This window comes from Acipenser ruthenus, chromosome 1 (genome assembly GCF_902713425.1).
Source record: "Acipenser ruthenus chromosome 1, fAciRut3.2 maternal haplotype, whole genome shotgun sequence".
Classification (NCBI taxonomy): Eukaryota; Metazoa; Chordata; class Actinopteri; order Acipenseriformes; family Acipenseridae; genus Acipenser; species Acipenser ruthenus.
The window spans coordinates 85,543,623-85,615,711 of NC_081189.1; the positions used below are offsets into that span (position 1 = coordinate 85,543,623).

The 72,089-nt window shown below is 37.0% G+C and overlaps 2 protein-coding genes and 1 long non-coding RNA gene across 4 annotated transcripts in view; 1 reads left to right on the forward strand and 2 right to left on the reverse strand.

Moving 5' to 3' along the window:
• Nucleotides 1–814: 814 nt before the first annotated feature.
• On the reverse strand, nucleotides 815–14,873 carry etfdh (electron transfer flavoprotein dehydrogenase). The gene is made up of 13 exons (XM_034035297.3): nucleotides 14,587–14,873; nucleotides 11,286–11,438; nucleotides 10,643–10,872; nucleotides 7,556–7,637; nucleotides 7,043–7,161; nucleotides 6,720–6,797; nucleotides 6,211–6,357; nucleotides 5,828–5,968; nucleotides 4,778–4,921; nucleotides 3,689–3,857; nucleotides 2,894–3,076; nucleotides 1,776–1,997; nucleotides 815–1,480 (listed from the first exon to the last, which is right to left on the reverse strand). Exons 1-13 carry the CDS (start codon nucleotides 14,615–14,617, stop codon nucleotides 1,317–1,319), a joined length of 1,863 nt encoding a protein of 620 aa, XP_033891188.3. The 5' UTR covers nucleotides 14,618–14,873; the 3' UTR covers nucleotides 815–1,316.
• Nucleotides 14,874–17,317: 2,444 nt separating this feature from the next.
• rxfp1 (relaxin family peptide receptor 1) lies at nucleotides 17,318–44,260 on the reverse strand. Of its 2 annotated transcripts, XM_034035295.3 has the most exons (18): nucleotides 43,894–44,260; nucleotides 40,122–40,271; nucleotides 36,142–36,225; nucleotides 31,740–31,845; nucleotides 31,041–31,112; nucleotides 29,362–29,433; nucleotides 27,490–27,561; nucleotides 26,905–26,976; nucleotides 26,253–26,327; nucleotides 25,896–25,967; nucleotides 22,985–23,056; nucleotides 21,732–21,803; nucleotides 21,124–21,195; nucleotides 20,789–20,860; nucleotides 20,006–20,235; nucleotides 19,168–19,578; nucleotides 18,642–18,860; nucleotides 17,318–17,833 (listed from the first exon to the last, which is right to left on the reverse strand). In XM_034035295.3, the coding sequence occupies exons 1-18, from the start codon at nucleotides 43,940–43,942 to the stop codon at nucleotides 17,520–17,522; spliced, it is 2,286 nt and encodes a 761-aa protein (XP_033891186.2). In that variant the 5' UTR covers nucleotides 43,943–44,260; the 3' UTR covers nucleotides 17,318–17,519. The 2 variants fall into 2 exon arrangements, with proteins under 2 accessions (XP_033891186.2, XP_058887436.1); XM_059031453.1 differs by lacking the exon at nucleotides 21,732–21,803.
• Nucleotides 44,261–68,925: 24,665 nt separating this feature from the next.
• Nucleotides 68,926–72,089, forward strand: part of LOC131739346 (uncharacterized) — a 3,545-nt gene continuing 381 nt past the window's right edge. The window contains exons 1-2 of the long non-coding RNA XR_009330500.1: nucleotides 68,926–68,974; nucleotides 69,141–69,267. This is a non-coding gene — a long non-coding RNA (uncharacterized LOC131739346). The remainder of the gene's footprint in view (nucleotides 68,975–69,140; nucleotides 69,268–72,089) is intronic.

Here is a 72,089-nt window from a genome sequence, read left to right on the forward strand (position 1 = left end):
TACCTGACTGAAGTAAATGACAACACTTAAGAGTAAGTATATTCTATAGTCTGGGTCCTATGTTCAGACATTGATCAACAGGTCTGATTATTGTCGATGGCTTGTTTTAATAAAAATTAAATGTGAAATTTTGTTTTCGAGCCATTAGTAATTAGATACTCAAGAGTGAAACAAAAAGGTAAAAGGAGGAAAAAGAGAAAGAAAACATGCAAATGTTTGCTTGAACAAACCTTTCCATTGAAGAATTCATTTGTTTCATGAAGCCTTTTTTCTTTTGGTTGTAAGTAGTAACAAAAGCAGTACTGTACATCTACTTCCAGATCAGGGTCTGGAACCAACTCCCCAACTTCAATGTTTTTGAAGCTGACACCCTGGGATCCTTCTAGAAGCTACGGTTTGTTGAATGAAGTGAATACTCCTATAGATACTAGGAAGATCTTGTTTTCAGTTGGAGTCTTTGTTAGTGTAATCAGAACTAAAAACATGTTCATTGTACAGCATACTGAAATTATTGATACATTTGAATAGCTTATCATCCTAATGCATCTAGATGAAACTACTATGTAAATTCAGAACAAAAAAAATGGAAACAATTTTTATCCAATAAACATGCTTTTCTAATTGATTTCTTTTGGGATCTAGTATTTATTTGAACAATTCTTTGAGATGTATTCAGTTATAATTAATATATGCAACTATATTACACACACTGCACTGTATATTCACTAATTAAAAACAGCATTTATTATTGTGTGTACTGATCACTTAGGCATAATTATGTTTAACATTATACACTATACATTTCAGTCTTAAATAATGAAAGTGTATTTATTGAAACAAAAACAAATAACACTGCAATACAAACAAACCATTAGTAGGGCTGATGAGCAGATTGTGATTCCTGCATATACTGAATTCGACTTTTATCTGTAAATTATACAGGATTTAAAAGAGGCTTGCCTACTTTTTTTAAAACCACAATTTAAGATTATAAGCAGCCTGGGTCATGCCTGTTACCACTTTACAATGCCCGGTCCTATAATGCATATTCCAATATATCATTAAAAAAAAAAAACACAATAGATCTGTTTCAAATTATTAAAGCTCTTATCGGATAGAGTCTTTAAATAAAGACATTTGTATAAATCTAGTTACAGTTATATCATAAATGTACATGGTAACCGCCATGAAGGCAAAATTGGCAAATTTAAAGTCTGTAACCAAGCACGTACTGAAGTTAAGTGTAAGTTTTACAATCCTGCGTTTGACGACATACAGCGTAATATTTCAGAAGTGGAACATCCTCCCTGTAAAGCTTACAACCCATTGTAAGCAGGGCCTCCACCTCCTTCAGGCACCACCCAGTTGATGTTCTGACTCGGGTCCTTAATGTCGCAGGTCTTGCAGTGAACACAATTCTGTGCATTGATCTGTAGCCTCATTCCATCTCCTGTTTCTTTAGGAACATATTCATACACACCTTAAAAAAAAAAAAAAGTTGTGTCAAAATAGAGCCAAAGAGCTTAACACTAGGTACTGTATTATACAGAAAAGACCACATTCAGACCATATACCCATCTCTGTAGAAAAGGCACCAACCCCCCTACCCATCATAAAATTACAAATTCACTTCCACATAACAAGCTTACAGCCCACTTACAATGTGTGCCTAATGGCACTCAAATAGCGAATTGTTTTTTACCGATTCAACACTTATCATTGTTTATTAAACAACTTTTTAATGCAGGTATACAGTTTCATTTGGTTTTACTCACCAGCTGGACAAAACCGTTGCTCTGGGCCATCATATATAGCAAGGTTATTGTTCACAGGAATATTGTCGTTCTTCAAAGTAAGGTGTGGGGGCTGGTCGTGTTCATGGTTAGTTCCACTCAGAGCCACAGAGGAAAGGAGGTCAAAGCTGATCTTCCCATCTGGTTTTGGGTACTCGATTGGCATGCAATCTTTGGCAGGTTTCAGTTGAGCAGAATCTAATCCTGAAAAATTGTTAAAGGAAAAACAATAACGTCCAGTCTGGATTGGAAATGAAATACTATTTAGTTTATTTTCCCCCCAGTTTGGAACGTCCAATTATGTTTTTTCTCCTCACCACAGTGAGTCCCCACACAGCACAGACATTCTGAGGGCGTGTGAGCGTCCTCCGATCTCACAAGCCTAAATCCAGAATCGCTTTTATCCCGGAGAACACGAGATCAGCCCTGCTTTTTATCCTCTGAATGTGCTCGGTGTCTGGCCAGTAGGGTTCTTTGTTGCAAAGCCCCAGCAAAGTTTGGCCTCTTTGCACAGCCCAGACGTGAACCGGCGCCGTCCAAGCTGTGTGACTCATCCTGCACACCCAGCGGCAGCTCTTTAACTGGATGATACATTCTGGGACCCCCTCAGGAAATACTAATAATTCTAATGAAAATAAAGCATTTACATATTTGAATTTTTTTTTTTTTTTTTTTTTTTTTTTAAGAGGTTCTTATTTTGTAGATGCAGGATCCCCTTTCATGTATTACAAGTATTGTTAGTAAATGAAAGCATATAAAGGCAATAAAGATATAATACTTAAATTGTTTCTGACCAAAATAAATATATTCATGTCTTTCATGGATATTATTTATCTAATTATGGCCTGATCAATAAAACAATTGATTTCAGTGTCAGACTGTAGCATGGGAAAGGAAAAGGAGGAGAAACCCTGTCTGCTTGTATTACACTCACAGCCCATCAGAAACTTCAAACATACTTCCTTGGTTTCAGTAGTTACTCTGCAGTTGAAATTATATTTGACATCTATTAGGTAAGTGTTCCATGAGAACTATATGGAGTATCAAATTAGAGGTGGAAAACGGGTGAAAGACATTAAGATTGTAAAAATAGATGTTACCTTTGTGTTTCAATGTCCATGGCTCTTTTCCTCTGAGTATCCAATAAAATATACCAGTGTAAACCATTCCACCGTATACTCCAAATAACCCATGACAGGAAGGTCTGATATTCCTCACAGAGTACAGCTCCTTCCAAACCCAGGAGTTTTTCAGATTTTCTTCATATTCAGGGATGCAGAGTCCTGATAAAAAAAGGAGATTATCAGGAACATATTTGGTGTACCAAATGAAGCAATGTTGTATCAACCTTCTTAAAAGCACAGCAAAAAAAAAAAGACACGCAATCTAAGTTCGCTTGTTATTGATACAACTCCCTCAGTGGTATCAATAACAAGCTATGTAATGCTATGTAAATCAGAAAAGCCCAATTATTTAATTACATCCCACAAATGTGAAGTTTAAGTCTTGTTTTTGCAATGATTACAAGTTACAAGTCATGTTTTTTTCTGTTGAACCACTTTAGCAAATGCAAATCTGTCCATAAATATTTGAATGTTTGTATTTCTTTTAGGCAAATAGAAAAACAAAATAGTAGCAATATTTATATACACCTTGCTTAATATAACCTGGGTTATTCATCAATTCATCGTTTTGTTTGCATATTGCACAATTTATGTTGTCTATTATGGACAGTTCTTGCTGGTATATGCTTGTTACTGTATAAATGATAGAGGTTTCCAAAAAAGGTGCCAAGCTTGGTTCTCCCAACAGAGCTTTCAAATCCAAGACTGGCCTCTCGTGATTTCTAATATGTGAAGTCATGTCAGAGAGGGATGAACATCTTTGTTTCTTGCCTTTTGTTTCAGACTGGAGATTCTCATTGGTAAGCTTTGAGAAGACAGTCTCTGCTGCCATCATCCCGCTCTTCATAGCACTGTGAGTGCCTTTAATTTTTGGAACGTTCATGAAACCAGGACTGCAACCAACCAGCAAGCCACCAGGGAAAGTCAGTTTGGGCAAGGACTGAAAAGGACATTCACTTTCATTAGTTTCTATAATACACAATTTTGAGGGATACCTCAGCAGCTAGGGGTGAATTAACTTTGTTTTTTTTTGTTTTTTTATATACACAGTAGATGCCGGTTATTGGCAACACTGATAAAGACAACTTTCGGTTATTAACAACATTTTCCCAGGAACCAATCCCGTCCCATAGACTTTAATGTTAATGGAATTCTGATATTAGCAACTGCACGCCGCTTACTGACAACTTTATTACTAGTATCCAGGGCTACAGAGCGCACTTGCATGATTTAAGCACATACTTCATGCAGCTTTTATAACACACTGACTTCGCAACTGCGTATTTCTGACAGACAGGCAGAATCGTGGCTTTGAAACTGGCTACGAAGCTGCATGCAAAATTGAGATGGATTTATAGTGGGAGGTACATTGTAAAAAGCAGACAAAGTTGGACAATTTCTGATTTTAAAATTGTGTTCTTTAGAATTGATTGCAAGTACAACACATTTTTGGTTTGCTTTACTCATTGTAAGGACTATTGCAGTACATTGTTGTGTAGTACTATTTAAGCCTACTCCCTTTTTATTTGTTTTACACACTTGTGAAGCAAACGGTTCTATGTTTGGGTATTTCGTGTTTCTCATGTTAATTTTTTAACACTAACATTTAAAACACATGGATTTCAGTGCCATATTTGTACAACTACAGTATATATCGTTCTTCCATATAAACAAACTTGAAAACGGGGGCTTTGCTTATTGGCAACTTTTGGTTAATGACAACTTTTTTGCTGGTAGCCGAGAGATTGTTAATAAGCGGCATCTACTGTATTTGTAACAGAAAGGCAAGGTTCTTCAAATAACATTAGATGTGAGGTAAAAACTGTATTGATTAAAGAAAGAAACCCTACAGTACTGTACCTGGAAGCCACCTTCATTTAGTGCTCTAGCTCCGTATGCAATTCTTTTTCCTCCTTCTAGTGTTGGCAACACAGTTGGATGGTGTTTCCACCTTTGAAATTCTCTGAATGGGTTCATATATGGGTTTTGGTAATCCAAGCCAACCTGCAATATGAATTTACATTTCATGTAAGAAAAAAATCTTCAGGTCTGTTGATGATGCAATCAAACAGCACTGGTTAAATGCAAGGCTGAAAGATGAAGATTGTTCTTGAGGGATACATGAAGACAAATGAAAACGTGAAAAAGATCTGAATCGCTGATCGGTTAAAAGCATGACCCGAATATGGTGGCCAATTTACGTCACCCGACAGCGTGAAAGGAACCATAACGTTTTGCTGATGGAGTTTCCATAACACTGAAAAATTAAAAGTTGCTATCTTAAATTGTCTTAAATATTAGCAGTAGAAGATGCAGTGCTGCAAACTCATACAAGCTCTTTTCACAGGTTTGTTTAATGAACTGCAACTATGTCCGCTCTCCATAATGGTTGTGAAACACCAGTAAGTTGCGCAGTCTTGGAAACTTGAAAATCAGCTTTCATTGTGACTGGTAGGATCGGCTGTATTTTCCATTGGGATTGAAACAAACTTGTAACAGGGAGTTGCATCTTTGTTGAACAGTAGCCTTTCACAAAGGGATGTGATAAGAGTGTGATTAAGACAGAAAATGACAATAAAAGCATGTATGTCAAGTTACAAAAACTCTGCTCTATCTTCCACAGCTCTGTAAACTCTGTCCCCCTTGTCCATATGTGATAGGCATTCGCTGTTTCGTGGTTGCTAGGTGATCACGGAATGTATATCGATAATGACTTGGTTATTATGTGACAACCATTCAAATATAAAATTGTAATTAAAATACTGGTACAGTATTCTCTTATTTTGTACCCCCCCCGCCAAAAAAAATGTGGTCTGCATTTGCATTCATGATATATATACTAAATCTTTCAATTCACCAAGCAATTTCGCAGCTGTACAAAACCTGTGTGAGATTTTGAGGAGTACTCACCACAAAACCAAGAGCCACCAATGGTTCTCCCTCGTTTAAATGATACAAGAAAGATCCTCCATACGAGTGTCTGTCAAGAGGCCAACCCACTGTGTGTTCAACTCTGCCAGGCTTCCACTTCTTCTCATCAATAACCCATACCTGTAAGAAAACTAGATGTTACAATCGGCTACAGCAATTATATTATCATCACAATTAAAAACAGGTTGCAGTGCAGCTAAATCTAAACCATGGGATTTATACCAGTCCCAGCAATAACAGCGCAATATAGTTATATCTGTTAGAAATGCAATGATATTCCTCAATGATGCAATAGAAGTTACAAAAGGAATTATACAAGGCCAGTCACTTTACTTGACGCTCGTTGCATTGACATTTGGTACCTCTTTCAGTCCAATAGCATACGTCTGGGGTTCACAGTGCTGCCTCAGGTTGAAATGTTTATATAACTGCTTTGCCAGATGTCCATGGCAACCCTCACCAAATATTGTTACTTTGGCATGGAGCTCCATCCCTCTTTCAAATGTGTCCTATGGATGAGTCAAAAATATTTATTTTCCAATAGCGGCAAATTACATTTTAAAAAGATATCAAAACATCAGATTTACATCACTGGAGGCTGTCATCATCTTTTTACCTGGTCAGTGAGAACAATACATTTCATTACCAATGGAGTTCTTCAACATTCTATGCTTTGGCCACATGAAAGAATGTGACGGCTCAATTGGGGTAGGTATCTACATATACACACATTATGATAGATAGATAGATAGATAGATAGATAGATAGATAGAGACAGACAGACAGACAGACAGACAGACAGATAGGAGAAAGATACAGAGCGCGCATGTTAATATATGCGCACAAATAGGATACTTTATGTTATCCTTACCTTTGGTGACCCATCTTTACTAATGCCAACATCGTTTGTAGCAATCCCTTTTACACTGCCATCTTCATGGAATAAGACCTGAAGAAAAAGGCCCGTCATAGACCTCGTTAGTGAACTGGGCATACAAATAACACTTGAAGTTACCAACACGTACTGTGCACATAACTGGAAAATATCAAACAAATATTAACTCCATTTTGTTTTACTCATTTAACACTTTTGAATGCTACACTGTAAACTGTAAATAAATGTCACACGAGTTAACAGTATTTCCAAGGCTATTCATAAAGACATGATTAGTTATCTCTCTAAATGAATCCTACCTCAGCAGCAGCATACCCTGGATAGAGCTCCACCCCAAGTTCTTCTGCTTGTTCTCCTAACCAACTGACCAAATGGCCTAGACGCACTATATAGTTCCCGTGATTGTTCATTGGGAGGCCTAAAAAAGATTTAGTTAAGATTTATATGAAGCTCCAATATTTTTGTACCAGAGTTCAAAGAATATAGAGGTGAATATGCAGCCACAATAATGTTTGTACTACTGTTAGAATTTAGCTAAACATTATTACTCATTAATTGCATTGCCAAGTTCAGAAATAATATGAGTATGCATCTTAATATATAGTGGATAATACCACTGTGAAGTTACTTTAAATGGCTCAAATGTCTCCTTCAAACCCGTATTGAGATGCATTGCTATTGGGGTAGCTGGCATAGTGCTTGTTCACACTATGTCTTGCATTTTGTCTAGTACCCAGTGCAATGTAATTCACCAATATACTGGTCTATTCATATATATGAATCTTGTCTTAAGATCACTGGATAGGACATACCTGGTAATATTGGCACAGGGATTCTGTACTTTTCTGTTAAAATGCCAAACTTATCTTCTGTCACAGGAGTATGAAGGGGAGCCTGAAGGTCAAAGATTTAATCAATAACACTCAGTAGACACAAAGGGCCAAGGCTCATCCAATAAAGGTACTACTACATGGAAGCACAAAGTGAGTAATACAATCAGCAGTGCGCTGGTCCAAGTCCCGGGGGCCTATTGCACAAAAGCGGTTTAAAGAGTTATCCTGATAACTTCCAGATTTAATTGTGAAAGTCAGGCTTAGTTTATTACCACAAAACAAGATAATAACTCAGGCTTAAATCCATTTTAATTTATCGCGATTAAACTAACCTGCTTCAGAGCAGGTTAACAAAGATTAATCCTGACTTCTAAAACTGAAAATAAATAAATATGGCGTCACCTTTTATACCGAGAGTGGTCGCTGACCTGGGAATCTCTGGCACTGCTCTGGGCTGGTTCTCCTCCTACCTTTCCAACCGCACTTACCAGGTAACCTGGCGTGGAGAAACCTCCACACCCCGCCCTCTCTCAACAAGAGTTCCCCAAGGGTCAGTCTTGGGTCCTCTCCTGTTCTCTCTCTACACCCGCTCCCTGGGCCCCCTCATCGCATCCTATGGTTTCTCATACCATTTCTATGCTGATGATGCTCAGATTTTCCTCTCCTTCCCCACCTCTGACTCCACCATCTCCTCCCTTATCTCTACCTGTCTGTCTGCTATTTCCACCTGGATGCACTCGCATCACCTCAAACTCAACCTCTCTAAATCTGACCTCCTTTTCTTTCCCTCCTCCTCCTCTGATCTCTCTATCTCCATTCCTCTGGAATCTACCACACTCTCTCCCTCCTCCTCAGCTAAGATCCTCAGAGTCACCCTGGACCCCTCCCTCTTATTCCCAGCACATCTCCACTCTGGCATGCACTTGCCGATTCTTCCTAAGCAACATACAAAGAATCCGACCCTTCCTCACCATCTACGCCACCCAGCTCCTGGTCCAGGCCCTGGTACTCCCGCCTAGACTACTGCAACTCACTCCTGGCTGGCCTCCCTGCGTCCGCCACCCGTCCGCTCCAGCTCAACCAGAACTCTGCTGCTCGCCTGGTGTTCTCTCTGCCTCACTTCTCCCACACAATTCCACTGCTCCACTGGCTCCCGATCACCGCTCGCATCCAGTTCAAGACTCTTGTACTCGCCTACAGATGCCTTGACCAGACTGCACCCAGCTACCACCAGACCCTCATCTCTCCCTACACCCCCACTCAACCTCTCCGCTCCTCCTGCACTAGAAGACTGGCTGTACCTCCTCTACGCTCCCCTGCCTCCAGAGCCCACTCCTTCTCCACCCTTGCCCCGCAGTGGTGGAATGACCTTCCTACAGATGTCAGGACTATCCACTCCCTGACCACCTTCCGACGCCTCCTCAAGACTAACCTCTTCAGACAGCACCTGTAGAACTCCTCTTCCCTCTGGACACTATCACTCTTCCTTAATGCGCTTTACTTGCTCTTATCTGCTCCTGATTTTATCGCATTTAATCCTGTATTTTAGAGTACTGTAATCTGTCACAAGTGTTATTTAATCTGTAGTATTTTGTATTTAATTATATCCTGATGTAACTATCACTGACACTTATCTGCTCCGTTACTGAATCGTATTTAGTCATATACATGTACTTGCTAGAACCGAAGTCATTGTATTTTATCTTGCTCTTAATTGTATTAATACTTGTACTGTGATTCTTGAAATGTATTTTTCTTTACGACTGTAATTAATCCTGGACAAGGGTGTCTGCTAAGAAATAAATAATAATAATAATAGATGTTGGTGCTAGAATTATAAAAAGGGCTTTTTGTGGGGAGAGGGTGTTCAGTGATTGCCAGGATCCGATTAATAATCCAGATTCCACCCTGTACGAGCGATACCGCTTCTCTAAGGATGGTATCCTGTATCTGGTGGATCTCCTAAGACCCTCCCTTGAACAACCAACCCGACGGAGCAGAGCCCTTACTCATATACAGGTACTCTGCATAGGTCTAAGATTATGGCCTGTGGAACATTTTTGTATACAGTCGGTGATGCCAAAAATCTTAATAAGGCAAGGATACGCAGAGCTATAAGGAAAGTGTACCTGGCACTGAAGAAGTTGCTGCCAGTCTGCGTGAAATTTCCCGGACGTGCTCCAGTGAAGTGGAACAAGAAGGCATTCTATGCTATTGCAGGTCATTATTTTATATATATATATATATATATATATATATATATATATATATATATACACACACATACACACACTTTAAATTTTTCATTATTATTATTTTTTCATTATCATCATTTTTCATGTTTCATTATTAATATATTTTTGATTTATAGGGTTTCCCAACATGATTGGTATGGTGGATTGAAATAAAAATAGTACTGTCTATATATTCTTTAGGATATTATGTCTAGAAATTATGACCATACCTAGTTTTCTATTACTCAAAATACAGAGGGATATATAATATAAATAATAAAGTCAGGATTTGTGCTTGTGTATTCGGGATGCGACTGTATACTTACGCGTTAACAGCGTCCGCTACAGTTTGTCAGGCTGCCACCCTGGCTTTATTGGCAGTAGCGGTGTTTTTTTTTGTTTTTTTTTGGTTAAAAATTCTTCAACATTATCATTATACGTTGAAACTAAAATTTGTTGTTCGGAAGCAGTAAAAAAAAAAAAAAAAGAAATTGCCCTTTCCTTCTCCATTTTTTCGATGACCGTTAATAAAGATTACCATGGCAACACACTCAAACAGTTGGTTCCACGCGCACAGATAGAAACATTAACCCGGCTTGAGTTATCTAGATTAATTTAAACTCAGTCCACATTCTTGCAACAGAGTTATCCTGCTAAGTTATATCCTGTTAACTCAAACCAGATAACTTCAACTAAACCTGGCTTTTTTAAAACCACTTTTGTGCAATAGGCCCCTGGTTGTGTTGAATTTCCTTCTCAGGCACCAGTATTCTAGCTTAATTATATTCTTTATATTGAATAAAAGAAAATCTAAGCCACTGTTAGAACTCACTCCTCTTTCCTTCCAGTCTGGGAAGAGCTCCTGCAGTGTACTAGGCTCAATACAGGCTCCTGATAGAGTGTGGGCTCCAATCTGAGAGGCCTTCTCCACCACACACACACGCAGCTCTTTACCCTGCTCACCGGCCAGCTGTTTGAGACGGATAGCAGCCGACAGGCCAGCTGGACCTGCTCCCACTATAACTACATCAGCTTCATCTGCAAATCTCTCCATGTTCACCCCTTCAAAAGAACATAAACCCACGTAATCAGGTTAGGTTAACCACGCCTCTGTAACTATGTTGGTTTCCACAGAAAGTGACTTACCCCTTAAAATAAATGCATCAGTTCACAATTCTTAAACAAATACAGCACACAAGAAACACATCATGCTATATTTGTTATAAACAGCCTACCAAATTGTTATAATAATTTTACTAAATACCTCCCCCTCACCCCCATTTAAACAGTTACAATTGTACCATTGCATCTCTAAAAGTCCCTTTTAAATTTGAACATATATACCCTCTAAATTTGCAAAATACTGAAATGACCTCTATTATTAAGAACAAATATCATGGGATAATAAACAGATCAATTAAATATTATGTAAATTCAAAGGGTGCTTTCCTATAAGACTACTTATACCCCCCCACCTTCCCATCGTGGGTCCTTGTCCCGTGGATAGACGGTGTAGTGTGAAGTGATGCGAGGTGTTGTGGAGGAGGATGAGGACCATCTTGTAGCACAAAACAGGGATGGAAGGTGTTCCCTCTGTAGTACCTTCAGAGAACACAGACACTGACGTGCTAAAAAACAATCCGAGAGGTTTAATAAAACTTGGCATGACTGCCTTTGGTCAACCTTATAGCTAAAACCTTAACAGGGTTGTAAATAATTTGTTAATATCGAAACCAGATTTAGCTGTTGTCCTTGACTACATTATGCTTTGTTAGCATCAATATTTTTAGTTACTGGTAATATTTTCGTGTAAACCTTACCCCAATTTGCAAACAGAAAATAAAAAATAAAAAAAACATTGTAGAGTACACTGATGCAATGAAACTGAATATCATTGCTCCTTCAAAACCTAAAATGTTTGTAAGAATTGTTTTGCGCACTTCCAGATTCTACTACCCACAGTTAACAACAGAGAGGGCATATTTCAGTTGGTTCCATTTCAGGTGTTACTGTGAGCTTCACCAGAGGTAAATTAACTAAAGCTCATACCACAACCTGTAATATCACAGATCTGAAATAAACAGCATTGTGTAACTAGTAAAAAACAGAATAGCTCAAAAATGTAACATAAACTCTCTTATGTGTACAAATATTGCACCATATTTCATAATTTTTCTATTCCGGTAAGTTTTGTTCACCGTGTAACATTAATAAATCAGAAGTTTGTAGTCATGTAGTATTTATAAGTAGATCAGGTGTCGACTACAGCACAGTCCTGCTTCATTATGGATGACCTTCTTCAGACTGATCATAGTTTCCATGAATAACCTACAATGACTGTCATAACATCTAGAACAGGCGTGCTCAATTCCAGTCCTCAAGGTCTGAAGCCTTCCTGGTCTTTGCTCCACCTGTACTCTAAATTGAACCATCGAGGTCTTTATGACCTAATTACTGTATTAAATTATAAGTATTAAACAAAGAGGACTAGATGTGTGCATCCCTGCTCTACAATAAATCACTGCCATGTTTTTGGGGGGTAAAACGAACCCTACATGGAACAATCTACAGTTCATGTTCAATCTACCATGTTTTCATAACATACAGGTGAAAAAGTGTTACAAAATTACCTAGTATACAGATCCTACATTATTGCCTGGACTGTCACGTTGTTACTTCTGTAACATTAGTTTCTCATTTTACATAAAAAATGGCACACGTGGATAAAATGCTTCCTTAACCCATGGTGTCATACATTTACTCTAATGATAAGAAAGGCTCTATTTTTGTATTACTTGTAAGATGCATATCTTATTGGGATTCGTGAGAAACAATTAAAAATTCTGACTGTCCAATTGATGTTGTTTTTATGGGGGAATAGGAGACATATGGTTTGTAGCAATGCTTGTACATGTATGGTATTGTTTGTTACAACAGCATGGCATCTGTAGCTTTAAGATCTTCGATACACAGTTGCCTGCTACATACATGTATACTGTGGTAATTAACTCTATGCCAGGATTTGTTGAATTCAGATCATTCTGAGATGAACACATAACAAACATCGTAAGCATATTTACAGTACCATTTTTGGCACTTGCATAAGAGGCCGGCATCAGCACCCGGGCCCACACACATACAGCAATAAAATTGCAAATATGAGTACATGTACTATTTCTGTGCCATCTATTCTACTCAAACAGCCTTTAGGGCTAGAAACATTTAGTTTTCACTAAATTAAACTAAAATGTATGCGTGCAGTAAAGTAAAACTTTTCAGATCTCTTTTTTCTTGCTTGCATCCTGTTCCCGTAGTCCCGTGTCTTCTCACTCTCTACTGGCTTTCGTCCTCCCCAGGTCTTCGTAAAGCCAAAAGCTATTGGCTGATCTCGACATACAATTATCCAAATTCAAAAGGTATAATTGGCACATTTCATCATGCTTTCTAACAATCAAGACTTTCATTTGACAAGCGTTTTGTCTCGCCTCATTATCATAACGTCTATTATCATAACACCTAAATGCCTATTATAATGATACGATTTTAAACCATTACAAACGAAACCTGACCAACCTCTGGGACCTCCAAATAAAAAGAAACACAAATCTGCTTTAAAATTACTCAATCTTAAATGAATACATAAATAAAGCAAATTGTTTATCATTGTGGCATTCTCTAAATGTGAACTAAACTATGTGAACTACAAGAAATTTGGCGATGGAGTACACCAGAGAAAAATACCCCTCACTCATCCGTCGTACTTTTATTTCTTTGATTTCCTCTTTCTGTGTCAGTCCAAACACACACACACAGTTGTTACTTAGGACCACTTTGCTTTTTATAGTCTGTTCAATTGTTAAAGTTCCTGATTGCACCACTAAATAAACCTCGTTTCAGCGGGTCTTAACACAGTGCTCAGTTGTCTATTTGGGACCCCACTGCACCAGAATCGCTTCGGCAAATATGTTAATGATGGGGCAGGCGCTCTATAACGGGGCAAGACATGTCTTCAGAATACCATTTCAGTGCAGTACTGCTCCATTTATGCTTCACAGAATCGGGGGCATGCGCCGTTCGCGCTTGCACTCGCATTTGTGCTGTGATCAGAATACAGCCTTAAGAGTTTTAGTTTTTAAAACATACTTTTCAAGTATTTTCCTTCAGAAACTACATCAAATTGGTAGTAAATTAAAACGAAATTAGTAAATTAAATATTGACTTAAATAACTGATTTAAAATTGACCTGATTTAAATCAGCTAACCCTGCTAAAGGCAAGTATGTCACAAAAACAAAATAAATCAAGCATGCGTAGTTTGTGCAAGTAACCCACCGGTTTGCGCAGCCAGAGGTATTTTTCAATCGCAGGTTAGTCAGTATTTTATGGCTCAATAACTTCTAAAAGAGCTATTTAAAACATACAGACCAGGAGGTTATGCAAAATGTATGCCCTAAACATTGTTAGAAAACTTGTTACCTTTGACCTATATTTACAAACCACCAGTAGGCGACGCTTTCTCGAGTCGAAAATAGGACTGTGCACTAGTGTGACTATCCACATTTGCTTTAGTTTAGGATACAATAACACAGCAGACATTATATATATATATATATATATATATATATATATATATATATCTTCAGGTGTACATTACATTAGTTTTATTATTCCAACATAAAACAAACTACATTTACCGTACTAAAGTCCCATGAAGTCCGATGGATATTTTCGAGACATTCTATTGACAGCGACACTTTTAAGAAATAATAGTACATACCTTGTAGTGTATATTTGCAAGCTGGAAACATGTTGGTCTCTTTTCGTGCCTTAAGGCTTAATTTATCTGTAGCTACTACTACTGAGTTGATCAGATTAAATTTGCCAGTGCAGATATATCAATTCCTTGATTTATGTCGTAAGCATTTACAACTAATTAGATCAGGATTCAGACACCCTCTGATCTCCCAGTAACTTCATAAAATGAGTTTTTCTCTACGTTGTATCGTGCAGCAGAAGCGACTAACCTTGACTTAACAATACTGGTGCAAGCCCTGAACTGTGGGAAATTGAGTTTTTTAACTCCCGCCCCCTCATGCTTGTGATCCTATTACATGAGATAAGACTACAATTTCCATGATGCATCATCAAAAATACTTCCTTTGACGTTAACCTGTGGGTGCGTTCGCGACGCGCAGACTTTTGAGAGTCTGCGTAGACTTTGCGTCAAATTACGTGAGTCTGCGCGAATACCCTGTCCGAGTAAGGCAAACTGCTTGACGGCAGCCGGAACTGACAACAGAGGTCACGCATCCTCTGGGCCCAGAGTCTGCGCATCCACTGCAAATTCTAAAATGTGCTGCGCTGGAGCAGACCTGTCTTCAAAACAATGGAAGAGCGCCACCAGTTCTAATGTTCATTGAGGTTATATTACCTTTTTTCTTTTCTTAAGAAAAAACTAAACTCATTTCACCTCTTTGACAACTATATGCCAAAGCGTGTAAGGCATTTTGCTTTCATGGGGGGTATAATTGAGTAAGTAACTGATGTATTCTGTCTTGGTTGCATTAAGGGTAACAAAGAAACATATATTTAAAAATGTTATTCAGTGGAATCCTTCTATTCAGACCACCAAAGGAAGTGAGTAAAATGGTCATTATAGTGAGCTGGTCTTTATACCAAGCTGAGCAGGAGGGAGTTTACAATATTTAATAGGCTGTGTATTGTGCAGTTCACAAAAGGCAATACATTTTTCAAATACAGTATATGCTAATTGTCAATTCCAAAAAAAAAAATGCACACACAATTTACAAATGTGATTTATTTTAAATAAAATAAAGTATTTCTAAACATTTGAGGTATTCTAATACTTTACTATAGACATGCAGTTTCGGCACAGCTAAAAAAAAAAAAAGAAAAAGGAAAACTCTGAACAAATACTTTTCAGCTGCAGTCAATTCTTTGTTATGTTTTCTTTTGTAGAAGAGTACAGAATAACTAATAGCTAAAGCCTTTATGTATAACTCTGTGCCCTCTTGTTCTACTCTTTATGCAAAGTTTGAAGTAGTGTCTTGCTGTAACTTTATCTGTACCATTTATGATTCTATAAACGTGTATAAATAAATTAAAGTCCCCTCTCTTTTTTTCTAGTTTGAAGAGATTTAACCCTTTTAACCTTTCCCTATAGCTCATGTCAGTCCTGGGATCAGATTACTGTAGTTGCTCTTCTTTGTACCTTCTCAAATGCAATGATGTATTTTTTGTATTTACGTGACCAAAACTGCACGGTATTCTAGGTGGGGTCTAACTAGGGCATTGTACAGCTATGGGCAAAAGTTTTGCATCACCTAGAATTTTAAGATTGACAGAATGTAAAAAAAAAAAAAAAAAAAAAAAGAACAGAATTTAGATCTTTTGTTTAACATCAGGTAATCAAAGAAACTACAAAATGATGCTGCAAAAGTCTACTGGAAACCATATTTTTAGTACAGTATTTCATGTTAGATTTCTGTCAGATTTTTGTTAAGTATATGGAAAACTACAAAGCGGCATGTATGTAATTCAATATGTTAATGTAACATTATTCAGCAGGTTTCATTTGACATTATAAAGAAAAATGAGTTAATTCTATTGGGTGATGCAAAAGTTTTGTCCACAGCTGTATAATCTTAGCATAATCTCCCTAGACATGTATTCCACAGTTTTCACAATATAACCTAACGTTCTGTTTGCTTTAATTGCCTCACCACATTGGCGAGATACATTGTAAGCGAGACCACTATAAGCTGGAGATCCTTTTTAAAGTCTTTGTTCCCTATGTCAATCCTGTTCTTTTTTTACTTATAACCTATATGTGTATGCCCAATATGCAGTACTTTATGTTTCTTAACATTAAAATTAATTTACCACAAGTTTGCCCAGTTACAGAGAAGGTCCAAAACCATTTGAATGAACTGATCTGCATATTCAGAGTCCATTACTCCCCCAAGTTTTGCATTATATGCAGATTTAACAATCTTGTGTATGTTGGTCCAAGTCATGTATACAATGTAAGGGTCAAAGTACATACCCTTGTGGTACTCCACTAAGTACGTTATTTAAGCTCAGTATCAAAATGGGAGTCTTTTTGCTTGAACACCAACTGCTGTATTTTCCAATAGAACCTACAAACTAGTTTCTAATGGTCTCAAGTGACAAAAGTAAAAATACTGTTGAAAATGATGGAATTCTACACATTACACCTGACATTGCAGAAGACGGTTTTTATTAATTAAGTAAATACTTCCTGAAAAGGTAAAAATACTGTTGAAAATGATGGAATTCTACACATTACACCTGACATTGCAGAAGACGATTTTTATTAATGAAGTAAATACTTCCTGGAAAGGTAAAAATACTGTTGAAAATGATGGAATTTTACACATTACACCTGACATTGCAGAAGACGATTTTTATTAGTGAAGTAAATACTTCCTGGAAAGTTTTTGGGTCATATTTATGTAAGTTGACTGAATCTTTTTTTTTTTTTTTTTTAAGATTTTCTATTTTTGTCTGCACTGAAAACAAAATAATCATTGCATTTTATTCAACAGAAGATTATTTTCAGATACACCTGAGATCAGCTTTTAAGTGAAAGCTTCAGTTCACTTAACAATATACAATAATATGTAATAATTTACCAAAAAAAAAAAAAAAAAAAAAATCGATATCAAATCAAGTCCCATTACTGCTTTTTATAGGCAACAATTCAACCTTCCCAGAATTATTATATAACATTTCAGAGGGGTCTGTCGTGAATTTAGGTGTAGATAGTGCAGGAGTTGTCTCCTGTACTGGCCACATTTCCAACCACATGAAGGAGGGAGTGTATGTGGGCTGGCTGTTAGTAAATGATCTTCGTTGCCTGTAGTTGTACCAAACTTGATGTATTTTTTCCTTGAATGGACGGGTTGTTAATGTGTAGAGTATTGGGTTAAGGGCACTGTTGATTGGCAAAATGAAAATAACCACCCAGGAACTTATTGAACCTGCAAATAAATACAGAAGAAGGGGTACTTTATACAGTCATTTGTAGCTTTATTTATAGAACTGTGTATGGTTCAATAGATTCTTAAAGCTGTTCATTTCAAATTTTTCAATTACTTGGGGGGGGGGGGGGGGGGGGGGCGGGGAAGCTCCCAATAAGGTAGTTAAACCACCTATGAGCTTGAAATAATCCAGATGTTTCTTATTTGCTTAGGAGTGGTATTCCAGATTTTTTTTGTTTGTTGCTAATTATGGTTTTGAAGTGAATAGCTTTGAGGATCGGGCCCAGTGTTTAAGATAATCATGTCTGAGACTAAACTACACTTTGTGTCTTATAATTTTACAACAAATATACCTACAGTGAGATAATTCTACTTTGGTATAGGCTGAATACAGAACTGTGAATTAACACTAGCATCCTTAGCTGCTTCAAAATAGTAATTGCACACTATTTCTAGAACCAAAATGTTAACAGGCTGAATAACCTGTTCACCTCCAATACCCTGGTTTAGTGGTTGACACACAGCTGCTGTTTGTAATGTATTGTCAAATGGTTAGCATTAAACTATTGACTAAGTATGTAGATATGTTCATATCAATCACTGCCAATTATAAGGGTAAATATGGTAGTATTCCATGGTAAATTGTACAATTAGTTCTTATGCAGCAAAAGCAGTAAAATAAAATTTTACCGTTGGTCCCTATTTTCATTTATTTTAAAGTAGGACTTATTGACTATAGCACAAGGTATAGAATGGTATTAAATAAGGTCTTTTTTTTACCTACCCTGTACATTCAAAAGAGACTTACCTGGTATTTCTACATGCAGCAATGATAAAACCTTGAGGATAAAAATAGGTATCCAACAAAGTGAATCTGTTAATACGATGAAAAAGAAGCGCTTGGCGATGGTCACTTCTTTTTTAATGTGATTACTGTATTCTGTTGCTTTTGTGCCTGTTCGTTGAATGTTGTAAAACATGCTTCCATAAGAAAATACTATTATTAAAAAAGCCACCAAGTTCAGACCTGTGGAAAAGAAAATAAGAGGATGTTTCAGGTTTAAAATGTAATGTCCTGATTTATATTTAAAAAAAAAAAAAAAAAAAAAAGCAAAGGATTTTGTGTGACCAGATATTGCTAGCACCCAATACTAGGTTTTTAAAATATAATTTTGTATAGGACCTTAATGGAACAACATTAGTATAGTTTTCTATAAATGTTTCATATGGTTTCTGTGGTATTATTCTATTGTGTACATTGTCAACACTGCATGCATTTACATTACACCACATCCCACTGTTTGGCTTCAGCAGGTCTTACATGACGCACTCACCTAGGAAGATAACCACAGAGTACACCTGAGCCCCAGCTGTCTCTGTCTGCTCTGCGTGCAGTGGGAAACAAACCCCGTTGGTGCCATAGAAATTCCTGAAAAAGTCTTTGTTGATCAGCGGGACAAAAGCAATCCCAAAACCCAGGATCCAAATGACTGTCAGGGTAGTAACTGTTTGACATTTCCTGGGTGTAAGATATCGAAATGGGTAAACAATGCAGATGTATTTCTCCAAAGTCAGATAAGTCAGAAGCAGCACAGAGACTTCTGTGGACAGCATGGCCAAGGACCCCACAATTTGGCACTGTGTACTGTCCATCCATGACTGAGCATGTCTGTTGTACTCCCCCCGATACATGACGTCAAAGGCGCCTATGACAAAGAGATATACCCCCATCAAGCAGTCAGCACCTTCAGGGGAAAAAGGACAACAATACAAGTTGTCAGTGAAACTATTTGAAACTGTCAACCGCTCTCAGTGTTTATTTCAGGAACATTGCCTCCTCATAGTCTAATAAAGTGACCACACCCAATAAGTTTACCAAAAAAATAAACATTGCCAGAATACTTTGTAATAGAATTGAAACTCATCTTTCATTCTGCCACAATAGTTATGAGAAGAGGACTTTGACAAAACTAACATCTCCAAGAAATCTCTTTTTTTTTTTTTTTTTTTAAGTACAATCCCAGGCTTGATCCTTATTTAATATTTAAATTGTGGTTGTACCTTTCATAAAAAATGTTTCATACATCATAGTAAAATTATTTCTTCTTAGGCTGGCATAACAGTGCTGCCCCTGCATGCAACCCTGCAGGATTCTTTAGAGAGGTCACTTACAACAGAGAGACATTATGGACATGGCATGTAACTTGTTCTCAGATCTGATGTAAGACCTCATGCAGATAACAAAGATGTTTCCGAAGCAGGTAATGGCCGAGACCACCCAGACGAAGACTCGCAGCACAATGTTAGCCAGCAGGTCCTCGAAGGATGAAATGCCGTCAGTGTTGGGCTTACAGCTTCGCACATGAGGGGCGTAGCCACAGTACTGAAACTTCTTGAAGTATCTGAAAGATACAGCATCAGCTTTATTCTCCTTTAGGGTAAGGCAACATAACAATCTTTTTTAATGTGCGTTTTCTAAATTATTAAAAGCAATCTGCACAACTTACAAAAACGCATTTATAAATATTAAACATGCCTTAAACGGAAAGCATTCTTATTTTCCATTGAGAAACAACACTTATTTTTTCATATGGAAGTGATTTTCTACAATACTAAAAAGGCTATGTATAATTATTGACACACAATACAGTTATTATTACCTAATTTAGATATGGTCTACAAAAAGTAAATACCTGGTTAATAACACAACTACATCACAATAATAGATTTTTTGCATTCACAAAATAAATGTTTAGATTCTAAATGTGGTCCATAACTATTAAACACTCAATAATGGTGAATTTACCTAATAAGAAGAAACCTAATAAATTCAATGACAATGGTTTTGACGAGAAGTATTTTTCAATGTCTTGAAACATTTCTTTTAATATCTTTAGATTCTAAATGTGCACCAATTACTGGTATATAAATAAAATAGGAAATTGGAATACGTACATGTGAGTTAAGTTTTTCAAAGGCTCAAACATTCTTCTCTGTATGTTTCCAATCTCAATGCCCTCTATACTGCTGTAAAGTATACATCACAACAAGTTTAATTTAGAGGTTGCACGTCGAGACAGACGATTGGTTTGCTGCAATAGATTTCAAATGATAAAGAGGCAGCATGGCCTGCATTTATAGGTAATAGAAGTTAGCTTGTTACAGCCTATTTGATTTACTTTCTGGACACACTATTCCATTTTGAATGTACAATGATAGTACTGAAAATAAATTTCCCATTATAAAAATAAGGAAATAAAGACAAGAAACATAACCACAATTGAACTTACAGTGATTTTAATTTACTCAGGTAATCAAAGTGGTCCACTTGTAACTCCACAATTGGGTTGTATGAAATGTTCCTGTAAAGAAAAACAGAAACAAGCATAAACGGCTACATATAAAAGTTAGTGAAATCCTTTACCATTAAAGTCAACTACAGTTGCTCTGACAATTTTGGCACCAATTATCAATCATTACATATACCTGCTAAAGTTCAGACATCACCTCCCCCCTTCAATAATTGAAAATGATTATTAATATACAGTTCTTATTTTGGGATTATGTTGTAACTTCAATTTTTACTTTGTATTACATTCTTTGTGACTTTCATAATATGAGGCCATAATATTATCAATACAAATTCAAAATATTATTTTCTGGTTGAAATCAGCTTCAATTTATTGTATGAATAAACATAACATCAAGCAAGGCCCTACAATAAAGACCCTTACGTTATGGCCCGAAAGGTTTTCAGGAAAGGTTTTATTGTTATCAAATAACTATGATTTCTGTTCCGAAAACTCAAACTTTAAAAAAAACTCTCAAAATGATTAAACATGTAAATATTCTGCTTAGAGGTTTTCTGAAAAATGAGATACTTTGTTGCCTAACTTACAGCTGTAACAGCTCACCAAGTTCAACAAATAGGTTTGGAGGTATGGTTTGAATCCTGTTGTTTGACAAATCTCTGGAGAAACACAAATACATCAAACACATATATATATATATATATATATATATATATATATATATATATATATATATATATATATATATATATACACTGCTGTGCAAAAGTATTAGACATGTTGCATCTTTCTACTCTGATGTATTACGAGCATCAACAATTTACTCAAAGCCTCCACTAGTGTTTTCTACTATTGTAACAACCCTGACTTGCATAAAGAACAAAAAAAATTGTGTGAAATAGCTTGCATCACTCGATTTTCAAGGTGTGGTATCCAAAGCATAATCAACAAGTACAGAGAAACATTATCTGTAATTGACAAACCCAGGACTGGAAGACCCAAAAAGCTGTCTAACAAGGATGAACAATACTTGAAGATAATATCCTTAAGGAATAGAAAGAAGACAAGCCTTGAATTGACAGCAGAACTGGCAGAAGGCACAGGTGTTGTTGTCCATCAAATCAACAGTACGAAGGTCACTCAGGACTTAAAGGATGTGTTGCAGTAAGAATACCTCTGTTAAGAAAGGGGAACAAGACTAAAAGGCTAAAATAGGCACAAGAACACAGAAATTGGACTATGGAACAATGGTCAAATGTGCTTTGGGCAGTTGATGGATGGACAATGACACCTGTGCCTTCTGCCAGTTCTGTTGTCAATTCAAGGCTTGTCTTCTTTCTATTCCTCTAAGAACACAATCTAATATAAAAACAAAATATTTTAGATATATTTTTTAAAACACTGCTTGGTTTGTATAACGCCTCACTGTTCTCTGTGGTAAAACATAGTGAAAGCCTGGTAAATCAGATAAGTATGATCAAGCTTGCAACCCATAGTTAGCATTTAGCAGTATAGAAATGTACCATGGTAAACTTTGAACATGGTTATTTTTTTTATAATTTTCTACCTGAGCAAGCCATATTGGACTGGAATTGAATTTCCCCTCCAGTTCTCTTTGGTTTGTACTTGTGATGGGTGGGCTGAGTTGAACAATGTTTTCAGCACAAACACAAAACCACTTCAGTACAGAACCTGTCCAGAACCACTAATAGCCTCAACTAAGACTTCATTCATTAAGAGAATAGGCGAGCATTCCTTAAGCCAGTGGTTATGATGAGTATGATGGCTCAGGTCTCCGGATCCCATCAGACATTTAAAAAAAAAAAAATTATAAACTTACAGTTCCCCCAGTTTGTGTAGAGGTGAGAATGCATTCTCATGCAAATGAATGATTCTGTTCCTTTGCAGCACCCTTTGAAAAAAACAAAACAAAAAAAAACACAAAAAAGCATCACTTTAGAACATGTTCCAATTGATCAAAAATATGGCAGACCTAAATACAGCTTCTGTTTAAATCTATGTGTGTCTTTTCATTTTTTGTCATTAAAACTAAGTACAATGCCCGGAATGCTCATTTTATTTTAGATTTATACTGTACCAGTATTAAGATCTGCCACTGTTTAGATCAGTTTTAGAGACTGTCGATGTCCAAAGTTTGAGTTGAGTGTACATTTCTACATACATGTACGTACTCAGTGTATCTGCCAAGTACTGAGGCATCCTGTCCTTGACTCCAGTCCTTGAGGGCCACAGGGTCTACTAATTTTCATTCCAACTTAAGCTCTTGATTAACTTAGTTGATCTAATTATTTGTACCAATTGGACATATTTAAAGTTTTACAGTCTTTTACAGTTGATGATTCCAAAAATGCACTTGATTCAAGGCACATGACCTATGAAACATTTTGAGGCCTGAAAAGAAGTCTTAAATTTGTCTAATTAATCAAATAATTAGACCAAATAAGTAACTGAGAACACGTGTGGAGCGAAAAACAGAAAACACTGCAGTCCCCCAGGAACTGAGTTTGACACCCCTGCCCTAAGCGTAGATAGTGTTGGGTTTGTACAAATAGTGGTAGTTGTGAATGCAATGTAGCAGGACAGCGTCAGGAAGGAGGTTCAGTTTCAGGAAAGCTGCAGTTACTACAGCACACATGTATTACTCCCAACGGGACAAAAAACAAACAAACAGGGAATAGGGCCACAATAAAGCGTTAAACAAAACAAAACAACTGCACACGCACGCACGCACGCACGCACGCACGCACGCACGCACGCACGCACGCCTAAGCAAAGCTTTCAATGGCTTCTCCCCTCCAAAAACCACCAAACAAAGGGTTTTTATATACATGTGGCCATTCCCCAGTTAGCACTCAATTACCTAATTAGGAAATGGCCACATACCCAACCGTTATTGTTGGCAGGGATGGATATAACCCCATCTCTTCCAAACTTGCATTTACAAATATTCTATTTACACAAACCCCACACTATTTACTCTTAGGGCTTTTGCCCCGCCACAGACCCTTTCCTGTTGATTACTACCAATAATGCCTTCAAGGAACATGAGAGCAGAAATAAGCAGTAATTAGAACATAAGAACATAAGAAAGTTTACAAACGAGAGGAGGCCATTCAGCCCATCTTGCTCATTTGGTTGTTAGTAGCTTATTGATCCCAGAATCTCATCAAGCAGCTTCTTGAAGGACCCCAGGGTATCAGTTTCAACAACATTACTGGGGAGTTGGTTCCAGACCCTCACAATTCTCTGTGTAAAAAAGTGCCTCCTATTTTCTGTTCTGAATGCCCCTTTATCTAATCTCCATTTGTGACCCCTGTCCATAATAACATGATTTGTCCATAATAACATGATTTACTATTAAACATAATTAATCTGCTATCTTCCCCCTCATGACTAAACCTGACTTCCAGCAGGAAGATGCAGCTTTCATATTATACAAAACACAGCAGTGAAATACAACCCTGCTTTATTTATTTTTTGCTCTATATTGCAAATGTCATTTCTGTCCGAACCAAATTCATTAGGTAGTAGCCTGCTTAATCACCAGCTACTACTATGTACCAACAGCTTTAATTAAGAAGTAAGCATGACCACACCCTTGTAATGAATAGTAAACATCCCAGGTCAACAGTACATAATGATCAATTCCATTACAAAAATAACTGGTTTTAAGTACCATACTAATGTATTATTTTACTGCTCGTTACATAAATACAATGTAAAAGTGATCCACAAAAATAACTTTTTTTAATGCATTTTTTATTCGTTTTTTAATGATCTTAATTTTAAAACATAAAGTACAGTATACATTTTGTATTAATAATTAGCAAGCCTTGGCCAAAACAGGAATACACTAAAATAAAGTAACAGTTTATAATATACCTGGCTGAATTTACAACGCAACTAATCAAAAGTCAAATTAAGCACTCAGACAAAGAAGCATACATGTGCATTGTTTTCACATGTTAAATGTTTGTAACAAAGTCCCAAGTTATGGTATATTGATTACTGTGAGTGTTGAGTGAGAGCTCTGCCTGTAAATATTGTGGTGTATGTGTGTGTTTTGGTGGTGGTTGTCAGGGATGGGGTTAATTCCTGTCCCTGCCAAAAACATGTGAGAATGTGGCTGCTCCTTAATAGAATAATTGGTGCTAATGTGGAGCAGCATTCTATAAAAGGAGAGCCCAGGGCTCCATTAAGGAGGAGGGAGTTCTGTGTCTGTGTCTGTGTCTGTGTCTGTGTCTGTGTCTGTGTCTGTGTCTGTGTCTGTGTCTGTGTCTGTGTCTGTGTCGGTGTCGAGAAGATGAATGCCCAGCCTGACAGCAGTTTCTGTGTATTTTGTTTAAGCCTTTTGTTTTGGCCCTTGTGCCCTTTTGTTTGATGTTATTTTTGTTTATTAAAATTCTTATCAATGCTTAAACTTAGTTTTTCCTGTGTCTGAGTCTCCTTCCCTACCAGTAACACCTGGGCCCACAGTGCTATCCTGTCAGTGTAGAAGTGTCAAATACCTACCTGATAGCGTGTAAACAAAGTCATCTTACAATCAGATTCACAACTTAACACAATCTCTGTTAAAATATTACCCAACAACTAATGTGTTCTCAAATATTTCAACAGAAGTTCAGACTTGAATTTAGTGCCAAGAAATATGATAGCTTTTGACAAGTGTGACAGGTAGGGTTTTTCTGGAAATGGACTTTGACTTTGAATTGCAAATGGTATTTACTTACAGTACTGTTAGCATGTTGCATGAAGAAAATGTGACATTCCCAACACTCTGAATGTAATTTCCTTCCATATCTCTAGAACGAAAATAAAGAAAAACACAGGTTTCCGATAATGGAAACAGTGCAGAACATTTACCTTTATTCACAAGTATATCAGCATCCTTTCAATTTCAATTAGATTATAACGTGATTTTCTGGTTAGTTCTGTAGTGATGGTGGGCCAAAATGTGGGTCACAAAATCTGAGTGGCATTTTAATAATAACTATCTACACATTTTAGTAATATTGAGTTTATAGAGGGCCATATAAACATGAGGTAAAAACAAAAAACAAACTGTACTATAGTTGAGCAAAACATACACCCAGTTCAGTTTAGGCATTTCTTGACAGAAGGGCTTGTCGTGTAGGTAACTGATAGAATTATTCAGCAACATCCTAGAAGAAACAGCAAAAACATACATGTAACATGTGACATAGAATCTACAAAAATCAGCGCATTATCTCAATGACAAGGTCAGGAAAATTACATATGTCTGTTTGAAGTGAGCACATTAATAGAATAATTTGTTCTCCTTTTACAAAAAAAAAAAACATTGATAAATATGTTTCTTTTGAGTTTTGACACTTATAATACAATAAACCCTACATTATTTTGAAGCAAAGTCAAATTGAATATATGTAATGTTATAAAACTAGCAAGAAACTACAGTTTTTTTTTCTTTTTTTATCCAGTTACAATTTTTTTTTTTCATTTCAGAAAATGTGTGTTTGCCTTGGCATGTTTTGGTCCTCTGGCAGTCACTGTAGAATTATTTTGTTCCAAACAAGTGCAAAAGGATTTGAATATAGGTATGACGGGTAGAAAAACAATTAGGACCCAATATAATAGCTACACAATTTCCCCATTCCAGCTACTTACTTACAACTTTAACACAGGGGCATAATTTCTTTAGTCAGAATACATTCTCCTTTAAAACACAGTATCTTTAGGTTATTCAGTAAAAAGACTTACAAAAGTACAAGTGAGCTCAGCCCAGAAAAAGTTGAAGAGGAGACCCTGTTAATTTTGTTATTTTCAATGATTCTAAAAGAGAAATAGGAACACGTTATTTATTTTAAAGAGAAATACAGTCCATGCTAATATATTAAAACAGTTGTACATTGCAGTGACAGTTAAACATAAAGTAAACCTAGAAGGTAAATGCAAACACTTAAATAAGTGATACGTATGTTGTAATCTTACTGCAGTAAATATATTGTGTTTCCCCTAATTAATTACTTTCAGTAGTCTTTTCACCAGCCCCTTATCAAGATTTAGGAACATAAGAAAAATTAAGAATCAGAGGAGACCATTGGGCCCATGATTGTTGGTCTAGTTCCTAGTTCCTAGAATAATATAGTGTTATATATCCTCAGGTGTTGCTACAGCTGTTTAAATAATGTACCTGGAATTCTTCTGAGTGATACCCTCAGACATTTTAAAGGGAAAACAATGTATTAGAAATAAAAACTATACAATGATAAGGCAGTCAGTGCACATCACAAAATGACACAGAAATACCTCTGCTTTAATGAAAGAACAATCATGGAAACCTACAGCCATTCAAGTTTATGAAGATCTTGGAATAAGCCTGACTTCAGAAAGGTTATCTTATTGTGACTTAAATATCTGAAAGACAAAAGAGCAGCAACTATTATTAGAATATGGATCAGAGATTTCCTTTAACCTGATTGGTCAATGCGAGGGCTTTAATCTCTGGTAAAGGACTTTGCATGTTATCTTTCAAACTATGTTTAATCACTGTTCTATATCAATCGGCCCGAAAATACGTAAATACAATAAATACAAATACGTAAATACACCTTTTTTTCTGCTTGATGAAAGAAAATCTGTTCTTGTACACGTCCTCTGGATGTTATCTGTCAGTGTAGACTCATTCTGCTTTCTCGCTGTCCTATCTATCTATTTAAATTTAGTATAGCAAATACATTAAAAAATAAAAATCGAGAATAGTGTTTGCTGTCAGTGGCAATACAGGAACCAAATACCAACTAGTCTCCGGTTTGAATGATGAGTTGAAGAAATCAAACAACTGAATGTAGTCTGATTACCTTCAGCAACTTTATTTCAGCATATCACAGAAAGAAGGCAGGCACAGTACTCAAAGCCAGACAGGAGGCTTTGAATAAACTTTATGAACACACACTGTGAACATGTTACTGAACAAACAGCACGATCAGCATTAACACAAACTAGATATTGTTAATTACTAAAATGTTTTAATTTATTTCTGCCAAATAAACTAATAATAATATGTATTAGGACCGAATGGTAATTTAAATACTGAAACTTTCACAAATACACGAACATGCACTGAAATCCAAATTAAAAATACAACAGCTCACAGTGTTCACTTTCCTGTACGAGGTACATGAACAGCTTCATGAAAGTAGAAGTTTTTTTTTTGTTTGTTGTTGTATCAATTGGCAATACCAACAAAGTGTCCATGCTGGGATAACGAAGCCTGAGTGAAGGCTACCAGACCACAGACGAAATTCTGAGCAAACGGTATTTCTCATGGAATAATGAGAAACACGTTTGTATTCATTAGCAACAAAAACTAGTGCTGCATAAAATCACAAAAAAAAAAAAACAAACAGAAAAAACTTTTTTTTTGTTTTTTTGTTTTAACATATCATTGTTCTAATAGCAACAGAACCCTCATAAGAGGGCTTTACCATCTGGTAAGCTCCTTCTAGTTATGTTAAACACCCCTCCCCTTCGACAGATTTAATGACATGAGGTGGGCCTTACAAGATGGTAAAGCCCTCTTATTCAGGTTCTATTGCTTAATTATAATGTTGTGGATCTAGTATCTCTGCTGGATTAATTAAAATGTTTTTGAGTACAGTTCTCGAGATCGGTTATGTAGTGTGGACAGGGCCTTAGTTAAGCTGGGGGTAATAAAACCAACTCAGTTGCTGAGATACAGATCAAACTGGTCTACGCTGCAAAATGTACTGTAGTGTAGATCTGTAAAACTGCCTTAGAATAAAATGACAGACAGAAACACAGGTATAAATCACAGACTGACCTACAGAAGGATGTAAAGCATACGAACTCTACATGACTTACTGAGTTCTGGCTGGCTCACTATTATTTATTTCTTAGCAGATGCCCTTATCCAGGGCGACTTACAATTGTTACAAGTTATTACCTTATTTTTACATACAATTACCCATTTATACAGTTGGGTTTTTACTGGAGCAATCTAGGTAAAGTACCTTGCTCAAGGGTACAGCAGCAGTGTCCCCACCTGAGATTGAACCCATGATCCTCTGGTCAAGAGTCCAGAGCCCTAACCACTACTCCACACTGCTACCCTTACCTATCAGGTATAATGGTAAAGAGTTATGGGCACTATTTTACCTAATTATATCACATGCTGACAAAATGATTAACACTTACAGTCTTGTTAAGTTATACAATCCTCGGAATGCATACACAGACACTCGCCGGATTCTGTTGTGCTGTAAGTATCTACAAAGACACATAGTTGAATTTAATGCATGGATAAATACTACACATTTCTGTGATAAAAAAGAAATATATATAAAGTTAACCTGTACATCAATGTAAATGCAATCATTAGCCTTTAACATCTACCTTGTGGAGGATACAAATTACCCAGGGGTTCTTTTGAAGGTAAAAAAAAAAACCCACAAAAACAATGACAGTTTTATAGCATGGCCACAAGGTGGCACTGTGGGATCTTTACAATCTACTTACACATGTGATTTACTGAGAAACTGGAGGATGTAAGAACAGGAATACAATTATATTCACATTGCGACTGGTTTTTAAAATAGAAATATTCAAGGCCATGGAGAATGGGATACCAAAGGCAAGTAAGCAAAAAAATAAAATAATAATATATATATAAATAAGTTTATTTAGCAAATGCCTTTATCCAACGTGACTTACAGAGACTAGGGTGTGTGAACTATGCATCAGCTGCAGAGTCACTTACAAATACATCTCACCCAAAAGACAGAGCACAAGGAGGTTAAGTGACTTGCTCAGGGTCACACAATGAGACAATGGCTGAGGTGGGATTTGAACCGCTGACCTCGTGGTTACAAGCCCTTTTCTTTAACCACTGGACCACACAGCCTCCTTGTATACATATAAAAATATAGTTGCACTTGTAGCTTAAATATATTTGCTAAAATAAAAATGTTACTCATTTTTATTGGTCTGCATTTGCATAACTGTTAATGGATCCATATTCTGATTTGCTTTTAATCATTAGTGCATATATTTACTTTGTCACGGGGATTAAATATGATATTAAAAAGAAAACAATAAAATAACTGTAAAGTGAGCAATAAGAGGGTGTGCATTGTTATAACTGTATGCCTCATGTGTGTTGAGACTCTACAGTAAATAACAAAGAATGTCTACAGTGCAGTGCATTTCTTCAATACTATTCTCCTCAGAGATGTTTCCTTTATGAGAAACCTGCAGAAAAGCCTTCTGACTGACAGGGAAAGCTATGGAAATTAAAATCCCTTTTGCCTGTTTTGGGTCTTCTTTTTAATGCTTCTGTCATGGAACCTTCCCACTGTACAGCTGCAGTACACTGAGAAGTAATTTTCCTTTCTTATCACTCAAGTAAAACAATGTGCTATCCAAGTAAATTTGCTATTAATATGATCACGCTATGGCTATGCCCATACAAAGTTCCTCTCACCATTAGGCTGGTACACTGACTTGACTGACCCCAGACACCAATAATTCAGATTTTCATTGCATCTCTTTCTGTCTTTTAAATCCATGTTGATAAAAACACTATAGTAGGTATAACATTTGAATGACTGTAGCTATAGCCGTTTTAAGTAAGTAGTGCTTCAAGTATAAGTAATAGCAAAGCCATATTCAAAATGTAATCCCAGTCAAACCATTTGTCCTTCAAGTTTCTTTTAGTTTGTCATTTACCCCCCTACAGTACAGCTGTATTGCATTGTATAATGTCAGTGAAATCCGTTACTGCCAACATATTCTAATTATAATATATTTCTAAGAAGAGTTTTCAGCCATTTTCTGTATAAGATAAGAAATATTCATGAGAATCATGTCATACGTACAGCTTTTGGAGATTGTGGTATTTTCTGAAAATATCTGCATTCAGTTTCCTCAGCTTGTTCCTTTGAAGTGACCTTGAACACATACAAAAAAAAATATATAAAGCTCTGTACACCAGTATTTTGTAGGATATTATTTTTCAAAGGTTTTCAAAGGTTATTACTATGCTAGTATCTCACCCAAACATGGACGTTTTCCTTAATTCTTACATTTATACTTGCACAATGTGCAGAAAATGAAAATATGCAAACTGAAACCGTGAGCCTGCCATGTTAGTTTAAAGTACTTTGATACAAAAGATCTTCAAAGGAAGTCCAAAGAAAGATTCATACATATGTAATTATAAACCAACTGGGAAGTGATAGATTAAACAATGTCACGTATTTTCTGAATGACGCTTTCTTTGTGCTCCATTCAATGGAAAACTGAACAGTCAAGACAGGGTGAATTTGGAATGTTTGTTTAAATTGGGCTTCCAAGTGGACATGGCATGGATTTGTAATATTATCTGATATTTGTCATTTTTTTCAAATGCAGTATTCCCATAAATAAAACTTTCATGAGGAGCTATAAACAACACTTGTTAAACGAAGTGAAAGCAGGACAGCTGTTTTGAATGCTTGACATAAATAAACACCTCAGTCATTCTGCCTAAAGTGTCTCACTGTTATCTACACTCAAGTTGCTGTGTGTCTACTCACATCATTGTCACGTTTGTAGATACTGAAGGGACTGATCGAAGTTGGGAGCCAATGCAGTCAAGCTCCAGACCTCTGCAGAAGCACTTTTCTGGAAGATGCCCAAGCACTACACAAGGAGAAAATAATCATCTCTCACAGCTTTAAAAAAAAAAAAGATGCGGAGCAGTGGTGCTGAAAGCTTTCAGCTAAAAAATGTTGGCTGACATTCCACAGTGTATATATATATATATATATAGCATTATTTTGAAAAGCTTCTTATAGATACTGTATTTAACCGTTTAGGAAAAATACAAGAGGAAGTGGCTGGATGAGAATATAATAAAACAGTTCGTAATACTGCGGTCCAGATTTAGAGTGTGGAGTAGTGGTTAGGGCTCTGGACTCTTGACCGGAGGGTTGTGGGTTCAATCCCCAGTGGGGTACACTGCTGTTGTACGCTTGAGCAAGGTACTTTACCTAGATTGCTCCAGTAAAAACCCAACTGTATAAATGGGTAATTGTATGTAAAAATAATGTGATATCTGTATAATGTATAATGTGATATGTTGTAACAATTGTAAGTCGCCCTGGATAAGGGTGTCTGCTAAGAAATAAATAATAATAAGATTGCGCATGTTTTACGACTGTAAAACGGGCGCCGAGGGTTCTGAATTCTTGGATGGGATTTATAAAACACACGCAATGGCATAAACACGCAATTAAGACGTGATTTCTGTGTGCTTTAGCCCTTGATGCATATGTAATTCTGGGACATTTCTGAACAAAACCACTAAAATTGGGAGGGGATTTTGCAAATGAGGTCTATTAAATATTCTGTCTAATTTATTAAAGCTGCCGGTAATTGCTTGATTATTTTAAGAACTCTGAAAAGCAGGTGTTAATTTGCCACAGTCAGACAGTAGGCTATATAAAAAGGCAAGGTGATGTGGTAGACTTGTCTGCAGCAAGGAGACATCGTTTTCAAGGACAAAGAAACATTTAATAACATTTTGCAAAGAGCTAATTTTTTTAACCCTTCTGATCAAATCAGTTTGTAAATTGTGGTTTATAATACCATATTGTTTTGCAAACTCCAGTTTTCAATACATGTTTCATAGCTTGCATGACAAAAAAGACTGCAAATAGAGAATATGGAATCCATGTAAAAAAAGGTTCTTAGAAGCACCTAAAAAGGTCTCCCCACAGTGGCAAAGCAAGGTTCTAATGAGAGCCTTTACTTCTAGAGTGTAGGCATTATTATAAGAATGGTGGAGGAGATTAAGAAAAGATGGAACGATATTCCGAGGCGCACTAAAGAAAAAGTCTCATATACATGTAATACAATGAGGGCTCATCCTCCACCTTTACTTCAGTAATGCCTACAGAATTTATATTTTGTAATATGGCATTCTGGTATTTAACAATGCTGGTTCAGGCAGTATTGTTAAATTCGAGTTTGAAAGAAAACGGTAAAAAAAAAAAGACAGAGGGACAAATGATGCAGTTAGTTTGTAGCTAGAGCAAGTACAGTATGGCTGGTTGTAGGCACATCTGAATAATGTAGCTATATTATAGACCATACAGATATGCTTTAAAATCATACATAGAGTCAGAAATACAGACATACATAAGAAATAGGAGAGATGTAACTGCATAAGAATTTAAGAAGATATAAGTCGTAGTTAAACTGAAGATTGTTCGTATGAAGCTGTGTGGAGTTATTATTGTTGAACATATTGCTGTACAATGGAAGGATTTTCCACCCGTTTGACTGCCAAGGATGTAAGTAAATAAAACGTATTGTTTCTGAAGTTTGAAAAGTCTGTACGTCTGGAATTATTCTATACGAAATAAGAAGTTGAACAATATGCGAAGCACAGTAACTAGATGATGTGTCATAATGTATAAGCAACCTAGATTACAAACTCTGAAGTGGTACATTTGTTTATTAAGAAGCCACCGCACATTCCATATTTTATTCATTTGTCCTGGTGATGTATTTCAAGCATGTAACACATCTTCTGAAAAAAGAAACAAGGACCAGGGCTCACAAATGGAGATTAGATAAAAAAAACAGAAAATAGGAAGCACTTTTTTACACAGAGAATTGGGAGAGTCTGGAACCAACTCCCCAGTAATGTTGTTGAAGCCGACACCCTGGGATCCTTCAAGAAGCTGCTTGATGATGGGATCAATAAGCTACTAACAACCAAACAAGCAAGATGGGCCGAATGGGCTCCCATATACAATAATTAAATACATTCTGTCAGATTTTCTGAGTAATTCTCTTTCTTTCAGCAGGTATTCAATAAAACCAAACAAGTCTATTCCTGCCTGTTCCTCGCCATTACAATTGAGTACCAATTGATGGTAATTAACTTCCATAATGAGTGATTTAAAGGCAGATTTAAAGCATATTTTCCTTTCACCCGGGGCTCTAACATTTTTACTGCCATGCTGTGTTGAGAAACAAGCAAAAACCATTGATTCATCACGTACATATACTGTGTTTGTTTGTGTGAACTGAATATAATTTAGTACACAGCATTTTACCAACAGACTTCACCATCAGCTTGCATAGGAGACAATCCATTTACCCTTAACCACAAACACTTTGCTAGATATAGTTCCACAAAAATGTCAAATTAATATAAATAATGTGCCAATACCAACAGATATCAAAACACGGCTGACACTCTTTCATTTTGATAAAACTTTGTAACATATAAACAATTGATAAAGTTAGGCAACACTGCAGGATTCTATTTTCTGCAATAATTTTGAATAATATATATATATATATATATATATATATATATATATATATATATATATATATATATATATATATATATATCTTGCAGTAGAGGGGTAGGTTTAAGCTGGTATCTACTGTCACAGGCAACTGGAACACATTTTTCACAACCCCCCTTCTCAGTGGCAATGGTGTGTTACTTTCTTTAAGTAAGTTTAAGCATTTCTGAATCCTAATGTTCTTAATTGTTCAGCATCATCATCTGTGAAACTGGCTGGATATTATATAATGCTGATTAGTACTTGAGAACTCTCCTAGTAGCAGCTGCAAACAATAATTATGGAGAAAATCCTGAAAACAGTTCATCATGTATAGCTGTTGTTTATTTAAGAATTTGTTTCAAGTGAATAAAACAACATACAAATGTACTAAATTAAGTTATTAGTATTTAGTCAAGTGTCATTAAGCATCATATCCCTGCCAGGCTTGCTGTTTCTAAGGGAGTATGTGGTTAGTATTTTATACCATAGTTCCATTTATCAGGGAGCTAGTTACTACAAGAAGCATAAAGAGCAGGGCTTGAAAATCCTGTCTTAACTGCTGAGAGTTAAGGCAGGATTAAATCTGAACTCAAATGATTGTCCAATAGCAGACTGCACTGTATAACATTCATACATGCCCTCCACTCTGCCATTTTTTCTTCTTTTGATTTTTTATTTTTTTTATAAAGCCCTGCTAAAGAAATCCAGAAAAAACAGTGACATAAGAGGACATCATACTTGGTCTTGCACAGACCTTTAATGTATACTGTGGCTGTTATTGTTTTCTACACACTATTGAGAGTATCAGACTTTCATCTGGTCTATTTCAGTTGTGCCAATCTAATGCCAGCTGGACCAACACTTCTGGCATCTAAATTTAAATTTTAAATAGTTGACTTTCGTTAGCGCCCTCGCCTTCGGCTCGGGACGCATAATTCCAGTCGCGGTCAACTAACACGCGGTTGAGCCTTCATCGACAGGCACTATCGCTTAATTAATGCCCTGGAAGCTGATTGGCTGATGATGCTGAATTTTCGGAACCACAGTTACCCTTGCTATACATGTTGTAACAGCTGTGTGCTTTTGGTGCAACATACTACCATAGGTATCTGGAAACTTAGCATACTGTAGATAAAATGACCACAGTGTATTTATATAACAGATGGCCTTGTCATGAGTAGACATTAAAATAATAATATAACACATTCACGCATCAACTGATTCAAACAGCCATAGAAACCTACAATTGTAAGTCTCTTCCAGAGTATAGCATAACTACATGCTACACTATGCACAGTCTTAAAACAGCAGGAAACGACCCAGAACAATAATGTAGCTGCTCTACCTGCAAATAATCTGTGATTTTATTTTAATTATGGAACCACTATCCCTATAACTGCTTTTAAAAAGCAAGAAAGTAAACTATGATTACTGTGGGCAATTATGCAATGTTTACATATAAAATACAGAAAACTGTCTTATTACTGTTGCTGTTTGTGTTCTTATTTGGTACTATTTAAAAATGCTTTATGGATAATGACTTTATAATTTAAATTTAGGCCAAGGGTAAGTCCTCAGAAAAACCTGCCTTTGCCTTCTGCACTTGCTTCAATATTAGGTTACTTACAGCACTTCTTGGATACGGTTCCAGAATCATAAGTGAAAATTCCAAAATATTTATCGAACAGATGGGGCCATCCATTATTATCTCCTAAAAAAAAAAAAAAAAGAGAGAAAATTAAATAAACCCACTGATGACGAACACTATTACATTGTTACCTGCATGTAAAAAAGAAACTGATTAAAAATGTGCTAAAGCTTGTCTGAACTAATATTAAAATGATTACTATTAAAATAAAATACATTTTACAGCATTTGAACAAAACATGTAATCAAAATCGAATATCAGATTTTTATCGAAAAATAATTCACACATAAATTATCTACGGAATACATTCTCAACTTTCACTTGGGACAGCATGAGAAAGGGAATTTGTCTTATGCGTCTAACAGTGCTGCTGGTTTTCTGATACCACGATAGCCATTCTTCTCAATCATAGTATCAACACTTTTGCAAGAGGGGTCATTATATGAACACACTCTTTGAGTTGGGAGGTAGACCTCTTGCCCCAGGGCAGAGAGTTGGTCAACGATATACATCAACTGCCCTTTTCTTTTAATTACTGACACCATCAAGTCTGCTTGGAGGAAACGGGGCTGCCAGTCTCTACACTGGTTTCAGATGGATCCACAACTAGAAAAGGAGGAAGACTTTAAACCAGCTAGGTGGTTCCTGTTAGGAGATGCCTGAATAAGTGGTTGCAAAGAGCACAATCAGTGTGAAAAAAACATCCTAGTGAAACAATGTTACATTATTAGTCCCAGCAGCTCTACATAGGAAAGAATCACAGGGTACCTTCAGTAATGAAAAGAGGACTCAGCCTGTCCAGCTGTTGTGATTGCTGGCAGCACATAAGCAGCCTGTAATTTTCTAATTTAAATAACCTGAATAACCCCGTATTTTTATAGTAAACTTAGTTTGACCCAAAGCTCTATAGTGACATGTTTAATTAACTGCTACATTCAATTTAGTAGCCATCCATAGCCCTAGGTACATATGACTAGACATCATTATATAGTTTTTCTATAGGAATATTGTGTAATGTCAATTCCTTTTTTTATGCTGGTTACCACTTATTGCTTAATTGATTTTAATAAAAATTTATTATAATTAATAAATTTTGGAACTACTGGTTGTTCATAGAATGAATGAAATTTGAAGTAAGTTTTGTCGTGTTAAATTAAACTCTTTATAAATCCAGCTGGTTAATGATTGAGAAGCTGATTGACCATTACGTGAGAGAAAAAATGTGAGTTATAGTAATTCATTATAAGATAAAAGTCTAGCTGGAACTTTTTCTTTACGAGTGTGAAATATTGTGGTAAATGATCACGCCGTGATGGAAAATCAATTGAAGAAAGTGTACAGTATGTGTAACAGTGACATCATTCCACCACATTTCCTCTTGTTCAGCTTTGAAAAGCCTTTAAAAAACACATTTTTTTCTAGAATAGTCCATTGCTCATTAGAGGGGTATTTCAGCCCCTATTGCACATTATTTGACAGTCCTTTTAGTATTATTTTTTCATAGTGCAGTTTTTTTGTTTATACCATTTTTATAACATCACCCTTTCTTAGGATATACTTGAAACAAAACTCCCTGTCAACAGCAGTTACTCCATAGTGTAATGTGTCTTAATACTTATCATTTAAGATTCAACTTAAGGGTAATATTATAGTGCATGACTGAGTGATACATGCACAGGGCACAAAGCTTTCAGTATTTACAGCCTGAATTTGTTGTAATTTATCAGTTATTTTTTAAGGCTTTTGTATTAAAAGTTATCCTGTACCGATATCTATACATTTTAAAAGTATTTATTCATTGGCACTCAAATTGTCAACATTTCTCAAATGTTTACATGTAGGAAAAAAAACTGAACCACAGTTCTGCTCCACCTGGCTGCACAATTTCACCCCATACACTCAAGTATATTTAATCAAAACAAATGTGCAGCCCTCTGAGCTACCAATGCCCGCAAGCAGTCAGAAAAGCAATAAAAAAACTATCACAAAAAATCTTATCACTAGATATATCTTGCCATGCTAGGATGGTGAAGCTTTGTAATGTGTTAAATTGAAAATGTGGCATAGTTCTTTTATTGACGACAGGAACACAATAACATTGATATCTTATCTAAAACAATCTCTTTGTGTAACCAGACTCCTACTATTTGAATTGAAATTGAAATTAAATTGAATAATTCAAACACCTTACTGGCAGTAATCATCCTGGGTTATTACAGGCTGTATTCCAAACAGGCTCTACGGCGATATTGACTGACTCTCTTCAGGAGCAACAGGTCTTTTCAGAAAAGAAGTGTCCTCCAGCAATCATTAAACTGTTATTGAAGGGATAATGGCATTGCTGTACCATGTCACAAGGTAATAATGGAAATAGTAATACAAGGGATTTTGTGATTGTGGGAGTTCCACTGTTATAGAGAAAAATGCTATAACTTGTTGTATATTCATAGGTAAAGATTTGAGGATACATTCTTCAGTTGTAGCGTCTCCTTTTCACATGGAAATCCACAGGAATAGAAGCATTTGCTAATAAACGGTTTGCTGCCTATTTTGTTAATTTGATTTGGAAAATCTAGGTAATCAGCTATGCAAAAAAATAAATAAATAAATAAAATGCTTTATGGTGTAAAGTATAATCTTCATAGTTTTCTATTGGTACCCAAACTATTTCCCTGGCATATTTTAAGAACATTTCACTATTCATTTTTTAGGATATACAGTTTCTAGGTACATTTTTTTAATGAATTTTATTATGAAAAAGATTCATATTAATTAAGCAATGTATCAGTATAAAACAGGAATGGATAATTATTCTGCAGTGTGACTTGAAGGGACATATTAATGCAATAGACAGTTTCACGGGACAATCAATCTCAAATCCTAATTAGGGCTATTGTAATATTGGGTATGAAATACATTTGAAAATCCTAAAAATGTATTTAGGCTAAGTACACAGTACTATAAAATACCAGTCTTATATGTTGTTGTTAAATATAAAATATTTAACAGTAGTAATTAATTATGGTATAAACTTGGAAGAACTGATACTTATTGTCTCGATACCTTTAAAGGAGTTCAAACTAAAAAATGGACACCTAGTGCCTGAGACATGTTTTTGGTTTGGCCAGTGCTCCTAAATGGTTTCTAGTAATTTGAAGAACTTGTTTGTATTGGTTGTGCTCATTTGAATTTGCTTGCTTTTTGTATTATATGCCACCTTCTTGACCAGGTCTCCCTTGAAAAAAAGACTGTAATCTCAATGGGACTTTCCTGGTTAAATAAAGGTTAAATAAAAGATAAAAAATAAATACTAATAAACATAATGTATAATGTCTTCATAATGTAAAAATATATAAGTACAGTAGATGTTTTATATCATTAAAATACTGCAACTGTACTGCAAAAACTGTTTATCCTTACAAGAAATAATGACAGACTTAAACAAACTAAACATTTACAGAAAAAGGACTTGTGTTGAAATGCGGATTTATAACAAGCACAATGACACATATAGCTACTTGCAGAAACGTGTACTTAAGAAATTAGCACTTTAATTATGAATATAGTTTTCTAATTACTGCTTTTTACGGTAGACATAAATACATTATTTCTGGGCAATCCTTTACCAAAAAAGATATGGTGAGTACTTTTTGAGCAAAACAGCAAAGAATAATTAATAGCAAAAATAGACAATTAGGCAGAGGTTTTAGGTTATTGTATAATGTCATTAGTTTGTGTTTTACTTCAAATACAAAATGACAATAACAAATATATATATGTATATATATATATATATATATATATATATATATATATATATATATATATATATATATATATATTCTAATAGATTTGGCAATTAATTTACTTTTACTTTGTAGAAAAGGCCAACTTAAAGTATGTCAAATAATAAAAAATATATAGGTATATAAAAACTGAAATATAAGTGAAATACTCACCACAGTTCTCTTCATCCTCTTGGTTACCACAGTCATCCACACCATTGCAGTGAAGAGGCTGTGGTAGACATTTTGTGAGGTTGCCGCATGGGAAATGTCCAAGGGGGCAGTTCGGTTTAGCGTCAGAGATATTTAAAGAGGCCAAAGCAACTGAAATGTAACATAAAGGTACAGTTAGAACCATCAACCATCAGATAATCAGATTAGGATATCTGCTGCCTCTTGAGAGATACATAGTTGTAGAAACTTGGTTTTAAAACAATGTTTACAGGTTCATGCAGATGAGAGCAGCTACGTATATACTTAACAGAATAGAAACGTTAATTTAGAATTAACATTATAGATTTGGAACATTTCATTATAAGTAATTGTAACAGGGGAGATCTGGACTGACTGTCTGGCACATTCGTATTACTGCAGGTAGAGGGCAGCAGTCTCGTGGGATCCGCCTGTCGGTCATGGCGATGACACGGAGAGGTAGGGAAGAGGGTGTGTGTGCTTTCCCTCTCTCTGAGTGGCTGAGGGGCGGGCCTTGGGAGACTGCTCGGCCCATAAGAACTGGCTTGGTTATGCGCTCGGGTGGCCGGGTTGGGGAAAGTACAGTGTCGCTGGCAGAAGAGGCCAGCGTGAAACAAGGAGCAGGCGAGCCCGGTTGAGGGGGCAGCCTTTCATAAAAATAAATAAATACGTACCCGAGGGGACGTGTGCAGAGGTATGGGGAACCCTGGCCAACCCCAGTGTATAGGAACAACTGAGTGTAGGACGGAGACCCGTGCTGACCGGCTTAGCGGCAGTGGGGGCACTGCGTAAGCAGCACTTTTGTTTGTAGTTTTATTATTGTGTTTTATTTTCCTTTTTTTCTTTCGCCTTCTGTTTTCATTATTATTTTTGAGCACTTGAAGGTGCACGGATTGGGATACCTGTGTTGGTAACCCCGTGGTCCTGGTTTACTGTCGGCAGTATCCAGACCACGGACAACAGCGCCCTCTGCAGGCTAAACTAAATAAAAATAAACAAGTAAAATAAATAAATCTGGGCACCTGTGCGGTGTTTCCAAATAAAATCTTCTGTCTCCCGTGTCAGTGAATACCCCCACCCTTCCACAGTAATATATACAATGAAGATGAGAAATCAGGTGGCAGTATAGGTTATACAATAAATCAGGGATTCACTTTAACTGGTTCAAACCCAAGGCACTGCTTAAGATATTATTCAATAAACAAACCCTTAGCAGTGTGTGACAATCAACTGTTAGGCTACTTTATAAAAGGATTTTTTTTTTAATCACCCTTTTTACAGTGGTGTGTTCAGCAAGTTTTCTCCTTTGTTGGTGTACTCTGAATACTTGCACTGCAGCTCACAATACAGCGACAGTGATAGACAATGACCTCTGATGTATCATGTCTAAGCCTATGGATTACTCCTAGTAACTGCTTGAAGAGTTGGTGGAACTTTATTATTTAGGGACTAATTCAGCGACATGATAGTGAAGCAGTAGAATCTTAAAAGGTGAATATACTGTATATTACACCAGACCTGCAGTGCAGTTACATAACATGTCATAATGCTACTAATTGAGAAAAAAAAAGGTTGAATGACAAGACTAAGTTGATTGGTTCAAGTCTTGTAAAATTAACATTTTTTCACCTTTTTAAAAAAGAAGTTAATTAAAGACAAGAGTAAAAATGCCCTACAATTCCATCTATTGGAAGGGCCAGTAAAACTTGCGGTCATCCTCTATAACTAATGTATTCAAAACTACCCAGTAGTCCTGTGTATATTGCCCATTTAATTCAGGAACCTATAATTTGATTATACCAAAAAGCCTTTAAATTAACTTTGTGTTGCAATAGACCAATATAAGCGTATTCAGGGAAAACAAACATTTAGAGGACTAAAGAGGTTTATAAGGATGTTTTAATTGTTTTAAGTCCTTGGTATAAAAAAAACAACAACAACGACATCAACATTAATGGCATAGGCTTAATGGCATAGGCTTCAATGGGCAGTATGGCCTGAGACTTTAAACAATGTAGCTCAGTTAAATTTTAGTTATTGTCAACATACATTTAATTGTACAACTTGTAAACTGTATAATATTCTACCGTATATGCACTGCTAGCACATACATTTTTTAAAAAAGAGTTTTGAATAATTTGCTTCCAATATATTAATATTGTACACACTGCATTTAAAGAATCAACCATGTAATGTAATTTTAGGCAGCAGAGGGCATCGCAACCAACATGATTAAATGCCCATGGATTTGTAATTGTGTAAATTATTATTTTAATAATAGTACAATACAGTAACTTCATTCTATTGTCTGTTTCAGTAAACATGAGTTAACAATGTGATATAATTCCTTTTACATTTTTTTGGCCACCCTGTGTTATTTCAGAAACGTGAAACTATCCCTGTCCTAGAAGTCCAGGTAAAACGAGTTCAATACATTTCCACAACACTCAGCACATTACATGTATTTGCTGTTCAGCAAGGTTGAACCACAAGCAAGAAAATCAGTGATCTCACCAAGAGTTGACATCGGCAATGTACCGGTGTCACGTCAGTTTATGCTATCTATCAAATTGTCCTACCTTGCATGCCCAGACTGTTTTCCCCTGCACTGCGCATGCCCAGATTTATTTCTCCTTGCAGACGGAGGACACTCATCAAAAACAAATACCCAAGTCTTTGGATATGAAAGACATGTTTTGTAAACATTTTATTCCACATGTAACTAATCGGTTTTATATTGAATACTGACAGCTGCTGTTAACGAACATTAAAATGTACTAGAGGGATATTTTTTTAAAATAAAAAAGCAAAAGAAAAAAATGCACCAATACACTGACTGCAAATGTTTTAAATTGAAGCGTAGCCTTTTCTATAATTAACCTAAAGTACACATTTGTAAAATTGTTTTGCAAAGGTAGCATACTTATTATTATTATTATTATTATTATTATTATTATTATTATTATTATTATTATTATTGGTAAGAAAGCTTGTATGTACTGTTGGATGAGATGTAAAACTGAGGTCCAATTGTAAGTTACAGCAATTGTAGATGCATAATTCACTCCCTAGTCTCTGCAAGTCTCTTTGTAATTACACACACACACACGCACACACACACACATTTTCCTAGGAATCATTTTAAAATGTATCAGATACAATGGATACGAAAAGGTATGTTTGACATTGTAGAAGCACCCATTAAATTGCCAAGGTATGGAAATTTGACAGCTGATCTGCATCCATCATATTTTGCTACCTTCAATAGAGAATTGCCAAAGTATGAAAACGTGACAGCTGATCTGCACCCATCAAATGTTCCTACCTTTAATAAAGAACATTATCAAAGTCTGATCTATTTTAGGCATCTATCAACTGGTAGACCTAGAACAATTACCGATATACTGTATTACATTTTCACAGCATGCAGAATCGGGTATATATGGGAATGCTATTGATGTATTATTATTATTATTATTATTATTATTATTATTATTATTATTATTATTATTATTAATACAGATATTTGCCTGGTGTGAGTTATGATACAGTTTGTCATGTTGTTGATATTAGTTTGACAATAAGTATATTACATTATTTTAGTTATGCTATATCATTTTTAGAATTTTTTTAACTACTCTCTATATAACCACCAAGATGAATTGTTGGATTGTTTTAACTTAACCGAAACAAAATAAATGTAATATGTAATATGCTTTAAGACCTGCATTAAAATAGAAAAAAAAGTACATACCTCTTCTTATTCCAGTAATCAGAAGCACAATTATAATATGAGATCTCATATTTTCACCACCTTGAATAAAAACGGTGGTCACGCAGAGGCTTTTTCTGTAATGCTTGTATTAGTTGATCAATAAGTAATTACATACAGGCACCGGCGACTTGTGCTGTACCACAACAAAAAGATATACACTCATGTAATCTTCTATGTATTTCATCCCTGGGCAGGGATCCAGCAGATACGGTGAGTACTTTTTCAGAAAACTGGTACAGTGGGAAGATTTTGCTATGGTAGTGTGATGTTGTTAGCAACAGCAGAAACTGGAATGCGTTGTTCACTACGGCAGCATTGCACACTTCAAGGAGCGACTACACAAACAGTGTTGCCAGATTAATGACAGAAAATAGCGACCTCGTTCTTCAAATCAAGCCCAAAAGATGCGAAATCCTAGCCACGCCCCATTTCTGGTAACACTTGCCAATCTTTCACAACCAAGCATTTGGGGGTTGGGGTATTACCTTCCGTTCTGCTATTAGGTCTTTTCGTTGATAATATGTGTTTAAAATATACGTTATATCTAGCTTCAGACGACTCATGTCATTTTGAAATATGTATTTTAGAGAGTAAAATTAAAGGTAGACGTATTTAAAATCATCTAAATGTATAAACCCGTTGTCTTTTTTTCCATACACTACAATAGTCAAATCAAAATCTAATCAAACTTTATTTATACAGCGCCTTGGCAGAGCCATTTAGGCGCTTAACAGAAAACGGTTCAAAACATCAACAATAAAACTACAAAAAACATAAAAGCAGTAATAAAACTCTAGTACATAAATACATGATAAAATATAGCTTGGGTTACCTGAGAACAGGGTGTTATAATAATCAAGCCTAGATGATACAAAGACATGCATCAATCTCTCCCCACCATGCAGCGAAAGAAAGCGTCTTACTTAAGCAATATTTGGAAGGTGAAAAAAATGGCACTTTGGTTACATTCCGAAATTGTTCGAATGAAAGATCTGGGTCCAAAATTACACCCAAGTTCCAAATTTCAGCGTTCAGCGAGTAAGGCAACACATGGATTTGTATTGCAAAAACACTACCTGTTTTTATCTGTATTTAACAATAAAAAGTTGTCCGACATCCATATTTAACAGGGCCAAGAATGCCCTGTTCAAATTTATTTTACACTTGTATATTATTATTTTTATAAAATTATTTTATGATTTGATTAGTGCACGCTTTGTGTTGTCTGACACTTTTTGATTTGTATCACGTTATGTTGGCTTCTCCGCTTCCCTATGTTTGCCCTGTTGAGCACCTAGTAATCAAATTATTGATCAATTTACGCACCTGAATATAAATAGCACAGGTTTTCTCAAACGGATGGCCATCCTGGGGTCTGTGTGTGTCTGTGTCGGTGTCGGTGTCGGTGTCGGTGTCTGTGTCTGTGTGGAATAATGAGCGCGAACGACCCGAGTGTTTCAGCCTATTTGGTAGTCGATTGGAGTTTAAGAAGTGGACAGAATAGGTTATATTGCGAAGCTAGTTTCTCTCTCGCTCTCTGTTTGTGTTCCCTCCCCTGCACGGACATTGTGTGTGTGGTGTGGGTATTTGTACTTTTATACCGTGGTATTGTTTTTTATTATGACCGTTTTACCGTGTCTTTGAATGTGTATCTCCACTTTATTGCTGGGTAGCAGCGTTGTTGAATTTACACTTTAGGTTTTTTTAAGCAGTTTTTGTACTACAGCAACCTTGAAGGAGTTGGGAACAGTACCAGATGAAAATGAGTTAATAATATTTAAAGCTGTATTATTAATCCTACAAAAACTTCTTTAAGCAGTTTAGTAGTAATGGGGCCTAAAGCACATGTAGTGGATTTTGTCTTACTAGCTGATTAATTAGGGTGAAAGAATCAAAGGTTTGGTCTGGTGTAGCAGGACTCAGAGAAGTAGTTTTGTCAGTGTTGTAGGACGGCTTGTTTAAATTGTCTGTATTATTAGATATCTGATTTCTTAAATTTCCTGTACCATTAAATACCTGATTTCTTATATCAAGGATCTACGTTCTAGTTTCTGACATGTTTAATAATACGAGTACAGTATCAGTAGTAAGCCGTAGTCTTTAGCAGTATATTGCACCACAGTAACTGAATTGCGAATAGCATTATGATAAGTTGGATGCATAATCCAAACAATGTTAGCATGTAAAGGCCTCAACCCCACCAAATCCAATGTGGCAGATATGCACACAGTAAAGTGCCAGGCAGTACATATCCTAATGCTTTACTGTATTCACACTTTTTTTAGGGTAACACACAAAGAGAAAGTAAGAAATAAACAAAATGCCTCAAAGTAGTGCAGATAGAGGTAGATGTTTCAGAGAAAAACAGAGAAGATCCAGAAATAATATCAGGAATACCTCAGACTGGAACAGCAAAGATATACAGAAGAAGAAAAGAGCAGGGCAAGCTGACAAGTATAAATGAAATTTCAAGCTATCACAGCAAAACCAATGCAGAAGTGTCATTCTAAATGGTTTATTTCTTACATATTTATTTTAAATAACTGTTTAAATCTTTAAGTATCATAACCATAACAAGCTGTCATTCCCATAACTGTAATGTTATTACCGTAACAATAGCTATTTTAGTAAATAAAGCCGCAGCATCATTGGCAGGAGTGGAAGTGACATTAGCCAAGGGTTAAGGGGTTCACATTTTAAAAAATAAAAAGGGTTTGGTATACTTTTAACCATTGCTAACATATGTTTTAATTAAAAATATCAGTACAAAACCTGATGTAATTGCCAAAACTAAGTTTAACTTTAATTTTGTTAGTCAATAAATATGAAAATCAAAGTTTATCTTTTGAAAAATGAAAAATATTTTCACTAATGTGTAATGTTATAATGCCTAATCAATTTGATATATAGTTCTCTTTATACAACAGTTTTTAGTTGTGTTACGGTAATGACACATGTATGTGCTAAAGAAGCTCAGCTGAGTTCTGTCATATGCAGATAAGATTTTTTCTTATTTAATTCTGGTTGTTTCACTACAAAAATATAAATCTAGAGTCTATTAACTCTAGAGGCGCACTATGTACAGTACTAACTGCTGGGGTCCCTTTCAATGGTTGGTACCAACCATTTCTATGTTTACAGACAATTAATTTGTACAGTACCCTATATCATTTATTCACCATAACCTACTGAATTTGTTAATAAGCCGTCACAACTGGTGAAGTCCAGGGGCTGTCTGACGGCTCAATCAGGCCTGCTTCCCACATCTCTCAGCACCTTCTCGACAGCCTCGTCTCTGTGTTGACTAAGGTCGTGTAGGGGACCCCCTCTACATAGACCATTATGTGGCAGAAATCCCCCACGAGGTCTTCCCCATGACAAAGGTGGGCCCCAGTAGGGTGCAGTCAGGGCCTCCCTGGCTGGTGGTGGCTGGGTATCGGTAGGTAGGCCAGGAAATCGGGATGAGGCCCATGCTGTCCCACCTACAAGAGCCCTTCTTTGTTTCCTGAGGCCTTCAAGGGCGTCAAGATATGGTGGGCAGGGCACTGGCATTGCAGTGGCGCCGCAGCCCCAACAAAGACAGGCCGACTGGGGGCCCTGTGTTGACTCATCGCCTTGTTCCGGGAGCCAGGTGGAGGTGGATTGACTGGCTTTGGCCTCTCCTTCTTCCATCTTGGCCTTGCGAGCCACTATTAGGTGAGGGGGAGTGGCCCGGGTCAGTGTCAGGATCTGCGCCAGGCTGCTCCCATCTCTGCCTGCAGCCTTTTGCAGCATCTTTTCGATCATCCCACTTCTGAAAAACCAATGTAATGACGGGTAGGAAATTAAGCAGGCTCACACAGAAATTGCAGGTTCATGAATAGAGCAGGCAAGGACTCTATACTCAGTAAGTAAAGCGTGCTTCTTTAAAGCGAGTAGTACAGCAACAGCTGAGTACTGTAGTGTTACACAGACTGTAAAACAGAAGTAAAGCACACGGTCGACGTGGCCACATCAAAATAAATTGCAGAGTATCCACTAGCTCCCTAAGCCCAATCTAACTCGCACCAATCCCCTCACTCCTTTATATGCAAGGCCCTGTGAAAATTGTGGAAAATTTCTTTCAAATTCATGGCAGTGTCACAAGTGAAGTATCGTATTTTGCAGAATGTGCATGGAACTATTTTATAAATGATGTGTCCAGAATATTTTTATATTTTTTTTAAAACATCAAATATAGAGATAAATGCACTGACATCATCAAAATCAATGTCAAAGTTATTCAAGCACTTTACAATAGATTGTGAAACTGTGTTGTAATTAACAGCCTGTAGGTAAAGTCTATCTGCAAGGACAGCTTCAGTTCTCATACGTCAGATGCATGTTCACCATTTAGGTCTTGCAAAACAAATACAATGTGTAACACATACTGATCTTGGGCATCAGTCGACTTGTCAGTGACCACTGACAAGCAACCAGACTGTTTTACCAAGTCCATAATCTCCTGCTTGTGATACCTCAGCAACTTTAGGTAAGTATTCATGTCTCAGCTGGGCTGATGAAGGAATCACCACCATTTGCTACTCTCAGTCTGAAGAATTTACGTACCTTTTGGTTGTCCAATTTTTCAAGAGGGATATTTCTGCAAACAAACACCTCAGTCAGGTCAAAATTTAATGTGTTTTGTGCTTCACAGTTTTCAGTGGACTTTTGGAACGTGGAAGTCAACGTTTTTTGTTTCTTTGCAAGTAAAGCAGTTGCAGTACTGCTCTGGATTTCCGCCTTTCTCTTTCGGTGAATACTTGAATCTAAATGCCTGTCAACAGCCGATTCTCGGTAGTGATCTACAGTAACGTTGCAGGACGTACAGAAGAGCTTACCTCCATCGCTGTGTAAAACTCTTGCTGGATAATGCTTTACGTGATCTGCTGAAGACACATTTTTTGCCTTTTTAGAGACATCCATTTTCTTACAGTTTTACAGTGTTTAGTATTTTAATTTGCTGTCTAGATTGCATATAGTCACATGAAATAATCACTGCACAGCACTATGTGCATGGCGAATAGTACACGCAGGCACACAGCAGAGCTGTACAGTTTCGTTAATGTGATTTTTTTTGTATGAAATACAAATAATTATGAATGTATTTTTATTTCTTAAGAATATTGTAAAAATCGCGGTATTAGGCTAATTTCATGATTTCCACGCAGCCCATGAAATCGTGATTTACACAGGGCCTTACTTATATATCCTCGCCCAATCCATGCCCCCCAGCACATCACCCACCAATCCCAAGCATGCATGATCCGCCCCAACTCCCATCCCCAGGCTGCAGTCCCGGTCTTTTTTTACAATGTGGTCCCTCAGTTCTGCAAGCTGAGCTCACTATGGGTAGACTGTCAAGAACGGCATGGAACGGGCACAGCAGTTCTGTCCTTACTGCAGATATATTCGTATGTGTCACTTTTAAAGGCATGAGTTTTGTTTACTATATATTAAAACACAATTATTAAAACCTTGTTAAAAGTGTGATGTATTAGTCTATTAAAGCCCCTGTATCATACAGGCAACACTGGGTGAAGCTCGCTCTGCCCCACCCTAATCACTGTTGTAAAATGACGCGCTTGCACATTTTCCAAGCGTGGCTCATATTTCTGCCCACATATAAAAAATGCCTGACATGATAGGCTCTTGGCTTAAATTATGATACATTGTAGACAACTTCAAGAGCAAATGGTGTAAATCTTACTTCAGCCCAGATTGGTTTAGGTTTTGAAATATCAGAGTAAAGGAAAGAAATACGTTATATGATCAAGGGCCTATACAGTCAGAAAGCATAGACTGTCTACTTTTCATTGATGATACAAACATGTATCAAAGTCAACAACAACTCAGACAAACGGAGCTTGAATGAGGGTAGCGCTAAAAAAATTTTGAGTTTTGAGATCACTGGAAGATACTACAAGCAAAAAATAAATTAATTAAAAAAAATTGCACATGGTATGTCTTCTTCAATTGCTATACTATATGTAAATGTGTATTTTCAGCTTAATATTTTAATTAAATTTTTACCAGTTTCAAAATGCTTCAGGTGATATTTCTGAATGGTCGTTTTTTTAAAAAGGGAAATAAAACAAAATCTGCCAAAGTATGAGTATTGTGATTTTTATTTATGTTTACCAGAGTATTTATACTTCTAAATAATGCAGAAAGATTGAGCTTCACTGTGACAGAGAGCGAATGAATCTGAGTCAACAATCTCCCTCCCAACCTGTGAGGGTGCTGTTTACAGGGACAGTGTGCCCTGGACTGGATGGTTTGACAGTTCATTCCAGGGTCAGTTAGAAGTCGGCTATCCAGGAAGGGGGTGGGGCCACCATACCAGAAGTAATCACCCTAATACGGTATGCGATGTGTCAGTCATGGATTGGAGGAGACGTGATTGCACTCGCTACCGAAGGGGGCGGGACTGATGGTATATCAGGGGAGGTGGCCAAGCGATCTGTTCCTCTGTTATGGTTACGGACTGACCATGAGGAGTAAAAAGAGTGAGTGTTTAGTGTTGTACTGTTTGTCTATTAACTGTTCATGTTTCTCATTGTAGAGGGCTAAAGATCCAGGAGATGTCGCTGTTAAGCCAGCATCAAACCCGGACTGCACTGCACCACTGTTTAGCACTTGTTTCACATTCACAACACCACTTGCACCCGGAGTACTCACTATTGGACTGGTGATCATGTAGGTGTTTTAAAGTGTGTGTTTATTATTATTATCATTGGACTGTACTCATCGTTGTATATACAGTGTTATTATTTAAAAGCCATAAATAAAGCTTTATTATTTACCATTGAACTGATGTTGGACTGTTGTTTCTAAGCACTGCATCACCTCTACACCTGTGCACTACAAACCACTTTGCCACATTCACTAATTAGTATTCAGACATTTACTGGTAAATCTCTAGTATAAACAAGTGCCTTTGGCTAATTACCGAATGTTTTGCTTTTGCACATTGTAAGGCTTCAGGAGTCCTGTGTAACTCCAAGTACCACAAGAGTCTACCATGCTGCAATAAGTAAATATATCTATTCACTGCCTGTCTTTGTGGTGTTTTGTGTCATAACCAAAGTGTGATTTTCTATTGAAAAAAACAAAAGGTCTTAAATTATTTAATTTGCATTAAAAGAATGTTATTTTTCATCAAACTACTACATATTTGGAGGACAATATCCTTCAACACCATTGTGAATTGTATGCACATTTACCAGAATGTTGGTTGTTCTGCATAAGTGGATCACAATATTGTTCAGCACCATGTTGAATTGCTCAGTTGTGCATTTCTGTAAGCTCATTGATGATTATTTTGTTAATGGTAAATGTGCATGCAGAATTAAATAAATTCTTCGACATTACTGATTATTTTGTTAATTGAGAATTTATATGCAGGAATAAACACATTATTCTATGATATACCTGCATTTACCAATAAGCTTCAATAAGATTAACTGGTAAATGTCTGAAAAGCAATCTATTTCTTCATAATTTCTGGCATTTACCAATAAGATTTGGTAAATCATAAGATTAACCAGTAAATGTACGAAAAGCAATGTATTTCTTCATAATTTCTGACGTTTACTACCTTATTCAGTAAATGTTGACATTTACCAGTAAAACTTAAGATTGACCAGATTCAGACCTTTACCGTAACATATACACTCACACACCTACATATATATATACAGTCAATTCTCGTCAAAAGAAACTTGGATTCGACACATTTTCTACATGGTCCTGGCCAAATTTAGCAGTCGCTTGTTGTAAATTGCTTCTTATAATTCAAATTCACTTAACACAAATTTCCTGTTGTTGCCAATTATTTTGATGCCCCCACAAAGGAATTTGTTTTTTGTATAAAACTAATCGCCCAAGTTCAAACAGCTGAGTGTAAAGGGTATTTAGAAATGTATTAACCTGCATCCAGATTAACACCTCTGTTCTGTGCTGTTTTGGGACTACTGATCCTATGATGCTGAGGACGCCTTGCTTTTGTGGTTTAAAAATGCCTGTAATCAGAATGGGAAATGCAGGTTTCAAGTGCAGTTCATTTGCAATACATACTTTTTAAAATGTTTGATTACAACTGTATTTTCAATAAATGTAAAATACTTTTCATTGTTCTGTAATTGAAATATGAATTCAGTGTTACTGTAACTTCAGCAAAACCTGACAGTATGCATTTGGCTTAGACTCCAGACAATACACATTACTGATACACACTTTTTTTAGCTGGCTCATTTCAATTTGTATTAATGAGAATTGACTATATATATATATATATATAGATATATATATATATATATATATATAGTGACAGACAAATAAGTGGGTGTGTCCAAAAGCCAGTGATCCAGACAGGAGTTTCTCAAAGAGAGGGCGGTGTGGTCCAGGTAAGTTTATTATTTACACAAAATAAACAAACAAACCAAAATAATATGCTTAGCCCTGTTCGGGCCTAACTGACTTTCTTCTTTGTCCTGTAACGCAGCCTCTGTTGTCGGCTTGTTTGCCCTTTAAAAACATAAACCCAGACACAGAACTGCACAATGAAGCACTTTTGTGCACTTTTATTACAAAACAAAATAAATAAAACAAAAACCTAGCTCAAACATAGAGCCTACCTTCACTTTAACAGGTCCCTGACTAACATAGAGGACAGCTAAGCCGTTTACCTGTCAACACACACTTCAACAAAACAGTTTACCTTAACTTTTAAACAGCCAACCACTTCTTATCCCAGTTCCCTGGTGTGCTCTCTCTGATGGAGCTGTAAGCTCTCTTTTATAGTTTGTGGCTGTTCCCAATCAACACCAATTACCTCGTTTGGGAACAGCCACATTCTCACATGTTTTTGGCAGGGAGAGGAATTAACCCCATCCCTGCCAACCACCACCAAAACACACAACACCCAGACTTTATTTACATTCAGAGCCCTTTCTGTGTTACAGTTCCTCTCTACACAGTGAAACAAACAAACACAGTGAAATAAACAAACACAGCTTGAGTCTGTAGGCAAGTATTTCCCCTGTTCACCAATAGGGCAGTATGGATGGTTTTGTAAGGTGAGTGGAGACTCAGTCGCACCACGTGCGCAACAGACCTACAGTTCTTTTCACTTTTTCAATTCCCTCTTTATTCCTTTTATTACAGCTCCGAGTGGTTTGCCTTCAGGTAAGTATCAGGACACTTTGGGTGGAACTGCTCCAAAAGGTCCGACACTTCCTACGCGGCCGAGATGTCTGATCCAGAACTCCCGGATGTGAAGAGGGCGGACTTTCCGGTTTCGCCACCAGAAATAGGGTTAAACAAAATAATGTTTTTAAAGTCTCTCACGAGTCTGTGTGATTATTTTTATATTAAATCAAAAAGTCACATGCCTTCAGGTTTACCCCTCACTCCCAGGTTCCCTATTTGGCTGGTTATATAATTATTTGTTAATTTTTCCACACTGTAGCAAATTAACATTAGCGATTTTATTCACCCGCCGATTTAACTATGAAAACAATTGCATAAATAGCGGCAGTCCTGAATCACATACCCCTTTCAAGCTTGCAACAGGTTTTGGTATTCCAGTTTTCAATCTGGAGTCTGTTCCCTGCGGCAGCCTCCCACGAACTGCCTTGACTTTCTCAGCTTGCCTCCTTGTATACCTAGGAGTCCCCGCCCATCCTGTCTCTGCCACGGAGCTCCTGGGACATGTAGTTTTTACTCTCAGACGGCCATTTCTTAGTGACAAAGCCTAGCTTCGTCACAATATATATATATATATATATATATATATATATATATATATATATATATATATATATATATATATATATTAAACACAGCAAAACTGGATTTACTTTACGGTGAGAACTGACAATTCTGAAAAAGAGAAATTGTCAAGTAAGGCCGCCACTGACAAGGCTTTGCATCAGACACTGCTTAACTGGTACAGTATGAGGGTTCAGTTCAGACAACATGTGCAGTCATCATTGGACAGGTCAGGTCAGGTCTAAAACCAGAACAACCATGGTTCTTTTCATGTTGTCATGTGAATTGAAAAAGGTAATTAGAATAGTTGGAATATTAACTAATCTGGAGTAAGACAAGTTATTTATTGTGTACTTTTCCAAGTATACAAATATCATACATATGGTTATGCAGATATGTCAAGTCTTACGCATTGGGCGTGAGACTCACACATTAGTATGCTATCTCACACTCACAAGCATTCCTAAGACTCTCTCATGCATTTGGAGTATATGTTAGTGGTGTAAATTAATTGCAGTTAAATCCGTGATTAACAAAAAAGTTTTATATGACGTTAATGTTTGTAACTCAGGTCAATGTCAAATCTGGTTTGTCCGTATAAGGTACCTGTAGCCCATTTTGAGTAAACATATCAAGATTTAAAATATTTTTTCTCAGGGGCTGCAAGAGACAACAGTACATCCGGGGCCTCGGCCATGGGACTTGCATGGAAAGCTGCTTTCCAAGCGTGTGTACTGTGGTAACCATGGAGACTACAGGCGTTCTATACATGTGCAAGAGGAGAGAGGAGGCTACATGGGCCTTTTGTGTGTGTGTGAACACTTGACTGTCAAAAAAAGTATGAGTTCACCCAAAAAACAAGCAGGACTTGATCGAAAGTTAGCAGGTAATATGAACAATAATATACAAACCAAATAATATTTGTACTGTAAAGTGTTTTTGAAAACGATGATCACTACGACAAGGTGATATGCAAAATAAACATGTTGTATTGATAAAACAGTTTTCTTTTTTGTTAGGTTTATATACAAACTCTTTATTTTTGAATATTTCTCTTGTTCTGTCCACTGACTGTGTGCCTAAACCAGGGGTTATTAACTCTGGCCCTCAGGCATCTCCAATCCAGGTTTTTGTTCCAACCAGCAAATAATTGTTTTTAATAAAATCCACTGGTTTGCATTGCATATAGAATTCTCACATGCCCTAGACTTTAGTATGAATTAGGATATTTAAGTGTTTCATATGCAATATTAAGTAATGTACATTTTAAAATAAACTATTAAGTTCTGGTTGGATTAAAAACCTGGACTATTGGATGTCGCCAAAAACCAAAAGCCAAAGGCCAAAAACCAGACCTGGAAAGTCTCACTCTTTGACCTTTAATCTCACTCTTTGGGGCTGTAAATCTCACTCTTAAGGAAAGCCAACCCTTGGCATCTCTGGGTTATGTCATAACCATGTCAGCTTTTTTCTACTCAGCTGTAGTTATACCACTGGCTGGTAAAGCAGCACACTACCTGTCAAGTGTAGAGTCCTGGCTTAATAAACCACTGAATTCGAGAGCCTACCCTGACAATCAAAATAAAATTAATAGCTAGTTGAGGCACCTTTAGCAATAATAACCTCTTTTAAATGATTAGGATATTTGTCAATGAGCTTATGGCATGATTCTTTAGTGATTTAGATATTTTTCAAAGCAAATTGTTCCAGTTTATTCAAACTCTGAGGACTTCTCTTGTGCACAGCCTTCTTCAACTCATACCAAAGATAATCAATCAGATTTAGATCGGGACTTTGACTAGGCAATTCAAGAACCTTGATTTTATTTTTCTTTAACCATTCTAAAGTAGATTTTGATGTGTGCTTTGGATCGTTGTTGTGTTGGAACGTTCAGTTGCACTTTAAACCAAGTTTTGGAGTGGAGGGTTTCAGATGATTGGCCAATATCTTTTGGTATGCTATGGAATCCATTTTACCATGTATTGGAACTAAATTTCCTGCCATTAGAGGAAAAACAGCCCCATAGAAGGATATTACCACCTCTATGCTTGACAGTAGGTATGGTGTTCTTTTCTTTGTACGCCTCACCAGACTTTCTCCAAACGTAATGACTAACAGCGTGACCAAATAGTTTGATTTTTGTTTCATCACTCCACAAAGCCTTTGACCAGACCTCATATCCATCATTCAAATGCCATTTTGTAAACTTTATGCAATTGTCCTTGTGATGTTTTCCTAAGAGTGTCTTTTTCCTTGGCCTGCGACCATTGAGACCTTCACCATGCAATACTCGACCTATGGTTGAAATGGAAACTCCAGTCCCACTTGCAGCCAATTCACTTTTAATATCTTTGGCAGTCAATCGCGGATTGTTATTCCTTCCTCACAATTCTTCTACTTGTTCTTGGTGAAATAACCTTTTTTCTTCGAGACTGAGGGAGTGGTGTGACAGTACAGTGAGTCTTATACTTCTTGATAATAGAAACAATTAGTTCTGTTGAAGAAGTTTTTCGGTATTTGGATAATGAATAAAAAATGCTGCGCGAGAGCTGTAATTGTATGTATTATAATGGTACAGCTGTATTTTTACTATATTTCTGTAAATAACTTTAGATTTTTTTCCGCATTCTTTAAATTTCTATCATAAAGGTCAAGGATGAGAAATTTGGTAGACTTTTGTGTTTGAGAGTGTGAGTTAAGTGTTAAGTTCTTTTGCACCCCCTAGTGGCCTCTTGTGGCTATTACAACCGACGCTCACCAGCATGAACTGAAAGGTAATATGGAGTAATGTTTTCATCTATATTTCATAAATAAATTCATAATTTTTGTATTTTCTTCACTTTATTGTTCTTAAAATGACCTATTAAAACGACAAAAACATTGGCAGAATTTTCTATTTTTGAGTGCGAGTACCGCACCCGAAATGTATTCCTATAGGTTCACGGGAGTACCAGTAGCGCCCAGTGTTCAGGATTTGCAGAGGAGCTCTGAGTGGGTTCAGGTAAAAGGCTGTTACATCGGGAGAGAATTTTTACAAAGCTCTTTTTAAAGCTCTGCACCGGACAACTGGGATTGCGGTGTTCGGTGAAAGTGCTTCAGATTCCAACAGCCGATTTAATCCAGGTCGATAAAGCCAATTGTATATGGAGCGGGGGAGCGGAGTAGGGTAACTGCTGGAGCGGACATTTCCGGCCCGCTCCTTTACAGCACTGAGAAGAATCAAGCACGGACTACATGAGAGTAGAAGTGAGTAAACTCTGTATGCCTTATATGAGAAGTGGGTAAACGATATATTGCCAAAATTCAAAGTGGATAAACGCCGTTTACCTGCGTATTATTATTATTATTATTATTTATTTCTTAGCAGACGCCCTTATCCAGGGCGACTTACAATCGCAAGCAAATACAAATACATTCAAGTGTTACAATATAAGTCATACAATAAGAACAAGAAATACAATAATTCTCAAGTGTGACAAACCACAATTCAATAATACAGCAGATAATAGTGAAAGTTACATCAGGATATGATTAAATAGTGATAGTTACATCAGGATATGATTAAGTACAAAATACTACAGATTAAACACTTGGCAGATTACAATATTCTGAGGTACAGGATTAAATGCAGTAAAATAGGGGGCAGATAAGAGCAAAATAAAGCATATTTAAATGAAGGGTGATAGTGTCCCAGGATACAACAGAGGAGTTCTACAGGTGCTGTTTGAAGAGGTGAGTCTTAAGGAGGCGCCGGAATGTGGTCAGGGACTGGGCAGTCCTGACATCTGTAGGAAGGTCGTTCCACCACTGCGGAGCAAGGGTGGAGAAGGAGCGGGCTCGGCAGGCAGGGGAGCGTAGCGGAGGTAGAGCCAGTCTTCTAGTATACCCTCGACTACACCACTGCATATATGTACACACACACAGTGGAACGTCGCATATCCGACCGTCACATAACCGCCCTGATCAATTAACCACCTTGCTAAATAAATAAATAAATAAATATTAAAAGTAGGCTAAGAGAGTAATGGCGTTGGCAGCAAATGCAGCTTCCGCGATGGAAACAGAAAGAAAGCGTTTTAGCAATCAGTCATTTGGTGCGTTCCCCTTTAAGAGAGGTGGGCTGAGTGCGTGTGTCAGTCAGCTCCGTGTAGCAGTGATGTTTCAATACACCAGTCGAGAACGCTTTTTTTTTTTTTTGGTGTAATGTGTTTATATGATGGAGCGCATGCTTGCAGATATTAGCAGCGTGTTGTTGTAGCTTTTAAATGCATTTGAATTAAAGAAAAGCAAGCTTCATAAATGCAATGCTTACCGGCCGTTTGTTTAAGATAGCCGAAGCAATATTCAAACCGAGCTGCTTATCGGCTGTTGGCAATATCAAGAAAGAGCGCAAAGTACCGTGACAGAGATATTAGGAAAGCAGAACCAGGGAGGCAGGGACTTCTAGAGTTAAGAAAGAAGCCATCAGTTGCAGGTGACTTTACATTTACCGTTTGTTTTGTATTATTATAATTTTTTTTGGTTTTAAACTCTACTTGGAGATGGCTTATAGCAAACTGCTTAGCAACACTGTGTATTTGTAGCCTAATTAATCTTGTTTACGTTTTGCTTACTTTTAAAGCAAAACATTTCCCCATGTTTAAAGCAGTTTGTGTGTTGTTTTTTTTTTCACTAACCTATTTATGGATGTGTAAATGCTATTTTCTATAGAGGTTCACAAATCCGTGTTTTTCACATATCTGCCTATACCCCAGTCCACAGGGGGTTGGATATGCGACATTGTACTGTGTGTGTGTATATATACATACATATACACACACACACACACACACACACACACACACACACACACACACACACACACCCACCTCAACCTCGCTCTTGATTCCCTGGGAACTAGAAGTCATTTTAGTGTTTCCTTTCTAGCTCATTAGTTAGAACACACCTGAGGATAAAATGAATGACCTTTAGATTTTGATGTGACTACATTTATTAAGAGATGCCCTTGAGGCATTTCTTAATAGAGCGATGCAAATTCAGAATTCTGTTCAAATAAGCTTAGCGGGAGCTATGTATTGATGTGTATGAACTAATTCAGTTTTCTAATTGATTTTTGACTCACCATTATTTAAACTATCATTAAATGAACAGCATCCTGGTGGCTAGACATGACTTGGGCTGTTTATTACAATGTTAGAAGACAGTCAAAGTGAAGGTATACTGTAAGTTTAAACCAATTACAGTAATTGTTGCTATGATTTGGATCATTAAATCAGCCTTGTATGGCTAATCCCAGCTTTAATGTTCTTTCATTATTGTATAGTAAGCTAGGTGCAGCAGGATCCAGGCTTGGAAAGGGGTGGTCACCATTAAAATTACAGCAGTGAAATGCTCAAGATATTAATTTGAGTCATACCATGTTGTGCTTTAACAATTCATTTTCATCATCAACAATTACAAATTATATGTAGCTGCTGTGTATTTTCCAGATGACTAGATGAAGTTTGTGGATCAGTTACTACTGGGAATCAGACAAATACAGTAAACACTTTTCATTTTCTTGTGCTGAAGATCTTTCGGTTTTTCAGTTTTCTTTACTTTTCTTTACTTTAATTTGGGTCAATCATTTTCCCTGTAATCACTCCAATGGTCTAGATACATGTGACCAAGTGACCTACAACACAGATACCAGGATGAACAAGAAGATAAACACATACTAATAAGTAAGAACATTGATTTAAAAGCCTTGCTCAGTACTCCTTTTAGTGGTAGGAAACATTTCATTTTAATAGTGATAAGTGTGTTATGATGCCAGTATCTAAAGTGTTCGACATGGGTGAATGCTTGGCACAGACTTTTACTGCTTTTACATTATTGATTGGGATAATGGAATTTTCAGGGCACAGCGCACTGTAACTGGTACGCTGATGACACTGTCTTGTATTATGGTGAAGAAAACTGCAATATGTGTAAGCTTTTTTCAGGATGCCTTCTAAAGACTGATTGAAGAAAATTTACTGAAATTAATTTTAATAATCCCCACATTGTCCTAAAATGTATTAAGTGAAACATTTATTGATGAGAAAGTAGCTTCAAATTACATTCTTTTCTTTTTTTTATTGATTCCCTAACCTTTTTTTTTTAATTTGATGTGCCCAATTATTTCACCCCCCATTTCTCCTCAATTTATAATGTCCAATTATGTTCCTTCATCACAGCAATTCCCCAAAGGAGAACAGCCTCTGATCCCACCACCTATTCACCTTTTTATCTCCAGGATTTCTACAATGAATCATGGTAAAAGAATCACTCAGAATGACTTCAGTGTCATGCAGATGGATCAAGTGCTGATACTGGAAGACTTTTGATGCAACAGTCCAATACATACTGTGTGGTCCAGTGGTTAAAGAAAAGGCCTTGTAACCAGGAGGCCCCTGGTTCAAATCCCACCTCAGCCGCTGACTCATTGTGTGACCCTGAGCAAGTCACTTAGTCTCCTTGTGCTCTGTCTTTCGGGTGAGACGTAGTTGTAAGTGACTCTGCAGCTGATGCATAGTTCACACACCCTAGTCTCTGTAAGTTGCCTTGGATAAAGGTGTCTGCTAAATAAACAAATAATAATAATAATAATACTGGTCACACTGTGCAGCAGTTTTTCCAGCTAGAATACTCAGAGGTCACAGTATTGCCCATTCTAGGTCAACAAATTATATACACTTCCAAAAAACAAATCTTTGTCTACATTCAGCATTCTGTCCACACTACATAACCGATCTCAAGAATCGCACTTAAAAACGGTTTAATTAATCCGGCTCCAAGCATCCACACTAAAGTACTGTTTCATGGCCTCAATGCATACAAACACTATTAAAATAGTCTGGCTACAGTTCCTAGCAGCACAATGGACTATATTTAGCACTTTTAAGCCGGTTTAAAGGCATAGTGTGGACAGGGCCAAAATCAATCCAAAGAAAGTGAACAACTTTTTGCTTGACTAGTACACAACTTATAACAAACAGTTTACTACAATAACAAGTATGTCAGTACCCTTTCATAAGGGGAAATTGGATTTTTTCTTAACACAGTTAGTCACACATCGTGTTCTAATGCTTTTAGATCTATTAATAGCGGGAGGGTTTATGGGGTATTTGGGGGAACGAATTGGTACAAAAATCTGGAACTGTCTGTTTAGTTTCCCCACCATTATATGGCAGTATACATTTTCAGATTAATCTAACAATGCATTTTCAGATCAATCCAACAAGAAAGATTTTAAAAACAGCATTGTTGGAGATAGTGACCAGGGCAGCAAGACTGACTCAGCTTTACAACAGTGTAAGTTTAAAAAAAATACTCTATATAAAAAATAGATTTGAAGTGTTTAAATACTCTTTCTACTGCACTTGAGGCACAGAGAAAATTGGACACTATACAGATACACAAAGATAAAACACAGATTAAACTAAAGAAAACATTATAAAAACATGACATTTGTAAATATAAGTGTATTTGTAAATTAAGAAGTATCAAGGAATGGCTAAAACATTTCCTACAGATTACAGAGGGCAGGGCAATGATAAATTATCCCGAGAATCATCTGATGTCCCAGGTGCCAAGTGGAAGACAGGTGTCCCGCTTTCTCACAAGACCTGTCTTTAATGAGAGGCTTGTTTTCTTATCAGCAGCACTTCATCTGAACGTTATCTAGATTTACTCCTATCCTGGCTCAAAAGATGTTTTTCATTCTTATTATGATTTATTGACTTTTTTCAAATGTAAAGAATCATCTGTGCATGCAATGAAAACAGTAGAAGGTACAACAAGAGCACTTTATACTCCTAGAAAATAGTGTTCACTTGACATTAATATATACAAGAACATGTGTAAATTGTGACAGACCAGTGTGAATGGGAGAGAAGAAATCTGAGCTGCAAATCTACCTCCCGACCAGGAAGGGCGCTAAGTAAGGTTGGTGGTACGCCTTCACAGGGATGGGCCGATTCGATTGTAGGATGGAACTGGAAGTCGGCCATCTTGGGGAAAGGACGTAGCTGTAAGACTGCTGAATGACTGTATTGTGATCAGCTGTGTTGTGCACGACAATTGGATAGAGTGTTGCGCCACACTGATCACAGGCAGCTATGCGAGTACAACACCTTACGCTGACAAGTCGTAGCATTGTTTGTTTTGCTTCTTAATGTTTTGCGGACGTAGACAACAGGAGCTGTCGCCACTGAACCAGCACAACCATCCGGAGCACCTGCACTAACACAGCACTACAAAGAAGTACAGCACCACGGAGCATGAGCGCTGGCACCCTGGACACCATATATATTTGTTTGTTGTTTATTGTGTGGGACTCTGCAAGCCTGAGTATAGTTCTCCAATACCATTGATGGTAGACGGGAACCGTTTCTGAATAAAAAAAGAACACTTGTAAATATACCACTGTTAGACTTTCTATTCTTCCCCACACCATTCACATCCTGACAACCAGGTAATGACAAATTTGTTTCCCATAGTGGAAAAGTTTAATTACAAATTATAGTTCCCAGTTCAACAAATGGCAGGTTATTCAATCAGGTTCAAATTATTGTGTTTAGTCTTAGGTTGATCCTTTCAAAATAGATTTTGTAATTTTATTTTGGCAGCAGCACTGGTAAATTCCTGGGGGGAGGGGGGTTCAAATTGAATAGGTGTCACTTCAGGTAAATGGAAAAAGGAAAAATCAACACGAACGGAACAGATGTATACTGTCGCAGCATTACATCTGATGGCCAGTCTTGCTGAAGCCCATATGCACGTTGTTATCCTCTCTGGAGCTTTTATACTTAGAAAGGCAATATTCTAAAAGACACTGTACATCTAATACTAACAATATCAGACTAAATATTGTTTACACTACTTAGTGTGTTGCTAGTATAACAGATTAGAATGCCAATAACTTTCACAATGCTTTTCAGAATATATACTGCTTTAGAAACCTACAAGTGTAACAAAATGATACAATATCAAAATAACTGTAAATCAGAACCCCCATCTTGTAAAGTACAGCCATGTATTAATATTAATTTTAATCTTAACATATCATACATTGTATACTATGTTTTGGTTTCTTTTTGAGGTTGCTTTAGGTGGAGGGCAGGTATTCCCTTTTGTAGGATAATACATATATGACTGACTACTGTGGGAGGTCTTAAGCTGAAACATAATAATACATTTGGAAAAGAAAAAAAAGGGTCCAAGAAGAAACCCCTTTCGACACTGTAGGCCTATGTAGTAGTGTTGTAAATCGAACCCTGACGTTGACATCGATTACCGTGCAAATTCTAACACGATTATCGATCGTTATCGAGTTAAAATGCTTACAAAAAAAAATTCTCACAGTATCAGTTTAAAGGAACAATAAGCCCTCTTTTTATAGAGCATGGTATAAAAAAAAACTAACTAACAAATCCCAATGCATTAAGACACGTTTGATAAATACATTGGCATTTAAATATGACTACTGTCCCTGCAGATGCGGGGTAAGAAAAGTGGAAAATGGCTATTATTCCCCACAAACTTTGCTTTTGTGACCAGGACAGTGATATTTTGAAATTTACCTATTTCCAATGAGAAAACGGGCGAATTTGTGTCTTTTTGTTAACATAAAGTCAGAAAAAAACAACATATGAATCCAAATTAACATGTACTTATACTAAAGTAATACAAAAATGACTACAAAAGATTTAGAAGTGAGTAGTTTTGAGATTTACCATTATACTGTAAATCACTTTCACGAATCAGCCCCCAAATGTAGTCTCCCATCATGTTCTCGTTATACTGTCCTTGGTAGCAGCGTTCAAAGTCCAGTATATCCTGGTGGAAGCGCTCGCCTTGCTCCTCCGAGTACGCTCCCATGTTCTCCTTGAATTTATCAAGATGAGCATCAACGATATGGACTTTGAGGGACATCCTACAGCCCATTGTGCCGTAGTTCTTCACCAGAGTCTCAACCAGCTCCACATAGTTTTCGGCCTTGTGATTGCCCAGGAAGCCCCGAACCACTGCGACAAAGCTGTTCCAAGCCGTTTTCTCCTTACTAGTGAGCTTCTTGGGGAATTCATTGCATTCCAGGATCTTCTTTATCTGTGGTCCGACGAAGACACCGGCTTTGACCTTTGCCTCAGACAGCTTAGGGAAGAAGTCTTGAAGGTACTTGAAGGCTGCCGACTCCTTATCTAGAGCTCTGACAAATTGTGTCATAAGGCCCAATTTGATGTGCAGTGGTGGCATCAGCACCTTCCGGGGGTCCACCAGTGGCTCCCACTTGACGTTGTTCCTCCCCACAGAGAACTCCGTCCGCTGTGGCCAGTCCCACCTGTGGTAGTGTCCCTGCTGTCCCAAAGGCAAAGATAGCAGGGAAACTTGGTAAAACCGCCTTGGAGACCCATCAGGAATGCCACCATTCTGAAGTCTCCTATGACCTCCCAGCTGTACTCATCATAATTCAAGGCGTCCAGCAAGGTCCTGATGTTGTTGTAATCCTCTTTGAGGTGCACCGAGTGAGCCAGGGGAAGAGACGGGTACTTGTTACCATTATGGAGCAGCACGGCTTTGAGGCTCCTGGAAGAGCTGTCAATGAAGAGGCGCCACTCATTCTGGTTACAGGCGATTCCGATTGCCTCGAACAGACTGGTCACTTTGTGGCAGAAGCAGAGCCCATCTTGATGGGTGAAGAAGCTGGAAAAAGGTTGGTGACGCTTCCTCTGATCTGCGACTTGCACACTTTCATCCAACAAGTTCCACTGCTTGAGCCTAGACGTCAAAAGCTCGGCATTGGACTTGGTGAGACCAAGATCTCTAATCAAGTCGTTGAGGTCTTTTTGGTTGGGGTAGTATGGGTTTCTCTCCTCAGCTCCACCTCTGAAATTGTCATCTGGATCTACAACGTCTTCCTCGCTCTCTGACTTGCTGCTCTCTTCTAAAGACGGCTGCTCTCTCTCCGGAGGAGTGGGTACGGGGAGCTCATGGCAGTGTGGCACCGGAGCGATGGATGAAGGAAGGTCCGGATACGTGATAGCAGGTGCATTCTTGCCAGTCCGACGTTTGGAAGGGTCCACCATGCAGAAGTAGCAGTTGTTTGAGTGGTCAGTGGGTTCCCGCCAAATTCTTGGGACAGCGAACTTCATGGCTCTCTTTTCCCCTCTGTACCATCCTACAAAAATACATTTATTTCACCCATGACTAATGTGTAAGAGATTCTCGCAACATTTTTCATATATGATATTTTTTTTTTCAATAACATTGAAAATTGTAAAACATTTTAAAATTAAAAACTTTTACAATTTTAAAAATTAACAAATTTTATACATAAAATTCCGAGCAACAATTGTCCATCTTACCTTCCAGAGTTTTTTTGCAGTGCTCGCAGGTGAAATGAGGTGCCCAGGGTTTGTCTTGATCCCCGACAGGCATGCCGAAATATGACTTGTAGGCCTCACACATCTTAGCAGATGCTTCCACGGAGTACTTTTTCGCTCTTGTCTTGATAAATTGGCCGCAGACATAGCATAATGCATCTGCCGGATGCTTGCAGCCTCTTGATGCCATCTCAGAAAAATGCAGATATGTATCCACTTGGCCCCTGTATTTATACTACTATTTATATTACTGGAAAGTTCTAGAAGTTACTCCAAGTTTACTCAGCACTGAATCTATCTGGAATGTTCTGGAAAATAGGTACATTTCAAAATATCACTGTCCTGGTCACAAAAGCAAAGTTTGTGGGGAATAATAGCCATTTTCTATACTTTTGAGGCATAAGCAATTAGGAAATAACACTTACTACCGAGGAACCAAAAAAAAAAAATAATAATTGTTACACGGTGTTTTTAACACATTCTGTGCTAATGTAATCATCTTACATTATAAAAAAAATGTATTTTGAATAAATTGTCTATCATTTCAAATTATATTGTGTTCCTTAGCCTAAAAAGGTAAAGATGTATTATTTTGTGGCAGGAACCTTTTCATAAATATTTATAGACTATTTTCAGATTTTTGTGTTGTTAGGTATCTTTTGTAAGCCTATTTGGTTGAATGTACAAAGTTGTTAGCCAAACTGTTATTAACTGTATTTAAAAGTACATAAGAAACATACTCTCAGCACTTAGGCATTTAATGGTTTGTGAAATGCCCATTAATTCAGTCAAAAAGAAATATTCTCCTATTGAAAAAAAACAACCAGATAGACAAAACTAAATAAATCAATCACTGCAAGTGTTTTTTATAAAGGAAATCACGCATGCAACAGTGAGTGAACGTGACCATATTAGTATCTGATATGCAGATTTATTAACAGAAGCACAAAAATGACATTGACTAAAGTATGAGAATATTTATAAGGAACACTTTTTATGAATCTATAACACTTCAAATGCTTACCCCTAAACTTCTGTGTAGTTTCTGCAGAGGATCATGTACATATACTTGCATTTATTTTGTTCTTTGTATGTAGTCATTCTTACATTTTTACATTTACCGATTGACCTGTAGTGTACATCCCCCATTTAACCAGGGTATTTTAATAAGCAATGAAAATGTCTCCTCAATAAGCACCAACTACATAAAAAAAACATGTGCAAAAAATGATATACAAATACAAGTGCAGTCTTGCAGGATGAGCACATCCTGTAACAATGTGATAAAGTAGGATCATTTATCAATGATAATGCAAGTTATGGATTGTGGGGCAGCAGTGTGGAGTAGTGGTTAGGGCTCTGGACTCTTGACCGGAGGGTTGTGGGTTCAATCCCCAGTGGGGGACACTGCTGTTGTACCCTTGAGCAAGATACTTTACCTAGATTGCTCCAGTAAAAACCCAACTGTATAAATGGCTAATTGTATGTAAGATAATGTGATATCTGTATAATGTGATATCTTGTAACAATTTTAAGTCGCCCTGGATAAGGGCGTCTGCTAAGAAATAAATAATAATAATAATAATAATGGCTTTGGGCTTTTACGAGAAATTTACATTTAGGTATACAATTACTTTAAAATGAAAGCATTATAAAAGGAGTGAAATAACAAAAATATATAGTAGTTCAGTGCAGGGCAATGGACTGAATATTACTAAAATATCAATTACAGGCATATTTTCCTTTCTCTCGCAGTCCTTACAAAACCAGCGTTTGCTTGGAACCTCCTGCTTTCTGCTGCATATATGCAGTATACCGGTGACACATCAAAAAAAAGCACATCTTCTGTATTTCTGACTTCAGTGACAGGACAATTATCTAGTTTTCCCTGTTTCAAAGTTTTCAGCAAAATACTGAGCATTACATTCCAGTGAAGTTTTACATTTCCAGGATCTTGTTCCTGACAAAGTAAACTTGTCTAGACATCGATGACACAGCAGACACAGTCTCATCAGTGATAAGCCTGGATACTGAAGGCCTTGAATGTTGGGATACTGACGTTTTAGAATCATTTGTAAAGCATGAATTATATCACAGTTTAACCATTTCCCATTCTTAATAATAGCTTCACCTTCCCATGTTAGAGCTAATGGTTCCTTTACCCAGACATCATTGTTGCTGTGCGTGATTTGGAATGTTTTGCTGAATGTTTCCTGTTTGCTTTTCTTCTTTCTGTACTTTGGAAATGTTGAAAAACTCTTAGCCATTCCTTTTGGTCTTCCTTTAGATTTAACTCTTGTTACTTTAATTTGACCTTTCAGATCATTTAAGCAAGTGCTTGTCTTGGAAATAGCACTTAACAGTACAATTTCCGAAGTTAGGTGCTTTACTTCTGCTGATTGGGAAGCAGCCTGAAGTGCAAGACTACTGCCTTGATTTCCTTCAGTTAAAACGCTTTGATTTGTTAGATTCTCACTTGCAAACATGGTGTTTGAAGGATCTGAGGTAAGGCAAATCACATCAGTTTTTCTCCAAGTGACATGGGGGTTGGTAATCAACCTGTAAACTGAAATCTGCTTGGCCTGTTATTTCAGGTTAACTTCTGGCAGAGTTTCTCAGCAAGCCTATTTCTGAAGGAAACATTGATTCATTGCTTAGTATTTTGCTGTGCTCCAAGGTGACAGTAGATACTTTTACTTTTGTTTCTTCGGTGTTTGGTATTTGTTCCATGAGATCCGAAGTTATATATGGCAAATCCAAATTTGGTGTCTCAGAAGGGTCCTCTTTCAGCTGATCTCCAATGAGCACCATCATCTCCATGCATTGCTTATACTGTTAAGTATGGTCATTGTATTTACGAATTCTGTTGTGGATTGTCTTGCAACTCGAGCAGCAAGCTCATTTGTTGTTACAACAGCTTTCCTGTATATCTCCTGCTCTGTCAACACGTTTACTGTTTTGTTTGAAATGCTGTTAACAGAACATCTGGGCCATAAGGAAATGTCCCCTTCTATTGTCTGATAGCTCTTCTTCCAGCGATTGGCAACACCACCAGCTGGTTGTTCCAGGGACATTCTGTTGCAGTCCATAATGTAAAGTATATGTATACATGGAAGTTGGTATGACAAATAAAAGCTGCAGCTGCAATTACCATGATCCTCAATAATATACTCTGAGATCACTATCCTGAATTCTCTGTATTGTGATCACAGCGCAAATGTGAGTGCAAGGGCAGCAGTGTGGAGTAGCGGTTAGGGCTCTGGACTTCTGACCGGAGGGTCGTGGGTTCAATCCCTTGTGGGGGACACTGCTGCTGTACCCTTGAGCAAGGTACTTTACCTAGATTGCTCCAGTAAAAACCCAACTGTATAAATGGGTAATTATATGTCAAAAATAATGTGCTATCTTGTAACAATTGTAAGTCGCCCTGGATAAGGGCGTCTGCTAAGAAATAAATAATAATAATAATAATAAGGGCAAACGGCGCTTGCACTCGATTCTGTGGCGCAAAAATGGTATTCTGAAGACATGCCTTAATATAGCGCTTGTCCCATCGCCACATGTTGGCATGAATTTCAGGGTGTGGTATCATTAATATATTCGCTGTAACACAGCAGAGAGGGGGTTAATCCTCCCTTCATGGAAAACATGTGCGAATGCACAGTAGTTTAATTTAATTGTTTTTGTTTATTGATTAATTATTTCTGTTAATTGTTTTATTGTCTAATTATCCCCTGCACCTGGGTAGTAATTGTAAATTAGAGCCAGGTGCAGGGTATAAAAATGAAGCAGTCAGTCTACTCGGGGCTGCTGAGTAGAAGGAAGCAGAAGGCTGTGTGTGCTGTTTCTGAGCAGTCTCCTTTGTAAGTACTGTGTGTACGGTTGTGTGTTTATGTCTACCGGTAAACAGCTTAGCTGTCCGGTTTGGTAGTTAGAGTGAGCCTGCCTGTTTAGTTAGTGCTCTTAAAGGAGCTAGGTGTTTGTTTTGTTTATTTTGTGTTTTGTTTATTTTGTTTATTAAAAATATAGCACGTCAGCGCGTACAAAATCCATTCCTGCGTCCTGGGTCTGAATGCGCTTGGACGGACATAGAAAGAGGAAATCAAAGAAAGAAAAGTAAAAGAAAAAAGAACCTAAGACGAAAAAACGACAAAACGTAAGAAACTAACAATATTATTCGTAAGTTAATAATAAACAAATATATGAATAAAAAAGAAATCCTATTTTGCAGATACAATGGAGGACTACATTTATTTTCACAAGGACTGTAGTAATTTACCCAGTAAACATCATAACGTTAGCCCAACGTTGGCTTTAGGTCGAATCAGTTGGTGTTGGTTGGCATCGGCCGACGGTAGCCCAACGCAGAATTCTGATCTCGTGCTCTCCTCTTAAGAAACGTTAAAAAAATCCCTGTTCCAGAGAAACATCTTTTGAGAGGCTGATTGGAGACGCTCTTATATGGTGGGAGACCACTGTCAAAAATATTAATATACAAATAAAAAATACGAGTACAACTCAAAAAATAATTACGAGTACAAATCAGAAAATTTACGAGTACAAATCAAAAATACGAGTACGAATCAAGAAAAGCTACGGGTACAAATCACAAAGTTACGACTACGACTCAAAAAGTTACGAGTTGGATAGAGCGTGAAATTACTATCAAATATACGACAGAGGTCACAGGACAGGCTGTTGATTGGGGGAACAATCGATGAGTATTTAACAGCGCATGCGTCCAGCACATGCATTGCTGATACTAGGAAGGAGTGGCTGCATGTTGGTGAAATATGTAGGTGGAATTTTTAAACTGGGAATATGGCACAAAGTTGCCCAACAGATGGACAGTCTCAGTCTCAGTAAAGATCCTCTGTATACACAAGACAGTCAACTCCCCCTTTTTCCGTCCCCGCCGATGCGGTGCATCATGGGAATCCAAAGAGTTCCGGTGGCGACTTTCCTCCTGTCTCTGTAATGTAAAGTCTGCTTCATTTCCTATTCAAAGCTTTCTCTTTTGAAAACGATTGCATTGTTTAGCAAGATGCACCTGGATTTGTTTAGAGACACCATCCTTAACACATACGTGTTATTTCTACGATCGATGTATTCACTTGGCCTGACAAATACTGTCCGAAATTGCCGGCTCTCATGAATATCCATGAGCAGACAAGACGGGGGCGTGGTTTGGCTGGCAAGGGGTTGGGATAGCCAGTGATCGAGGTTCTAATTTCCTTCATATCGGGTAGATTGCAATAATGTTTGATTTGAATGGGAAGAAATATTTTTTTAAAAATTGATTTAATTCTACATTGGTATCCATAAATGACATATAAAGTTTAAGAGAATAATAAGTAAAAGTGACGTTGTTTGTGACTGTAAGGGATTTTCATGCCGTTTAATACTTTTATTTTTACATGACATGTAATAGCAGAAATATAATTATGAACAACGTATAGCAGCAGTGTGATTATGGTAATAGGGGAACTGTATTTATTTTGTTTTATTCCTATGTTATATACTGTATAAGAGAATCAGCAATTTAAAACCCATACTTTAGCGACTGTAGTTTTGTTGAAATACTTGTTGAATTTAATCTAAACCAACTGTAACGTACATGGCCTTAGCGCAGGGGTGGGCAATTCCGGTCCTGGAGGGCCGGTGTCCCTCCTGGCTTTTGTTCCAACTGTGCTCTAAATTACTTAATTAGACCAATAATTGGTAATAATTGGTCCAATTAAGTAATTTAGTGCAAAGTTGGAACAAAAGCCAGGAGGGACACCGGCCCTCCAGGACCGGAATTGCCCACCCTTGCTTTAGAGCATCCATGGATACAGATAATGCTTGTGTCTGTCTGTACCTTTTTGGCGATCCACCAGGCTCCATCTGTCCCACCCCGGTTCATCACAATCCATACAATACATTAATAACTACTATTGCTCTATAATTAAGTGAAATAATGGTTTTATGTGTACTTTTAGACTACTGTATTAAAAAAATGTTCAGTCATGATTAGCTACCGTACAACTGAGAACTGAGCTAAATACAAGCTGATTTTTTTAAGACTTTTAGAAGAAAAAAAAAATAAGACTAAGAAATTTGCAACTTTTTAAAATGAAACAGTTGTTATTAATTTACATAGACATACAATGTATTTTTTTTTTTTAATAAGACACTAGTTTAAATAAGGCATAAACAATGGTTCATAAATATAAACCTAATTAATAGTAGGCCTAAGCCTAATAATTGTAGTGATTGAAATATTAATGATGTTTATAATCATCAATTAAAAATATACCTAATTAACTAATAAATAGACCTAATTATCCCGCTGTCAAAAAAGTTGAAGAATTGAGTTGCCTCCAATCTCGTTCACTCTCGATCGCTGCCTATCCCATCCCTAACAACCAAGCCAAAGATCAAACCACACCCCCATCTTGTCTGCTCATGAATATTCATGAGAGCTGGCAATTTCGGACAGCAAAAAAAGCCCTTGTCAGGCCAAGTGAAAACATCAATCGTAGAAATAACATGTATGTGTTAAGGAGGGGTGTCTCTAAACAAATCCAGGTGAATATTGCTAAAAATGCAATCGTTTTCCAAAGAGAAAGCTTTGAATAGGAAATGAAGCAGACTTTACATTACAGAGACAGGAGAAAAGTCGCCACCGGAACTCTTTGGATTCCCAGGATGCACCGCATCGGCGGGGACAGAAAAAAGGGGGAGTTGACTGTCTGGTGTATACAGAGGATCTTTACTGAGACTGTCCATCTGCTGGGCGACTTTGTGCCATATTCCCGCTTTGAAAATTCCACCTACACATTTCACCAACATGCAGCCACTCCTTCCTTTCTATCAGCAATGCAAGGATGCATGCGCTGTTAAATACTCATCGATTGTTCCCCCAATCAACAGCCTGTCCTGTGACCTCTATGACACATATTTTTGACAGTGATTTCACGCTCTATCCACTCGTAA

Bases quoted from the DNA above. Each gene is read 5' to 3' on its own strand.
- etfdh (XM_034035297.3), bottom strand. From the start codon at position 14,617: ATGTTTCCAGCTTGCAAATATACACTACAAG. The intron at 1,998-2,893 runs GTAACATCTATT...ACAATTTTTCAG, and splicing joins ATGGACATTGAAACACAAAG to GATTAGATTCTGCTCAACTG. The intron at 1,481-1,775 runs GTGAGTAAAACC...TTTTTTTTTAAG, and splicing joins GCAACGGTTTTGTCCAGCTG to GTGTGTATGAATATGTTCCT.
- rxfp1 (XM_034035295.3), bottom strand. From the start codon at position 43,942: ATGAGATCTCATATTATAATTGTGCTTCTGATTACTGGAATAAGAAGA. The intron at 40,272-43,893 runs GTATGTACTTTT...GTTACATTTCAG, and splicing joins GATTACTGGAATAAGAAGAG to TTGCTTTGGCCTCTTTAAAT. The intron at 26,977-27,489 runs GTAGGTTTCCAT...TTTCTCTTTTAG, and splicing joins CTTCATAAACTTGAATGGCT to AATCATTGAAAATAACAAAA.